The sequence below is a fragment of the Phycodurus eques genome, chromosome 7 (assembly GCF_024500275.1).
Source record: "Phycodurus eques isolate BA_2022a chromosome 7, UOR_Pequ_1.1, whole genome shotgun sequence".
NCBI lineage: Eukaryota > Metazoa > Chordata > Actinopteri > Syngnathiformes > Syngnathidae > Phycodurus > Phycodurus eques.
In genome coordinates, this window is record NC_084531.1 from 29741817 (window position 1) to 29802832 (window position 61016).

At 42.3% G+C, this 61016-nt stretch overlaps 6 protein-coding genes across 20 annotated transcripts in view; 4 read left to right on the top strand and 2 right to left on the bottom strand.

Moving 5' to 3' along the window:
• Positions 1–4384, top strand: part of c2cd3 (C2 domain containing 3 centriole elongation regulator) — a 26704-nt gene extending 22320 nt beyond the window's left edge. For 7 of the 8 annotated variants that reach the window (XM_061680907.1, XM_061680903.1, XM_061680909.1 and 4 more), the window contains 3 exons: positions 1–200; positions 747–843; positions 4120–4384. The exon at positions 1–200 is cut by the window's left edge and continues 317 nt beyond it. In XM_061680907.1, coding sequence (XP_061536891.1) covers positions 1–200; positions 747–843; positions 4120–4257 — 435 coding nt within the window. In that variant the 3' untranslated portion in view covers positions 4258–4384. Of the gene's footprint in view, positions 201–746; positions 844–1374; positions 3138–4119 lie in introns of those variants that run through there. The other variant, XM_061680908.1, reaches the window with a different exon arrangement.
• On the top strand, positions 4251–11883 carry LOC133404733 (dicarboxylate carrier SLC25A8-like). Of its 4 annotated transcripts, XM_061680913.1 has the most exons (7): positions 4251–4338; positions 4703–4831; positions 6393–6627; positions 7073–7276; positions 7871–7972; positions 8237–8417; positions 9742–11883. In XM_061680913.1, exons 2-7 carry the CDS (start codon positions 4703–4705, stop codon positions 9854–9856), a joined length of 966 nt encoding a protein of 321 aa, XP_061536897.1. In that variant the 5' UTR covers positions 4251–4338; the 3' UTR covers positions 9857–11883. The 4 variants fall into 4 exon arrangements, with proteins under 4 accessions (XP_061536897.1, XP_061536900.1, XP_061536896.1 ...); XM_061680916.1 differs by having other exon boundaries at positions 4282–4831; positions 7871–7988; positions 9742–9833; XM_061680912.1 differs by having other exon boundaries at positions 4283–4831.
• Positions 11884–13328: 1445 nt separating this feature from the next.
• Positions 13329–22769, top strand: camkk1b (calcium/calmodulin-dependent protein kinase kinase 1, alpha b). Of its 3 annotated transcripts, none has more exons than XM_061681894.1 (17): positions 13329–13477; positions 15277–15575; positions 15913–15960; positions 16385–16438; positions 16575–16626; positions 16888–17009; positions 17465–17501; positions 17633–17654; positions 17755–17843; positions 18601–18800; positions 18899–18952; positions 19763–19836; positions 19980–20067; positions 20317–20445; positions 21658–21761; positions 21985–22084; positions 22479–22769. In XM_061681894.1, exons 2-17 carry the CDS (start codon positions 15327–15329, stop codon positions 22497–22499), a joined length of 1443 nt encoding a protein of 480 aa, XP_061537878.1. In that variant the 5' UTR covers positions 13329–13477; positions 15277–15326; the 3' UTR covers positions 22500–22769. The 3 variants fall into 3 exon arrangements, with proteins under 3 accessions (XP_061537878.1, XP_061537879.1, XP_061537876.1); XM_061681892.1 differs by having other exon boundaries at positions 13332–13477; positions 22034–22084; XM_061681895.1 differs by lacking the exon at positions 22479–22769 and having other exon boundaries at positions 13330–13477; positions 21954–22045.
• Positions 22770–39926: 17157 nt separating this feature from the next.
• On the bottom strand, positions 39927–53269 carry ywhag2 (3-monooxygenase/tryptophan 5-monooxygenase activation protein, gamma polypeptide 2). 2 transcript variants are annotated; one of them, XM_061681000.1, is made up of 2 exons: positions 52900–53269; positions 39927–43188 (listed from the first exon to the last, which is right to left on the bottom strand). In XM_061681000.1, exons 1-2 carry the CDS (start codon positions 52900–52902, stop codon positions 42532–42534), a joined length of 660 nt encoding a protein of 219 aa, XP_061536984.1. In that variant the 5' UTR covers positions 52903–53269; the 3' UTR covers positions 39927–42531. The 2 variants fall into 2 exon arrangements, with proteins under 2 accessions (XP_061536984.1, XP_061536983.1); XM_061680999.1 differs by having other exon boundaries at positions 48381–53268.
• si:ch211-105f12.2 (RIMS-binding protein 2-like) lies at positions 49480–52158 on the top strand. 2 transcript variants are annotated; one of them, XM_061681002.1, is made up of 5 exons: positions 49483–50226; positions 50762–50918; positions 51306–51427; positions 51572–51643; positions 51743–52158. In XM_061681002.1, exons 1-5 carry the CDS (start codon positions 50029–50031, stop codon positions 51806–51808), a joined length of 615 nt encoding a protein of 204 aa, XP_061536986.1. In that variant the 5' UTR covers positions 49483–50028; the 3' UTR covers positions 51809–52158. The 2 variants fall into 2 exon arrangements, with proteins under 2 accessions (XP_061536985.1, XP_061536986.1); XM_061681001.1 differs by having other exon boundaries at positions 49480–50226; positions 51572–52158.
• Positions 53270–55804: 2535 nt separating the features above from the next.
• ca4b (carbonic anhydrase IV b) lies at positions 55805–59993 on the bottom strand. The gene is made up of 6 exons (XM_061682239.1): positions 59846–59993; positions 59122–59267; positions 58947–59039; positions 58650–58716; positions 57339–57502; positions 55805–56838 (listed from the first exon to the last, which is right to left on the bottom strand). Exons 1-6 carry the CDS (start codon positions 59991–59993, stop codon positions 56668–56670), a joined length of 789 nt encoding a protein of 262 aa, XP_061538223.1. The 3' UTR covers positions 55805–56667.
• Positions 59994–61016: the final 1023 nt, after the last annotated feature.

Genomic DNA, 61016 nt, shown 5'->3' on the forward strand with positions numbered 1-61016 from the left:
TTCCTGTCAGACCAGGACACCCCAGAGCCTCAGGATGAGACGAAATCCAGCAGGAAACAGGAAGTCGTCGCTCAACGCCGCCGAGCCGACAGCTTTGACAAGTCGTCAGAAGCAGCTTCAAACTCGCAGAGCGACGACGAAGATGACAACACGGGGGCCGCGGCGGCCAGGGCTGTACAGTCCATGCAGGAGCACCAAGTGTATCCTCATTGCTAGTTTTAGTTCTCACACGAGGACATTTGAACTTACCGACATGCATTGAACCAAAACAAATGTATTTCCTCTGCATTATTTTTAGTTCTCCTTCACTGCCTACCCTTTCCAAAGCAGAGTTCCCCATATTGCCAGCTGTTTTAGAGCATTTTGACTGATCTTCCAAGACCCACAGAATATTGTGTTCTGTGACAATCTAAGCACCTAACAGAAAAACAGCAACAAAAAAAAGTTGGTTTCTAGCTTTTTCAGGTTCTTTAGCAATCACCAGTCGAACATGGGTTGGCTTCACCAAAAACACAGTTTCCTGACCAAAAAGAAACATGACAAGTAGAAGAACAGTGACTATAAAACTAAAACAAGAATGAGAAAGTGCTTTTGATGGCAACATAATAATTCAATAGGTGTGCAACTGCATGGCTCCAGCTAAACACCAGTGGCTTTTTCTTTTTGTACATGGCGTATGAGTGTATACTTTTTCAAACAAATTCCATCAGGTGTTGTTTTATTGCTTAACCCTTTTGCCCCAAAAGCTCCCTTCCCAACTTTTTCCTGCCCTCACACCAGCTGGAGGCCTCTCTCAAAGTGGTACGCTTGGCACCCTCTTTCTCCAATTCGTCCAGCGACGCAGTGAGTATAGCATTTGCAGCCATTTATCGTTTGTTGAGAAATGCTTTTAATCTACAATAGAGGCCTGATTTATGACGACTTACACAATCATGAACCTGTCATGTTACATAAACAACTGAAGTCAGTACAGTGGCACTTTGATTAACATCCTAATACAGAGGAGGGGTCGTCCTTGAAAGCCGTTTGCCCGTTAATTTGATCACTTTGTGGCCTAAAAAACACTCAATAGATTACAACATTGTAAATAAATGTAAAAAAAAGCTTGAACATGTTTGAAAAGCTTTAAGCTTAGCCAGACTTAAGCATTGCTGTGATGGTCTAATACTGCCGCGAAAGTGCCATTGCACATGCCACTTGTAAACGGCTTCCTCCAGGTTCCTACTTTGGCACACTTTCATGTGCTTAAGCTTACGCACAAATCCTTTATTATCTTTGGTAGGGTCCGCACCAAACTTCACTGCAAAATATCGGAGTTTGGTCTTACTCCTACTTATGTAAGTAACTTAGTTTTTGTCACGCCGTATTCCTCAGATACTTTGGCCACGGAAACTCCCCACTCCAACTTCCTAATAAGTTTTCTCACCTCCGTTACGACTGGATGCGGTAGTAAAGGGCCTGACAAAAAAGCAACTGTTTTGGTATGCTGCACCAAAATGGGTAGAACGTTCAAGAGACGAGACAGGACAAGTGCTCGAGTAAACAACAGGCATAGATACGAATAGGTAGATACGACACACCCCTTTTTAGCGGTTTGCCTACAGCGACGCTAAGCTAATGTCCATGCATTGCCTTTGATGGGAATGTCGCCCCTGCCAACATGACTGCAACTTAGGCACGTCCGTAAGCCTATAGCGCGCTGGCGTATCTGGTCCTCATTTACGTAACGTCCAGCCTCTGTTTGTTGATTGCACCAGCAAACAACAGTGGCCAACTCTGGAAGGAACACAATTTGTCCGCTACGAGGGGTCATATTGAGCTCTAACCAGACTCAACCATTCTGTCCGTTAAATCCAAAGTCCGTTGATTCCAGGTCCATTAAATCGAGGTTCTACTTTGGTTAAATTATTTAACTCAAACAAAGCACCTTCACATGAGGCTCATCGATAGTATTGGCCAGCATACTAGCCTAAATAATATGCTAGCACTTTACACAGAAGATATTAAGTCATTAAACTCACCCTTTGGCATTTTCACACAATAATAAATGTTAGGAATTTCGGCAAATTGTAACATTGGAAGTAGACTACGCTGCCTATTATTCATAGCTACATCGAGAGAGAAACACAAACACTTTCGTCAGTGTACGAGATGCATTCAAGGACCGGGAGCAAAACGAAGGCGTAAAACACTATCAATGACTAAAACAACAACAGCACCACGATTCCACCAGATGGCGCCAAAGTAATAATGTTATTGTCTCGAGCTCAGCATAAAATCAGTAAATAGACAAGATTTTCAGTGCATAGCTGAAGATAGTTTTCAAAATGAAATGAGCGAATTGGCGAATGCCGAACCGCGAGTATGCAGAAGTTAACGTAATATTTTTGTTTTGAGTCTTCCTCTAACACTTCTACTTTGATCCAACAACAAAGCCCCAGTTGCCACTCTGCTATGTATGAGCAAGGTGGAGTTCATACACGAAGCGTGAAAGTAATCACTATGCAAACTTGATCCATCAGTCTGTCAGGCTTTGTGTGTGTGTTCCGTAGTACACGTCAACTAAAATAAGGACGCTTTGCGTAACAAAAGAGCGGCACGTGCGTTTTGAATCTTGTGTCCACAGGGTTGACAAAGCGATGTGAGTGTTGTCAAGGCTTCACACCTTTAGGTCCCTCGGGACTATTTTAAGACAGGAGACAGACAGCTGCTTTTTTTAAAAAAAAATTTTTTAATTCCAAGAACAGAACATTCCCTCTCAGCCCTGAGAGGTTGACATAATGTTTTTTTTTAACTCGACGTGTGTTTTTGGTTTTGAATTGTTAACTGGGCACCTTAGAGCGACATGTTTTTGTTATTGGAAATACAAACTAGCTGTATAGTCAATCTCATTTTTTCCCCCTTGTTAAGCACAGTTAACCTGTTTAACCACTGTGTCTCATGTTTGTTTTATTGATTAGATACAATTCACCAAACTAATGGTTGTCTATTTATTTGTATTTGAGTTGATTACAATTGTAATCCTAGAATGGAAATTAGCATGCGTTTGTCTGATGTATAATAGTGATATATTATTATCTTTTTCAAAAAATTTTTAGGTTCTCTGTTTAGTGTGTGGCGGCACGGTATAACGACTGGTTAGCACATCTGCCTCACAGTTCTGAGGACCGGGGTTCAATCCCCGGCCCCGCCTGTGTGGAGTTTGCATGTTCTCCCCGTGCCTGCGTGGGTTTTCTCCGGGCACTCCGGTTTCCTCCCACATCCCCAAAACATGCATGGTAGGTTGATTGAAGACTCTAAATTGCCTTTAGGCGTGAATGTGTGCGCGGCACGCCCGCGACACTTTTGAGGATTTAAGTGGTACAGAAAACGGATGGCTGGATGTTTAGTGTACTGCACACATTTTTAAGTGCTACACAATTCAAATTTTAATTAAAATGATTATACACTCTTTCATATTTTTCAGGTGCAATATAATTTTAGTTTTTTACATTTTGATGAATTTTCCATTTATTTATTTTACACATTTTTAATCCCACAAGGGAAATTGTGAATTTGTCTTTTTTATTAGCTGTATTATTTTTGTTTTAATTTAATATAGTTTTTAAAATATATATTTTTATGTATTATAGTAGTTTTAATCCCAGTAGGGACTTTCAGCATGTTTGTCTATTTTTATTATAATATATTTATTTATATATTTTACCATTTTAAATTTGAGTTGTAATAAATTTTGAATGATGCACCGATTTTAATCCCAGAAGGGACATTACAGTTTCTCTTACTTGTTTTTCTCAATTTTAATTATATTTAGCTTTATTTTATGCATTTTATTCCTGTAAAGAAAAATGTTCCGATGTATGCATGTTTTTATTTTTTCAATTTGAATTTTATTTTATTTTATGTATTTTAATCCCAGAAGGGAAATGACAACCTTGTTTTTTTTAGGACTATATTATTTGAATTATTTTGTTTTAATTTAATTTCAATTTTATTCCGAATTTTCATTTCAACTAAAGTTTGAATTTATTACACACATTGTAATCCCAGGAATGGACATCCACGTTTCAAGTGCTATTTCTGCAGCCTTGTGCTTAAATAACTTTTTCTTCTTGACAGGAGCTGGGCCTCACGCCGCCTCAAATTCCTCGCAAGGGTCCTTGGCGCTGTCCCGACATGTCACCCACTTCCAGGAAAAGAGAGACGGAGAGATTCGCCAGAATATGCGCCACTCGCTTAGACAACGATGACGATTAGCACGCGGTCCAAGATAGTTTGGCTGTGTGTGTGTGTGTGTGTTTTGATGTACAGAAATGGGAGGAAAAAAGCTGTTGTAAAGTAAGTGTCCTATTTTGTATTTTTCTAAATAAATATTTGCCATCCACTCAGTGTCCTCACGAGAACAGACTCATTACGTTACACAGGTTTGGTGTCAAATAGTTGCACAGGTGACGTGGCTCATTTGTGTCGGGTGTGTTTTCATGCCTGGCATGCACATGACAGACTGAACGACTGATCGCCTCTGGCGATCTTGTCTTCTTACAACGCCATGACAGTTCGTATCTCATGTGCGGCTGAAGGCGCTCAGCTTTCAAAGGACTAACTTTCCTGTAAAGTAGCTTTAATGCAGCCGAGTGCCGAGTTGTCTTTGTGTTTAAGGACAGGTTGATCCTCAACCAGACTTTTTTTTTTTTTTTTGACGATGGTCGCCGGAGGAGGTTCTGCCGATTTTAACCCGTCGGTACCCATCAAGATCTTTTCGGCCGGGGCGGCCGGCTGCGTGGCGGACCTGGTCACCTTCCCGCTGGACACGGCCAAAGTCAGACTGCAGGTAAGCCGCAGCGACTGAAAACACACTTTATTTTCTTACGTAATCAGAATCAGAATCATCTTTATTTGCCAAGTATGTCCAAAAAACACAGTAGGAATTTGTCTCCGGTCGTTGGAGCCGCTCTAGTACGGCAACAGACGGTCAATTGACAGAGAACACTTTGGAGATATAAAGACATTGACTAAAAAAACAGTCACTGAGCAGTAAAGGGTTGGGGGGCATATTATATAGAAGGGCATATTACCTTTTTACAAAAACAAAGAAAATGTAAAATTCAGCCCCAAAGCTAGTTCCACTTGGGAACATGACATTTCAAATGCATGTCATCATGAGTAGACCCACAAAAAATGCTCAAGAATCCAAGGCAGAAAAGACATGAAGGCTGCCATTTTTGGGTCCTTTTGGCCATTTCCAATTGTCCTTCAAAGAGGAACTTGTATGAGAATTATTTTTAAAATCCGGAGACAGTTGACCGTAGCGACGTAAAATTTGGTGGTCAAGACGAGACAGACAAAAAAAGTCTCAAGAAGCCATGTCAGAAAATGTACAGTCAGTCTGTACAGTTTGGTTGGAAACTGTCATTTTGGCCATTTTCAAGTCCTTGCATGGTAAATGTATACAATCATAAATGTGTTTCTGAACATTTGCACATTGCTGACTAATGACTGATTAAACTAAGTCGGTTTGTGGTTGGGGGGATATTTGCTGTTTGATCAAATCAGAAGATGTCGAAGTCATGCGGGACCGTCTTCCTGTGATGTGAGAAGACAACGGTGGTCAGATAGACCATGCGCCATGTTGACTGAAGATCATTTACAAATGTGTTAAAGAAGAGATGCTTAGCGAAGTATTACTTAAACAGCCATGATGTACACTGTTCTTGGTGTTTGGTTTTTGTTCCTTACTGCAAGAATATAAAATATTTTTTAAGCTTATCCTGCTGGAGATGTATTATTTAAGTCATTTCTACTCTAACACCCTCCAAAGGGCAACTACTGCGGATTTTGTCTGATTGCTGCGAAATTTGAACCATCTACCAAATTGACGGGCGACATTTTCATCAGTGCGTGTGGGCGGAGCATGGCAGTCAAGTTTGCTGTCTTGTCATGAATCACAAAACTGGTAATAACATGTCTGCTTTTTGAAAATTCAAACCTTGAAGACAATCCGCTTGGCGACATGAAATTTGGCAGCCACGTCCGCACGGGTTGAATCGAGTTCAATTGTTTCACCTCGACCCCAAAAGGCTTCTCCAGTTTTACATTTTAAAGTGAAGTCTTCCTATTTATGTCTCTGTTGGGTGTGTCCCGTGGGGGAGATCACCATAAGGTTGCTGTTACCGGGTGTGCCTGCTGAACAACTGTCTTGCATAGCAACTGGCGTTCATCGTTTTCCTTACAGGGAAGACCCCCTTTTTTGGGATGTAAATGAACTGCCGACTCTGGACCGGAAGAAACTGCTTTCCATGTGTTGTACTGTGTGTTTCTGTCGTAGTTGTTTGGGCTTTCCAATGTAGAGGTCATTACGCGCATGTGATCTCTTATGCTTTCATCCTCTCTAGATTCAAGGCGAATCCAAGCCCTTGGTGAGAGGCCAGAGGGCCACATACAGAGGAGTGTTCGGCACCATCTTCACCATCCGGAGGACCGAGGGTGCCAGGGGCCTGTACAACGGGCTGGTCGCCGGCCTTCACAGACAAATGAGCTTCGCCTCGGTGCGAGTGGGCCTGTACGACAGCATGAAGCAGTTCTACAGCAGGGGCTCGGAGAGTAAGTGCAGCCATTTGGCGGAGAAAGGTGATGGAACACGTCGGCCTTTTACATGAATTACAATGTTTTCCCACATCTGCGAAACAGTCCTGACTTGTATTCATTCAAACTGCGCATTCCACCGTGCGTTTACGCTGCAGGCCTTCTTCACTGTAAATAACTTTTTGACAGCTATAAACTCATATTATAAAGTAAATGTTTTTATAGCTGTGGCCAGTGAGAGACCAGTTTGACTGGAGTTTTTTTTTTGCACACCACTAATTTTATTCTTTACATTTCGCATTCTGAGGGGTCGAATGTGGGCTGCGGGCCTTTCAGTGCAGTTCGCTTGTTCTGCGTGCACTTCGGCTGGTTTGGAAAATGGGTGGATGGACATCACGCACCCCACAGCTGTTTTGCTCTCGGTGCTGCCTCCACTGCCACGTTAGCACTTGGTAAATCCCTCCGCACCACGCGTCTGTGTGTTTCATAGATGCCGGCATCGCGGCCCGGCTGCTGTCGGGCTGCACCACGGGGGCCTTGGCTGTGGCCTTGGCCCAGCCCACCGACGTGGTGAAAGTCCGCTTCCAGGCGCAGGTACGCCTGCCCCAGGGCGGCTCGACGACCAGGTACGCCGGCACCATGGACGCCTACAGGACCATAGCCAGGGATGAGGGCGTCCGAGGGCTGTGGAAAGGTAAGAGTGGCCCCGGGAGCGCGTTGTCCTGAAATGTGGCTGATACTGTATCGGACCCTATGTGGACAACAATCGGTTTTGGATGCCTTAGTCAGTGTATCCAGTGTTTCTCAACTTTTATCGCGGCAAATCATGTTGGAAAAATCTCATGCATGGCACACCACCAAGGGAAAGTGTCACAAAAGGAATTTGGGTCATTCTAGAAATGAAGGACAGTTTATGCATTATCATAAAAAAGAATAACAATAAACCATCATATAGTTGGATTTGGGCAACTCAACCATCAGTGGTATGCATTTTATACTTAGGCAACCGAAAAACATTTCCAAAATATTGATGAGAAAATCTTTTTACTGTTAAATAAAGTTACATTTTATTTGAATACTAATTTGAGTGGAGTTAATTACTGTGACAGGGTTGCAAAGCAATGCTAATATTAGACTTGTTGCTCAAGAATCCATGCTGGCTTTGTTACCGCTTTGCAAACTGGTCAAGAACAAAGTTGTGATTTTTCACGGCACACTGGCGGTTGGGAATATCTGAATGACTCAATGGTGGTTTGGACTCGACGTCGATGTAATGCCTCTTGTGCAGGTTGCCTGCCAAACATCACTCGCAACGCCATCGTCAATTGCTGCGAGATGGTCACCTATGACATCATCAAGGAGCGCATCCTGCAGTACAAGCTGATGACGGGCAAGTTGGAACTTGTGTACGTTTGTGTCACGGAAATTGACCAGAGCAGGCCGCCGCATGTGAGCTGATGCTCATGACTGTCTTTTGAACTTTGGACTTGGTGAAGTTGCATGCCGCACGCTCTATTCGCAGTTAGACAATTGTATGTTTGTGGTCACGAGGCCGCTAGATGTTTAGTGTAAGTGTGACGACAGCTTCCTTGTTAGTCAGAAGACCTTGCCTGCCGCATCTGCCCAATGCAATTTCTCCATATTCCCCAACCAGACAACATGCCCTGCCACTTTACTGCCGCCTTCGCCGCCGGGTTCTGCACCACGGTGGTGGCGTCTCCGGTGGACGTGATCAAAACGCGCTACATGAACTCGGTGCCGGGCCAGTATGGCGGCGCCGTCAACTGCGCCTTCACCATGCTGCTCAAAGAGGGGGCCACCGCCTTCTATAAGGGGTACGTGCTGTATTAACTCATTCATTGCCGTGGACGTTTATCCAACCATGAACTTCAAGTACGTTAGCTCGTTTGAAAACCGCTGCAATGACAAACATCCCTGTAGATGGCGGCATTGCATCGCTTTGGATTTGAGATCAGCACCGCTTTTGAGTAGAAGATTAACACATTCACTGCCATTGACGGCTTTAGAAATCAAATATGCATGTTAACTGGGAAGGCAGGCAATGAATGAGTTAAAATTAGGGGTTGAATTTTTGGCATGCCCCGTCGATTATGAGGGAGAGAAATGCCAACAGTTGATAGTCGGAGAAGTTAGGCACCTCCCAATAAAACAGTGTTTATTTTTTCTGTCGCGGAAGGTAGTAGAAAGTGCGTGTCGCGATCCTGAGACTAAACGATGACGCACTTCATAGAGTTGAATGACAAATGCCATGTAAATAAGCAACTGACGTTCAGCTCCAGCCATGTGTGAGTCAGTGTCGCTCACGGCACATTTCTTGAACGATTATTTTGCCTTCAAACGCCTTTTCCCAGTCTGGTTTTTGGTGTAACAAAAGGAAAAAATATTAGGGTTAAATTCACTGTTCAGCTTGATGTTTCTTTTCACAAAGCTTGTTTTCTCCGCTTTTTGGTCAGAAACCGGTGTTTTGGTGAAAGCCAGCCCTATTCTACTGCCAATTAGTAAAGAATGGAAAGAGATAGAAACTAACTTTTTTTTTTTTTTTTTTTAAGTGAAAGAAGGTAGTCTCCTCTTTCTTTTGGTAGGTTCAGTGCTCTAATTGTCACAGAACACAATCTTCTGTGGTTCTTGAAAATAAGTCAAAATACTTTCAAACGGCTGGAAATATGGGGAACTCTGCTTTGAAAACGGCTGGCAGTGATTGGCTTACAGTGCTGTGAAAAAGTAGTTGCCCCGTCTCAAATTCTCATTTTTTTGCATAGTTTCCCAACTTTGTGAAAGATCATCAAACAAATGTAAATATGACACAAAGGTAACCCAAGTAAACTTAAAATGCAGAAATGGTGTTTATATTTAGTAAGGAAAGAAATCTATTCAAAGCTACCTGGTCCTGTGTGAAAAGGTAATTGCATCCCTTGTTAAGGGCCAAGTACCTTTTAGAGTATGGTTCTTTTTCTTTCATCAATAAAATCACCTTTAAAAACAGCATTTTATCTTTGCACGGGTTATCTTTGTCTGATATTTACATTAGTTTGATGATCTTTAACAAAGTGAATTTGAGAAGGGCGCAAATCCTTATTCACTGCACTTTAAGTAACAATGAAGTAACAACAAATTTCTCTCTCTTTTTGTATGTTTTAGATTCATGGCCTCCTTCCTGCGCTTGGGCTCGTGGAACATTGTGATGTTCGTGAGCTACGAGCAGATTAAAAGAGGTGTGGCTAAACTGCAGAAGTCCCTGGAGTCTTCGCTCTAACCCGCCTGGCAGGTTGTCGCTTTGTGTTGTGAAATTTAAGTACGGTATACCACTTAAATAAAATACAACTACACATGACAGAAACGGCCCAGGAAGGTGTTTGGGCCTGACCTCTGCGAATGGGTTTCCCACGCTAGTCGTGTTGTGCCTTTCCTACAAAAACAGCATGTACGATAACATTTCTTATCCATCCATCCGTGCATTTTCTGTACCGCTTAACCTCACGCAGGTCGCGGGCGTGCTGCAGCCTATCCCAGCTATCTTCGGGCGAGAGGGGGGCTACGCCCTGAACCGGGGGCCAGCCAATCGCAGGGCACAACCGCGAACAAACAAAACAACCATTCGCACTCACATTTACACCTATGGGCAATTTAGAGTCTTCAGTCAACCTCCCACGCATGTTTTTTTTGTTTGTTTGTTTTTACCAAAAATGCAACAAAATGTTTTTTTTTAAATCTGAAAAACAGATCAACTAAACAAAAAAGACAATATACATGCATTTTATTGTATGATAAAACTGGGAACTAAACATTAATTTGTATGATATATTGAATTGAGATTAAATAAGAAATATCGTCCAAATAACAGACAGAAAATAGATCAAATAAATTCAACAATTATGGTCAATACATGTTGTTTTTAATATTAGAAAAAAAATAAATGATACATATTTAATAGAAGTTTATGTTGGAGACAATTTTTTTTTTTTTTTTTTTAAACAGGTACGCCTTTGTGAAAACAATAGAAAAAGCAAAACATACGTGAATTCAACCATTTACATACTCGGTAAGATGAAGTTTTGTTGGCTTTGAAAGTTCCACTGTGGTTTAAAAGGACACTTCAGAGGCTAATGACACTCGAGTTTATTTCTTTTAGTTTTTCATTATTATGGATGGTGTGATGAATGAGTACCCTTTTTTACAGTCAAACTGGTGTAGCCTGTCCATGATTGTGTGTGTGTGTGTGTGTGTGCGCGCGCGCGCGCCACTACTACCACGACGCTGGGTGAGTTTTTGTTTTTAAGTGGAATTTTTCGGGATTTCTTTTTCTCTCGTTTAAATTTGCATTCAAGCTTGTGTCGAGTCATTGTCACAAGGCCATTGCGAACCAAGATAAGAGTACACAGAAATAGTGCAATACTGAACATGGACCCACTTTGTCTTCGTTTTTGTTTTACCATCGTCTCATGAAATACTACAAAGACCTCTTGTGGAGGGCTCAGCACTTATTTAACATTGCCTTTGTTGACAGTGCATTTAAATGTGTCTCAGTTTCCTTGTTTGTGGCACAAATAAACCTCGCAGATGTGACTTGCTCAGATCCATTTGCAAAATAAATAAAAAAACAACCCTTGGGAAAATATTTTTTTCAGTCAGTTGTTTCGATGACAGCGCTGACAAGCAAGATTTTTGACTTTAAACAGTTGCTGTGAATTTTGAACAGTTTGACTTGTATTTTATTTATTTAATTTTTTTGGAGAAGGTTAAATTAAGTTCACATGTAAAGGTTAAAGTGCATTTTAGGTTCATTCGAATTTCACCCAAAAGCAGAATAAAGTGGTGCCTTGAGATACAATTTTAATTGTTACGTGACCACGATCATTACTGAAAACACTCGCATCTCAAATCATCTTTCCCCATTGAAATGAATGGAAATGCCATTAATCTGTTGCCGTCTTGATCTTCTTTCCTCCTGGGTGAGCGCAAATGACTCTAAAATAGTGCACATTGTGTTCCACCCAATATTCATGTACAATAGTCTTTGTTGACAGAAATGAATGACATCTCGCTTTGGGGCCGCCCGATCGGGTTTTTCAGGATGGTTTTGTTTGCACGCAATTCCAGCCAATGCAAGCCTCTTTCAAGCAAGACGTCCCACAGATTTGCCACATCAAAAGACATTGAGCCACCATTTCGCATATATTATGTTGATAATATTGGTTGCATGAATTAGCTACATTAGAAAGTGTTCAATTTTGTGTGGGTTTTTTCTTTTTTTTAAACAAAATAAAAACAATTAAAAGCTGACTTTTCTTTGTGTTTCAGATGAGAAGTATAACTTACAAAATAGGAGCGGAGTGAAACTTTAAAAGCTTTTAATCTGCATTTTAAAAAGCTATCAAGTGCAGTGTTGCACTCCAGTCCTGCAGAGCGCAGTAATGCTCATTGGGTACAGGTGTCAAATAAGGGTTTAAACCCCAGGTCAGAGTGTCAATTTCAGCTTTCAAGCCAGGGGTGGGGTTTCGAAGTTTGGTTTCATGTTAGGGTTTGAAAGGCCAGGGTTGGAGTTTTAATCAAGGGGTACGGTTTCAAGCCAATATTAATGTTTCGATCAGAAGTTACACTTTCAAAGTGTGGTTTCAGGACTGGATTGGGATTTGAAATGGGGGTTCTCGAGCCTGGGTTAGGGTTTCAAGACAACATTGGGGTTTCTAACCACAATTGGCCTTTCAGTTGAGGGTTAGGGTTTCAAAGTGTGCTTTCAAGCCAAGCGTGGGATTTAGAAATAAGGGTTTATGCCTTAGGTTAGGGTTTCAAAGTAAGGTTTCAAGTCCGGCTTCCAAAGCATTAGTAGTAGTAGGGTTTTAGGCCAAGGTTAGGGATTTTAAATTTGGGTTTCAATCAAAGGTTCGTGTTTCAAACCGAGGTTAGGGTTTCACAAAAAGAAGCATCTATGATGGTATGGGGGGGTGTGTTAGTGCCCATGGCATGGCCATTCATGCTGAAAGGTGCATATAGGTTTTGCAGCAACATATGCTGCCATCCAAGCAAGGTCTTATTTGTTCTCATTTTTTCAGGGACGTCCTGTCTTATTTCAGCATGACGATGGCAAGCCACATTCTGCACGTTACAAAAGAAGAAGACGCAGAATCACCTTTATTGTCATGAACATGCATGCATGCACACGAAATTTGTTCTCTGCATTTAACCCATCACAGTGATACACACACACACACACACACACACACACACACGTTAGTGGAACACACTGGCGCAGGGGGGCAGCTGAAGCGCCCGGCGTTTTGTAATATTTGTTGCAAAAGCTGGGTTGGTGGTAAAAGAGTACAAGTGCTTCAAAATGCGCAAAATACGACAACAGAGACCCCCGGACTGTTGAGCAACTGAAGTTGTACATCAAGCAAGAATGGGAAAGAACTCCACCTACAACGCTTCCCAAACGCTTATTAAGTGTTGTTAAAAGGAAAGGTGATGTAACACAGTGGTAAACATGCCCCTGGCCCAGCTTTAAAACATGAAATAGCTTGTCTTTGCAGTGGATTCAAATTAATGTAGGCTTGAAAGGGTTTGCATATCATTTGATTTAGTTTTTATTGACATTTTACACAAAATCCCCATGTTGGAATTGGGGTTTGTACAAAAGCGACCCCTGTTCTGTCCTGGCCTCGCGGGTCATGTTGTGGCGTTTAGAAGCGCTCAGCTGCGCTAAATGCGGTCCGCGCTAATCCCTAAAGACCGCCGCTGACCACATCCTCTTCCTGATTAGCAGGGAAAGTACACCGCTCAGACACAAAGGTGCACCACCACCACCACCACCTCCACGTTTTCAATCTCGTGAAGGACACCAACACCGGATGCATGAGGAACACCCTCACCCTCCTCCGTGAGTACACGTCCACTCATATTTTTTTTTAGCATTCATTTTTTTCATGTCAACGTGCTTGAATTTCTATGCTCACTGTGCAAACAAACATGTTATGGCTTTTCGTTAAGTCGGTGTTTTTAGCTGTGTTTGTCACTCACCCTGAGGCACAAACATGATTATCTCTTGGCAGGGAAATTTTGACATTCTTCTTGCATAAGAAGCTTTCCGGCGTTCAGCTCTTGTATTTTTAGGCAACGACCTGCTTGGCAATCTCATCGAAATACATTCAACTAAGCAAATGTCAACGTTTTGATTTACCTCATCTGTGAATGGCGTGGCCCACCTGTCCCCGTTAAAAAGGGAGTGGGGTCCTTGAGCCCCGAAATAAAGAAATGAAATAATCATTCGGGGTACGCCAAGTACAGTGTACAGGCCACATTGCGGCCCCATTCGTTCATTACATTAATAAAAAGAAAATACATGGATTTTGTCATATTTGTTGCTTAAATTTAGCCATTTCCCCCTAAAATTGGTGGATTTAAATGTCTTACTTTGTATTGATTTTGCTTATTAAATAGGTTTGTTTGTTTATTGTAAATGATCCAAAACATATTGGTAGGATAAACACTTTTACATCATTGATGTATTCTGCTGAACAATTGTTTAGAATTGAATTAATTACAAATGACACATTTGAAAAAGTGACTTATTGAAACAACCTATTTGATTCGTACGTGTAGCAGATTCGTTCCGTTAGTTTAGTCCTGTCATGTTTCTAGTATTAATTGAGCATTTTCCTCCTAAACTTTGGTAAATTTAAATGTATCCATTTTTATGTTGTTGATTCATTTTATTGAACAATTGATTAGAGTGTTGTAAGTGGAATAAAAATATTAGAATAAACTATTTTACATATACAGTTGAAACTAGACGTTTCCATACACTACGGTATATAAAAAGATAGCGCTAAACGTGAAATCAGACGAAACTTGGCCTGTTTTAAGTCAATAATGATTACCAAAATGAATTATATTTGCTAAATGCCAGCATCGTGAGGATTTTCTTTTTTAAAGAATTTTTTTTTTATTATTGCTTTCTTTAAGTTTAAAGTAAGACGTTTACATAGAGTAAGATTACTATGCCTGTAATCAATTTGTGAAACCCCAGACGACGACGATGATGTCATGTCTTTGGAAGCTTCTGATCAATGTATTGACAGTATTTGAGCGAGAGAGACACCTGTGGATGCAGTTGAACTAGGCACACCTGAAACACGATTTCTTTGTGTAAGCTCATAAGAAGGTCAAAGGAAATCAGCCAAGCTATCAGGAAGAGAAATATGGACTTGCATAATTCGGCTTCATCCTTGGGTGCAATTTCCAGATGTCTGAAATTGCCATGTGCAAACAATTATGTGCAAGTACAAATAAAAACTATAGGAATGTCCAGGGTAGGATTTTGAACCAGGGCTAGGGCTTTGAAGTAGGGTTTCAAGTCTGCGTTGGTGTTTTTAACCAAGAGTTATTAGGGTTTCAAACCATGGTTAGGGTTTGGAAGCCAGATTTCAAATCAGGGTTTCCAAGTACGGTTTCAAGCCTGTGTTTCGGGTTTTAACGTATTGTTTCAAACAAGGGTTAGGGTTACAAGCCTCAGTTTGGGGTTTAAAACATGTGGTAGGTTTCCAATTAGGGTTACCGACCAGGGTGTTACGATTTCAAAGTAGTGTTTTAACCCTGGGTTTCAAGTTAAGGTTTTCATTTGTTTTTATTGCTGACTATTTTGAACCAAATCCGACGTCTTCCTGTCCTTCCTGTCAGCTCCGTAGCGATGCTTCCCGAGTGAGCGTCAGCGCCGCCGTCGGGCCATCATGAGCGTGACTACGGGCGACGACCCCGACGCGGAGCACCACGCCGAGCTGGCCGACATGGTGGCGGCTATGAACGTCGTCGCCGTGACATCGGGCTGCGCCGCCGCGCCCAGCAACAACAGCTACCGACCGGCCGCCGCCCGCCGGGCCCGCCTCTCCGACAGGAAGTTGTCCCTGCAGGAGCGCGGCGGATGCGTCGTCAGGCAGCCCACCGTCGAGACCAAGAGGGTGTCCATCACTGACTCCGAGGTCGGTGGGCGCATCGGGCATCGTTTATGCGTGATGTCAAAGTCGACCCAGAAGCTGTTTTCTTAAGTTGCACATCAGTCACTACAGTGGAACAACTTTTGAAAAAGCGGTTCACGTCATGTTGGCACAATCAGCCGGCTACAGTAGAGAGCTATTCAGAAGCGGTTTCGTTCTAAACGCACGGTTGCATTAGGACAGCTTCTCCAAAGTTTCCGTGAAGGCTTCTTATCAAAGTTGTGCGTCAGTCACTACAACGAGACCGCTATTCAAAAGAGGGCTTTCTGCCATGCCTGTGAGCGAAAGACATTTAAAGGGCCAGTTGTGTTTCTGCTTTCAGGACTTTGTGCAGCTGAACCAGTACAAGCTCAAGAAAGAGATTGGAAAGGTACTGATTGGGATTTGTTTGTAAGTTAGTGAGCGGGTTACTGACTGTAGGCATAAACCAAACAACCAATCAGTTGGATAAATCACGTTGAAATGTACATGCGGTACTGGAATTTGTGGGAAATCCTATTCATACCACAGCAAAAAGGAGAGCGTTGTTTTATTCAAAATAGTATTTTTTTTCTTAGTTTATTTTTGTAATTTTGCAAGAATAAAAACGATATCTGTTTTTTCAAATAAGTATGGATTTGTGATCAAAGTGTAACACTGCCACCTTGTGACCGTACTGCGGTCCGACATCGACCACTTTCAACGCTCGACAGTTCTCGACACCTTTGCATAGTTTATCCCTACAATAAGTGGCGTGAAGAAAGGATGATGAATGAGTGTAATAGTCACCATCTCCTGCTTTGTGCGCACTGTAGGGTTCGTACGGTGTGGTGAAACTGGCTTACAATGAAGACTCTGAACAGTATTATGTAAGTGGACGCTACATTACATACTTTTTTGTTTGATGTATGACAATTTTCTTATGTATGTACTGTAAAAAAAATGACATATATATATATATATATATATTTTGTTTTTTTTTTGTTTAAACTGCCTTCCATCCAGGCCATGAAGGTTGTTTCAAAGAAGAAGCTCATGAAGCAGTTTGGTTTTCTGCGTGAGTAACCACAATGGAAATAACAGTAATAAGTGTATGATAAATGCGTCATTTTCAATGGTTTTTTTTTTTTTGCAATCTTGCAAGAATAGTTTCTTTTTTTACAAAAAGTGTTGTTTTTTTTTTGAGGATAGTCAGAAAAATTTTTTTTTTTGTTTTTCCCCCCCATAAAAATGTTTGATTGTTTTTGATATATATAGTTTGTTTATCACGCGCTGCCTGCACGTGTCCAATTTGTCCGGTTTTGCGGGGTCACTTCAGGTCGCGTGGCGCCCCACCACCAGGAGGCCTTCCCCAAAGCCTCCATGCCCTTGCAGATGATCTACCGCGAGATCGCCATCCTCAAGAAGCTCCACCACCACAACGTGGTCAAGCTGGTCGAGGTCAGTCAGACGCTTCATTAGGAACACCCGCGCCAATCGACTATCCAGCTCCAATATCAAATCGGTTTTCCCCGTTGAAATAAACTGGAATGTCTTTTATCCGTCGCAGCATCCCCGAAAACCAGCAGTTTTTTGCGGAGGAGAAATTGTTAACTCCCTCGTTAACGCGAACGTACAACTGTCGGCTCGGATAAGTTAAACATGGAACAAAGCCTATGTGTCTTTGTCTTTGGGCTTGGTGAAGCAGCATGTGGCTCATTGTTCAGCATGATTTTAGTTTGCCCCTGTGCCGAGTAGCTTAATAAAATAACTGTATGCTTGTGATCATGAGGCGACTCGCGTTTTGACACCACCTGCTGTGCCAGTCAGAAAAGCTCGTTTTTTTGGCATTGTGCGTCTGTTCTGTGCAGTTTCTCCGCTTTCTTGCAAAATGACGACTCCTCTTATTTTTGCAGGTGCTTGATGATCCCGATGAAGACGGCCTTCACATGGGTAAGATCTTATTTCCAATTCCTGTACTCTATTTATTGCAACTTGAAAGAATGTTGTTGTTCACTTTGCAATGACAATAAGGCTTCTAATTCAATGTCGTTTTGTCTTTTCTTTGTTTTTTGCCTTCATAGCCTTTGAACTGATGACCAAAGGGTGCTTTATGTTGCATTTTGACATCCTCACTAAACGTTACGGTGTCCGTTTGTCGGCATACGATTTAGACAGCTATCTTTTTATTTTTTTCCCCTTGCAGGCCGGTGATGGAGGTGCCCACAGATGAGCCGCTGACGGAAGAGGAAGCTCGCTTTTACTTCAGAGACCTCGTGTTGGGCATTGAGTATCGTACGTTCACGCAGCAATGTCATGTTCTCCAAAAGGAAGGAGGACCTCCAGTCAAACCATAGCATTTTCATTGAAATTTTAATTGAATTTACATTTTTTACATGTCAAAAATCTTTCCGTTTTTGAGTAAAATTAAAATTTCTGTTATGATTTTACATTTTCAAATGTTTATTTTCTATTTGTTTTTGTTTTTAACTTAAAATAATTGTGATTACATATTTGAATTTTCATTTTAAAGAATTTCTCATTTTCTTTTAATTGTAATTTAATTTTGGATTTGGTAACAACCCCTTGAAAATGGAAATTTTAAAAAATATATTTTAAATTTAACCTAACCTTAAATTTCAATTATGAGCTTGATTTTGATTTAAAATCTTAATTTGAATTTTTATTTTAATTGTAATTTTGGGTTGGGGTTAAATAACATTTTTTAACCCCAATTCTTAAATTAAAATTTTTAATTTTAATGAATTAATTTTTAATTTTAATGTTCGATTTCAATTTCAAATTGACAATTTAATTTTAGTCTTAACTTTGGTTTAGTGATAAATGTTTAACCCTAATCCCTTCATTTCAAATAATAAAAACAATTTTTAATTTTTGGTTGATTCGAAACTAATGTTACCCCCCCCCCCCCCCCCCCTACATTCTAATAATTTTTAAAAATGTACTTGTAATTTTTATTTCGCATTAGGTTCAATTTAAAATTAATCCCTAACCTTCTAAATGTAAATACAATTTTTGTGTGTGTTGGCAGTGCACTACAACAAAATCATCCACCGGGACATCAAACCGTCCAACCTTCTCCTCGGCGACGACGGCCACGTGAAGATCGCCGACTTCGGCGTGAGTAACGAGTTCGAGGGAGCGGACGCGCTGCTGTCCAGCACGGCCGGCACGCCCGCCTTCATGGCGCCCGAGACCATGGAGGAGCACCAGCGAGAGTTCAGCGGGAAGGTGCCCTCTCGCCACCGAACGCCGCCGCAAAAAAACAACACGCTCGCAAACGCGCCGTTGTTTGGCACTGTGCGTGTGTTTGACTATGTTGCTTACAGGCGCTGGACGTGTGGGCAATGGGGGTGACGCTCTACTGCTTCGTCTACGGGAAGGTACGCAAACTGAGCGTCCGTGTGTGGAGGGTCGGGCGTCGAGAATCGAGAGCCGATCGGAACCGGGACTAGCGTTCAGGCCGCCGACCCCGAAGAAGAAGTGGCGAAAACCAACGAAGAAGAACGCACAAGAAGCCGTGCCCGGGTTACTTCCACACGCATTGCCTTTTAGTTCATCGGTTCGATATTCATACTGGTTATAAAGAATGCCGAGTCAAATGTTTATTTGAGTTTATGCTGCAGGCTGCTAAGAAAATGGATGTTCATAATTTGGACACCCCTGATTGAAACCATGCAAACGTTTTTGACCCGGCCCCTCAAAGAATCGGAATCGATCATCGTTTGGAACTACAATCGAAATGAATAACCGGAGTCGGGACCGGAATCGCTGAAATTCAAACGATGCCCAATCCTGTGTGTGCGCGCGCGCGTGTGTGTTTGTTTTGTGGTGTGCCTGTGTAACTGAATGTGTGTTTGTGCGTGCACGCTTGTCGAGTTGTCTGCATGTGTTTGTATGTTTGTACGCATTTCTGTGTGCGTTTCTGCATACATGTGTGTGTGTGTGTGTGTGTGTACACACACGATTGTATGTTTGTCATGTGTGTTAGTGCATTTGTTCTTGTATGTTTGTGTGTGGGTGGGGGGGGGGGGGGGGGGGGGGGGGGGGAGTGTGTACACAACACCCATCATTCCATTCATTTCCAACACTACAGCGGCTTTTGTTGTATACACGCACAAAAGCGTAGTCACACGCGCGTACAAACACACAGCCGCAGCGTGAGCATTAACTTTGGGCGTGTCCTCTCGCAGTGTCCTTTTTATGACGAATACATCGTGTCTCTGTACAACAAGATCAAGAACAAGCCTGTGGAATTCCCGCAAACGTAAGCACAATACTGTATGAGCCCCAGAGACAATATTACGTCACAATATCAGTTAAAAATCAAAACTGGCCATTACAAATGGCGTGCGGTATTTCGCATCAATTATCCCAGTGTATAATGTTTTCCCCTTGCCCGCTCCACAGCCCTCGGATCAGCGAGGAGCTGAAGCATCTCGTTGTCAACATGTTGGACAAAAACCCCCAAAGCAGAATCAGCGTCCCGAAGATCAAAGTGAGCGAGAGACACTCAAGCTTTATATACTTTGTATACTTGACTTTTTTTTAAAATTTTTTTAACCTTGTAATCTCTTCTCTATGCACTGTTCATATATGCATGCCTGTTTGTTCCTGTGTGTGGTGTTGTTTCTGTGTGCGTGTGTTTCTGCATGGGTTTGTGTTGCGTGTATATTTGTGTACGCGCGCGTGCATGCTCGTGTGTACATGTTTGCGTATACACGCGTGCCCGCGTGGTCCCGCCCAGCTCCACCCGTGGGTGACCGAGTCGAGCGCCCGCCCGCTGCCACTGGAGGAGGACCACTGCACGGCCGTGGACGTGACGGACGAGGAAGTTCAGAACAGCGTCACGCTGGTCTCCAGCCTCTCCGCCGTGGTGAGTGACTGCGATGTTCTCCCGTGAGAACACGTTCCCGTCACACTTTTTGATTTCTCTTTTTCATACATTTGATTTGAGGTATAATTGTCTTATATTAGACAAAGAACCCAACTGATTATGAGCATATCGTCTCTGATTCAAGAAAGTTCAGATGAGAGCACTTTCTCGTCGGCACTCGAGCAGTCACACTATTTGATGGCTCTTCTTCAGACTATTTCTTGAAACAGTTCTCATCAGCTCAAGTTAAAACTCTACCGTGAAAGCAAAAGCCATATGTCAACCACACTGCCGGCCAACTTCTCTGGACCCGAGCTCATCTGAGATGGACTGACGCAAAGTGGAAAAGTGTGTCGTAGTCTGACGAGTCCACGTTTCAAATTGTTTTTCTAAATCATGGAGGTCAATAACCTTTCGGATTGTTATCAGCGCAAAGTTCAAAAGCCAGCATCTGCGATGGTATGGGGGTGTGTCAGTGGCCGTGGCGTGGGTAACTTGCATGACTGTGAAGGCACCATTCATGCTGAAAGGTACATTCAGGTTTTGTAGCAACATATGCTGCCATCCAAGCAACGTCTTTTGCACGGATGTCCCTGCTTATTTCTGCAAGACAATGAATGCCAAGCCACATTCTGTGCGAGTTACAACAGCGTGGCTTGGTTGTAAAAGAGTGCGCGTACGAGACTGGCCTGTCAGCAGTGCACACGTGTCCCCCATTGAAAATGTCTGCAGGCGCATTATGAAGCTCAAAATAGAAAAACGGAGACCCTGGACTGTTGAGCAACCGAAGTTGTACAACGAGCAAGAACGGGAAAGAATTCCACCTACAAAGCTTCGACAGTTAGTGTCCTCAGTTCCCAACATGCAGCATGACTCAACTTTCCTAGTCTTATGTTGCCCCGTCCCAATTGTTCGGGAACATGTTGCAGGCATGAAATTCAAAATGAGAGAATATTTGCTGTTAAAAAACAACAACAACAACAACAACAACGTGTATCAGTTAGAACATGAAATATCTTGGTTTTGAAGTGTATTCGATGGATGGCTGGATGGATGGATTGATTCTGTTTTTATCTACGTTTTACACAAGATCCCAACTTTATTGGAATTGGGGATTGTATTTTTTTCCTCACGAGCACAAGCACCCTATTGATTGTTTTTATTTATTTTTTAAAATCAACCCTATTATTTTTTTTGTGCTCCCATTCGCAGATCCTGGTGAAGTCCATGCTCAGGAAGCGCTCGTTCAGCAATCCCTTCGAATGCCAGGCCAGACGGGCGGAGAGGTCCATGTCTGCCCCTGGTGGTCTTCTCATGTAAGTCCAAGCTGAGCAACTCAAAAGCAGTCAAAGATTGGGGTCGGATAGAAATAAATGTGAAATAACTTAATTGTTCTAGAAGTTAAAAAGAAACAAACAACAACAACAACAACATTCAAGTAAATGTATTGTTTTCAAGATGGTAGTCAGCTTTCTGGAACTATTCAAAAGCTCTCTCTGATTTTTAAGTGTCAAATTAAGAAGCTAATCGCTTTTGAAGAATATTTGCATTGGACATGGACGTGAGGACGATGGTCTGTTCCTTGCAGCGGTTCCTGGGGTCTTTTGGGGTCTTCGGCTCAGCTTCATCCTTCTTTGAGGTAAATCGTTTTAACTCCCGACCTCTCCTCATCCCCAACTTTTTACCCTTTTGGCAATGTTTCCTCTTCCTTTATTTATTATCATCCTCCCATCTTCATCCTTTCTCCCCAAGGAGGAGAGGATGAAGGATTGATTGATGATGAGGATGATTCTCCCCCCTCATGCTCATCGCAAACGTTTCCAACTTTTCATCTCAGCGTCCCCAACTTTTCATCCCCATCCCCAGATTCTTCTCCCCCTTCCCAAATGTTCATCCCCAACTTTTCATCCCCATCCACATGACATTGTCATCCCCTGGTCCTCATCCTCATCCCCCGTTTCTCTTTGTCATCCTCGAAATTTCCCCCTCGTGCCCGATTTTTGCTCATCCGCATTTCGCGCCTCGCCCGTCAGGAACGCCAGCCGCGACGGTAGCCGGGACGGCGAGCTGGAGGACTTGTACGAAGACGAGGCATTCGCAGAGTGCACGGACCCCGCCCAGACCTGAGGCCGCTGGCCTTGTTGTTGTTGCGGTGTTGTCACGGTTACGCGCGTAGCGCAAAAGATTAGCCACGCGGGAAGCGATTTCAATACATGCACAGGCTAGCGTTAGATTGTAATGGATTGTTAACAAAACCTAAAAGAAATGCTGTGTAAAGAATAACTGTTTACATTTTCCTACAAGAATAAAAAGATGTCAGCCGGCTGGTTCTCGTGTGTGTTTAGTTTTAAACACCAGGTGGCGGTGTATGTTCTACTGAGCCGAACATTTTTAGCCAAAGAGGAAGTGCTAGCGGAGAGAGTTCATGTGCTCTCGGCCGAATGATGATTCACATCCCTGATTAAAATATTCTTAAAAAATATAACGGATGAGAACTGTAATAAATAAAATTGTTGGATTAATAGCACACTTGCCTATGGCATTTTTAACTTACTACAATAAGGACATAAAATAACAATTTATTTGTTAAAAGTATGTTTTTTTTTTTAATTTTTTTTTTTATTTCTGTCGATTCGAGGTCGAATCAAGTCAACTGGACTTGAACATTCAAAAATGATTTGTAATTATGCCATTTGGTTAACGATATACAATAGCAAATGTAATAGTATCAGATTTTGTAGCACTTTTTAAGGCCGGTGACTATTTTCTAATTAGGCATTGAGTTTTGCAGGATTTAATTTTCGGCTAAGAGAGGAAAGGGCCCGGAATATTTGTACACGTTTTTAACTCGTAAGATGAATAAAAAGTGAAAACCGAGTTTGATTTTCTTTTCACCTGACACATTTTACGCCACTTTGTGACAATGTTTGGCTTGAAATCCCAATAAAATACATTTACGTCTGTGGTTTGCAAAAAAAACGTGGCAAAATACCGAAGTTTAAAGAGTAGCAGTTTATTTTACAAGCTGGCTGGAGTTTTTATTTCTAAATATATGACGGTACTTTGACTTACGACTGCTCCGACTTATGTGTTTTTCGAGCTACAAGCCGTTGCTCGGTCGATTTGTTCGTTTTTTTTGTCTGCGTTGTGATTTCTGGCTTCTCTGATTGAGCTGCTGTCCCTGCCGGAAAATGGACAGACGGATGAATGGATCTTTCCCACTGACGAACGAGCACAGAAGTCGCTTGTAGGCGGAGGTGGGTAGTAACGTTTTACATTTACTTGAGTAGCGTTTGGGGGGGGGGGGGAAATGTACCGTCATTTCTCGTGTATAATGTGCATTTTCCCCCCCCAAAATGTCAAACGTCAATGGTGCGCATTATACATGGGTATAGGGGAAAATGAAGGGGGGGAAGTAACGTTCCCATTTTATAAATGTATGCCGTCATCTAGTGGTTATGGAAAAGCTGTACGCTTTCATTCCAATATGACAGGGGTACGTACAACTGCATATATGAACAGTTGTGCTCATAAATTTACATACTCTGGCTGAATTTGTGAAATATGTTTTTTTTTTTTTTTTTTATAAATACGACTGATGACTGAACGACAACCATCGTCAATGTATTTATGGTTATGTTTTGTTTGATGAGGTTGTTTTTCTGAAATGCTTGACAGTTTAATTTCAATCCCGTTCAAATAAAATTAAATGCGTTTCGCCTGGCCCTTGTTTTCTTTAAATAATTGTGCCCATCTTACAAATTCTGCCCGGGTAATCAAACGTATGTGCACAACTGTGTGTTTCTTCATTTACGAAATAAACGTAGCGCTGTGAATTTCAAATTCAAATGGCTAAAATTATTTAAGTTCATTTTTTTTCCACATTCATGTACACACAGAACCCCATATTGACAGGAAGAAGAAAAAACGGAATTGTTGACATTTTTGCAGATTTATGAAGGAAGCAAAACTGAAATATCACACAGTCCTAAGTATTCAGACCCTTTGCTCAGTATTTAGTAGGAGCACCCTCTTGAGCTTAATACAGCCATGAGTCTTTTTGGAGTCTAGGAAGGGTTCTGGTCGTCCCAAACGTCTGCCATTGCAGGATTATGGAGGCCACTGTGCTCTTAGGAACCTTAAGTGCAGCAGACGTTTTTTTTTTGTAACCGTGGCCAGATGTGTGCCTTGCCACCATTCTGTCTCGGAGCTCTTCAGGCAGTTCCTTTGACCTCGTGCTTCTCATTTGCGCTGACGTGCACTGTGAGCTGTAAGGTCTTATCGACCACAGCTGGATTCCAATGAAGGTGTAGAAACATCTCAAGGATGAGCAGAAGAAACGGACAGCACCCGAGTTAAAAATATGAGCGTGATCTTTCAGTTTTTCTTTTTTAATAAATCAGCAAAGATTTCAACAATGACGTTTTTCTTCGGTCAAGATAGCATATTGTGTGTACATTTAATGAGGAAAAAATGAACTTCAATGACTTGAACAAATGGCCGCAATATAACAAAGAGTGAAGAATTGAAGGGAGTCTGCAAACTTCCCGTTCTCACTGTGTTTCATATCCACGGCGCTTGATTCTTTTGTTTCTATGCTCTGACTGTTCCGTAACATCACACCTTTCACAACTATACCCCTGTAGTGCTCTGACGGCTTCTGCGCTTCCGCTTTCTTCGAACTTTATTTGAATATTTATTGGTAAGATTTTTTTTTTTTATCAGCCTTGTGCATTGTTTGCAATACAGTATTTTAGAATTGACTGCATCATGGAATTTCAATACCTTATATTTTATAAATTGTAGATTAGAGGGCTCTCTATGGTGACTGATTTTTAAAGATCTTTTCTGTAAAAAAAAAAAAAATAATAATATATATATATATATATATATATATATATATATATATTAAAAAATATTATATATACATATATTTTACATGTTGCTCCCCAGATTTCTGCACGGTAGGTCAAGTATGGAACAATCATTACGTTAAAATGTAACAATGCATATTTGTTCAATGTAAATCTTGATATAATACCGCAATTGCTTTTGCTGTTTTTCCTTTTGTGTCGTAATTTACATGTGACTTCCAGGTAAGATATTCACCAATCATAATTCCTAAAGATGTGGTTTCTGTTACCCTTTGAATTTCTGTCACGTTTATTTCTCATGATACATCATTCTTCATTCTGTCATGAAGCAATATCAAATGTGTCGGAACTTCTTCACCGGGTGGGGAATTCTCACGATTATACATTTTTCTTCATATATAACCTTTTCACCACAAGTTCCATTGGTCAATTCTTGACAAATATATCCATGGGCAACTTTAAGAATACGAGGGCAAAGCACTTTGAAAACATGTCCTTTAATTTTTTGCAATAATGCCAGCAGCTCACACAGAAAATACGACAGCCTAAAACATTTGCCAGCATCCGAAGACATTTCCTCCACCCCAACAACAACAACAACAACAACATTCTCTCTTCTGTTTTCAGGTGCACACGAAGCCGTAAATGTTCTGCAGCTTGTCGAGTCGCATCACAGCGGACTGCGCGCTCGCTTTATATGCTCGCGGGCTCCATGTTCACGCTTCCGGTCACCACGCAACACCCCCGCCCCTCGTCAGCATCAGCAGCCGACAGACTTGTGCGGTGAAAGCAGATGGTTACATCAAATATGGAAAAAGATGCTCTTTTCCCCTACTGCCTGACATTAAATCAGACTAAACCTTTCCTGTTAGGGTTAGGATTACCAAAAGGATTACCAAATGTATTGCTATTTGCTGAATGCCAGAATCATGAATATTTGCTTTTTATTTTTTTTTAGGTCATTTTAAGTACGTTATTCAAAGTCAGAAGTTTGCAAACAGTGATATTGCAATGCATTTAAACAATTTGGGAAAGCCCAGATGACGATGTCAAGTCTTTGGAAGCTTCTGATAGGCTGATTGACAACGTTTGAGTTCATTCAGGACACGCCTGTGGTAGTATTTGAACGAGCCACACCTGAAACACCTGGGTCTTTGTGTAACACCATGGGAAAGTCAAAAGAAATCAGCCAAGACATCAGCAAGAGAACTCCGGACTTGCACAATTGGCTTCATCCTTGGGTGCAATTTCCAGATGCCTGAAGGTGCCACGTTCATCTGTCCAAACAATGATATTCAAGTAGAAACACGATGGGAATGTCCAACCGTTATACTGCTCAGGACGGAGACGGGGTTTGTGTCCCAGAGATGACCAAAGAGATTAACGTGCTTTGGTCCACAATGGGCATATCAACCCAAGAACAAAAAAGCAAGACCTTGTGAAGATGCTGGCTGAAGCTGTTAAGAGTGTGGCATTATCCACAGTCCGGGACCAACATGAGGTGAAAGGCCACTGCCAGGAAGGAGCCATTACTCCAAAGGCCACATTACAGTTTGCAAATACACAGAGGAACAAAGACCTCCAGAAATCCTTCCTGCCCTGGACCGGCCACCTCCTTTCTAGCTAGCCGTATCTTGCCGCGCTGTGTTGGATCACCAAGTCACCAAACTGGACCCACTCCATCCCTGGTCCACTCTTCCACAGCAAAGACGAAAACCACAACGCTCCTCCTAAATCTGAGATTCGACATCCTGATGGAACCTGCTCTATAGCACACGAATAGACCTTACCAGGGAGGCTGAGGAGTGTGATCCCCAAATAGTTGGAACACACACTCTGGTCCCCCTTATTAAAAACGGACCACGGATTGCCAATCCAGAGGCAGTGTTCCTGATTTCCATGCGATGTTGCAGAGGCGTGTCAGTCCCACAACATCCAGAGCCTTTAGAAACTCCGTGCAGATCTCATCCACTCAGGCCCTGCCACCAAGGAGCTTTTTAACCACCTCGGTGACCTCAACCCGAGAGCCCCCCGCCTCAGAGTGCTCAGACTATGCTTCTTCATAGGAAGGCGTGTTGGTGAATTGAGGAGGTCTTCGAAATTTTTGGCCCATCGATTCACGATAAACTGAGTTGAGGTCAGCATTACCCCATCCCCACTGTACATCCCCGCCTTAGATCCCAGATGGTGGACCAGAATTTCCTCTAAACCGCCCGGAAGTCGTTCTTCGTGGCCTCACTGAACTCCTCCCACATCCGGGTTTTTGCCTCAGCGACCACCAAAGCTGTCTTCCGCTCGGCTTGCCAGTGCCCATAGGAAGCCTTCAGAATCCCACAATCCCAAAACACCGAGTAGGACTCCTTCTTCACCTCAACGGCATCCCTCCCCGCTCTAGTGTCCACCACCGGGTTCTGGGATTTCCGCCACGACAAACACCGACCACCTTACGGCCACAGCTTCTGTTGGTCACCTCAGCAATGGAGGCGCGGAACATGGTCCACTTGGAATCAATGTGCCCCGTCTCTCCTGGGACGTGGGTGAAGTTCTGCTGAAACTCCTCCTGAAGGGGGACTCTGCTAGACTTTCCCAGCAGATCCTCACAATGTTTGGGTCTGCCAGGTTGGAGCCAGTGCACCACCAGGTGGCGATCAGTTGACAGCTCCGCGCCTCTCTTCACCTGGGTGTCCAAGACTTGTGGCCGCAAGTCCGACAACACGACGAAGTCGATCATCGAACTGCGGCCTAGGGTGTCCTTGTCCCAAGTGTGCAAATGACTACACACAAAAGCAGCCGGCATTTTTCAATGAAGTGCTTTTCTTCCTTGCTTTCCTCGAGTGTACGTGCGACCGATCACGTTGTTGTCAACAAGTCTGACCTCGTCCCCAAAAGGCTCATTTAGGCGCATTAATTATTCCAAATGTTTTGACTAAATATGGACTTGATTAATGAGTCCTGCGGGTGTTGCGTCTGCGGGGGGCAGCAGTTGAAAAAGACCAAAGAAGTCATCTTTACACTGCAATTTCTCGCGAAAACTCATCGAATTCCACTTAAAATAAGACTCATCACCTCCATCCATCCATTTTCTCAGCCGCTTCTCCTCACAAGGGTCGCGGCCGTGCTGAAGCCCATCCCGGGCTCAGGGATCCGCTTCGACCGTTGTCCGAGCTTTCGCGAAAGCCGGCGACGTTGCCGAACAGCCCCCCCCCCCCCCCCCCCCCGGCAACGAGACTGACTCCGACAATGACGACGGGGAACCCGGCGTGTTTGTCACTCTTAATCACGGGAATTGGGAAGGAGCGGCAACCGCGACAGCAAATCACCGAGGGTGGAAGCGACGGAAGTGGAGAACTTGGTTTTCGCAGGATTCTGTAGCATTTTGTCCCGGGATTGGGAGGGAATTGGGGATCAATGTCCGTGGGAGTGGGAGGGAGCGGGAGTCCAAATCCACTCCCATGTCACCCTCTAATGCAGACGCCGGCACTCGACGAATATATGCGACGAAGCCAAGCGTCTCATTGCGAACATGTTGGACAAATATCCTCAAAGCAGAATCAAAGCGAGAGACACACTCAACCATTGCTTATGCGCTCAATGACTCACTTGTGTGTATGTAATATACAAAAGTTGTTATATTCATAATAAGGCACTCTTTTACCACCAAGCCACGCTGTTGAATGGCTTGGCATTGTCTCGCTGAAATAAGCAGGGACATCCCTGAAAAAGACGTTGCTTGGATGGCAGCACGTGTCGCTCCAAAACCTATATGTATCCTTTCAGCATGAATGGTGTCTTCGCAGATGTGCAAGTTGCCCACCCCATGGGCACTAACACACCACCATATCATCACAAATGCTGGATTTTCAACTTTGCGCTGATAACAATTCAGATGGTCCTTTTCCTCTTTAGCCCGTAGGTCCCGACGTCCGTGAGTCCCAAAAACAATTGGAAACGTCGACTCATCAGACCTCAGCGCACTTTCACACTTTGCGTCAGTCCATCTCAGAAGCGCTCGGGTCCAGAGAAGCAGGCCGGTGGCGTTCTCGGCTGTTGTCGATTTGTGACTTTGGCTTTGCATGGTAGAGTTTTAACTTGCATTTGTCGACGTAGCGGCGAACTGCGGCGGCGGCCGCCTTGGCCGCCTCCTTCTGCCTGATCTTCCCCTTTGTCAACGGGGTGATGTTATTGACGCTGGGAAGCAAACGTGTGTTTCGGGGGACGTCGCGCTACATCCTGTTACGTATCTCAACTTTGTTGAGCCGGGCGGTCTTAATTGTCCTTCGTGTACATTTAAACAGGATGTGTATGTACAAGCATATTGTCGCGTGTGCACCTGAAAACAGAAAAGAGAATGTTGTTGTTGTTGTTGGGGTGGAGGAAATGTCTTCGGAAAATGTTTTAGGCTGTCGTATTTTCTGTGTGAGCTGCTGGCGTTATTGCAAAAATTAAAGGACACAGTCACTGGGAATCCATCTTTCTTTTTCTTTTTTTATACACACAGCACACAAGAAGGATGAAAATGACTGATTTTTACAAAGATGGAACCGGTGAGGAATTCCAAATTTACATATATATTTTTTTAATCGGAGCATGTATAGGAAAAGAATGTAATAGAGGAATGGTGCAACTTCAGCCATTGGCCAACAAGAAGGCAAATGCGGCCGCAAGAAGCGGTTTGAAATGACCTTTCGTTGTTTCCACGCTGTGAAGGTGCACAACAGGCTCGGCGGGCAGAGATGACGTCACGACGTGGCGTGATATTTTCAAAGCTTTTCGAATAGCGGTCAGCTGAACAGTTTGCTTCTGGTTTACAATCCCTGGTTAACGTTTCAATTTGGACTGGAAGTCCAGCACTGCCTTGCAATTGTTCGTTTTTTACAAGTGCCCACCAGAGGGCGCTATTGTTTTTAGTTTGGCATTGAAAGAGTGACACCTTGTCCGAGTTTCTGTGAAGGGGCCTCATTACTGAAGGTGAAATTGAAACTAGCCACCAAATCTGAAAACTTCAGTATCTGTTTTATGATTATTATTTTTTTAACTTTTAAGAAGGGAGTTGAGTCAGTGCTACTTTGGCCTTTGTGTATATAGATATATATATATATTTAAAAACTTATATATATATATATATTTTTTTTTGCACAAGTATCTGTACTTTTAATTTGTAAGTACCGGTACGGAGTGGGAAGGTACTTCTGCCAGCTCTGGTATGTGCGTGCCCCCACACACCAGTACTGCTACTCAAGTACGGGAGCAGAAGCGGCGGAACCGGGAGGGCCTAGGGGGCTAATGAAATGTATGTCAACTTCTGACTGAATAAAGTCAAGTCAAGTCAAATTGCCCCCCCCCCCCCCCCCCCCACAAAAATCCTTCTCATTACCAAAAACGCATGCCCCCCCCCCCACACCAACCGGTTGCCCTCCGGTCGGACGCGCTCTGGTGCCGACACTGATCTCAATTCTTGGCAATGGGTCCCCTTTTTTTGGGCTTGAGCACCTACCCCCAAAAATGTCTGTGCACGTGCCTGGCTGCCTACTGTACATACAGTATTTGATATGGTCTCTTTTGTGTAGTGGACATTATACGCTCATGTTTTTATTGTGTTCTGCCGCCGCTGCCGCAGTTGCGTGCTGAGCCGAGAGGGAAGATTTCTGTGGAAACGGTTGCCATGCAACAGCACAAAAAAAAAAAAAAAAAAAAAAACCTTGGCGGTGCTACACGCTCGCAACTTTGCTGTGCAATTCCTCCTTTTTTTTTTTCTCCTCATTTCCACGCACGCATACACGCACACACAGCTCTCCAGCCCTCTCCTGTATTTTTAATAATGCCGCCACACCCAAATTATCCCCAACACACAACAACATCCTTCTGTGGTGGCTGTTTTTCCACTGGGTTTGACCAAAGTCATTTGTTCCACACGCACACACACACACGCACGCACACACACACACACACACACACACACACACACACACCCTGCAGCATTTCTTTTTGTTTTACGCCTACATGGTGTGTGACCGCGGGGAATCCCTATTTGTGGCCACATGCATGATGAGTCACCCACCAAAAAATACCAGTCACTACAGTGGACAGCTATTTAAAAGCTGTTTTCCAAGCGCATTACTGCAAGTGTTGAAGACCAAGTTGTGCATCGATCGCTACAGTCGATGTGAGTATTTTCCACTGTAGTGACTGATGCACAACGAAGACGAAACATCTAGCGTTGCTGTCGCCGTAAGGCAACAGCAACAACGTTCGAGAGATCCAACTCAGCAACTTGAAAGAAGGCAACGACTTCAAGTCTTTATTTTTTATTTTTGAGATGAATCAATAAAAATGATGTATTAGAATGATTGTATTTGCAATTCTTTTAATTAATCTAATCATTATTGCGTGATATTTAGCTCTTTAGCTGCAGGGGCTGTCCCCTTGTTCCATGATTCCTTTGTTAAAATATATTCATTCAAAAATGATCACATTTTTAAATAGTATATTTATTTAATTAATTAAAAATATGTCTTTGTAGGGTTTTCATTTTTGTTTTATGTGCCACGTGATTTATTTAAAGAAATACAACGATTTATTTAATTCTAAAAAAATACACAGTAATATTTTCATTGATTATGTTCCTGCCTTGCTTTTTAAGTACTGTACAAATATTTTTTTTAAAACAATTACATGTCATAATAAGCAAATAATACAATTTAAAGACTATTTAATGCATGACATTTCAAAATGAAAATTAGAATGAAAAGTATAACAATACTAAAATAATGCATACAATTATTTTCTTTAATAGGTGATGCAGTTTCTTGTATTGATGTAACACTGTTGATTGCGTAGAAAAGGAGCTTCCCTGAATTGCTCAGTCACAAGCGTATTCACGCATTCACAAGCAAAGATGGGGCGAGGTTCGCCTCTTTGTGAACAAGTGCGTGAGAAAATAGTCCAACAGTTTAAGGACAATGTTCCTCAACGTACAATTGCAAGGAATTGAGGGATTTCGTCAACTACTGTCCATAATGTCATCAAAAGGTTCAGAGAATCTGGAGAAATCACTGCATGTAAGCGGCGAGGCCGAAAACCAACATTGAATGCTCGTGACCTTCGATCCCTCAGGCGGCACTGCATCAAAAACCGACATCAGCGTGCAAAGGATATCGCCGCATGGGCTCAGGAACACTTCAGAAGACCAATGTCAGTGAACACAGTTCGGCGCTACATCCGTAAGTGCAACTTGAAACTCTACCATGCAAAGCAAAAGCCATTTATCAACAACACCCAGAAACGCCACCGGCTTCTCTGGGCCCGAGAGGAAAAGAACCATCCGGACCGTTATGGACACAAAGTTCAAAAGCCAGCATCTGTGATGGTATGGGGCTGCGTTAGTGCCAATGGCATGGGTCACTTACACATCTGTGAAGGCACCATTCATGCTGAAAGGTACATACAGGTTTTGGAGAAACATATGCTGCCATCCAAGCGATGTCTTTTTCACGGACGCCCCTGCTTATTTCAGCAAGACAATGCCAAACCACATTACATTACGTTACACAGCGTGGCTTCGTCGTAAAACAGCGCGGGTACTCGACTGGCCTGCCTGCAGTCCAGACCCGTCTCCCATTGAAAACGTGCGTCGCATTATGAAGCGTAAGATACGACAACGGAGACCCCGGACTGTTGAACAGCTGAAGCTGTACATCGAGCAAGAATGGGAAAGAATTCCACCTACGGAGCTTCAGCAATGAGTGTCCTCAGTTCCCAAACGTTTATTGAATGTTGTTCAAAGAAAAGGTGATGTAACACAGTGGTAAACATGACCTTGTCCCAGCTTTTTGTTTTGTTGCAGCCATAAAATTCCAAGTTCATGATTATTTGCTAAAAAAAAAAAAGCTGTTTGAACATTAAATATCTTGTCTTTGTAGTGTATTCAATTAAATATAGGTTGAACATGATTTGCAAATCATTGTATTCTGTTTTTTATTTACGTTTAACGCAATGTCCAAACTTCATTGGAATTGGGGTTGTACATTTTGTTGCATTTTTTATTTTTTCATAGTTACCTTTTGTCATATATCGTGCGTGATTTTAACATTGCATAATTTCTAAATGAATCCACACATAGATAATAATTTAAAAATTATTTTCTTTGATTGTTGATTGATTCTTTTCAGCGGTTCGGCAAATGGATGGATGGATGTTACCATCTTTCACAATTTCTTAATACAAACTTAAAGGTAATATAAAAAATGACATCTCAAAAATGAATATGGAAAATATTTCAATTAAAAAAGATTGATTTGATCGATTTATTTTAAACATATATTTGATTAGGTATTGTTGCCTTTTTTCATGATATCAAACTGAAAATTACAAATTAATAATTACAATATAAATAGACTTTTTTTAAATTAAACTTAAGCTTTTAATTCAGTCCATATTTCAGTTCTGTGTTGGTGAATCAAACATTCCACACTCAGTGACAAGATGAGTTTTGCTCAAGGGCGGCTCAACCACGAGATCGCTTCGAGGGAATCTAACCTGCGGCCTTTTGGTCCGCGGCCCTCTCCCTCTTCGCCACCCGGTGAGGACACTTTGCTCTCTTATGCTGCCGCTTTGTATAAATAATACAGAGCGTAAAAGGGGAGCGTAAATAATTGATGCGGCCGAGGCCTTTGTGCTCCTCACGTCACGTTGCCGCATTGGCACCATGTAAAAAATAAAATAAAAATAAAAACAAACTTAAGAAGAAAAACAACATTAAGCGTCCTAGGAATGCGGAATGGATGAACCGGGCCTTTTCTAGGCAAATAAGTTTGAGAGGGAGCGAGGCTGTCTGTCACATGAACGTATTTGGTCTACTTCCTGTCTACTGGTGTGATATTTATAGCTTTTTATAAATAAAAAATAATTTCCCGCCCTACCTTTGATGACGCAGATATTTCTGGAATTCTTCTCCTCTGATATCCCTTCGAGTGTGCCTCAAGTCCTTTTCTTCTCTGCTTTTGGCCTAACACGCTGAGACAAGCTAGCTAGCCATTGCTCTAACTATGCTAACATTCGTGTTCATGTATTACTATTTGATGGCTCTCTATTTCACACGGGCATTTATTGCAGACGGACGCGGTGTTGGGCCACTGAAAAACAAACAGAACAAAGGAGCATCTGTAAGTGATTTTTAAGACACTGTTTGAGTTGTAATTTACATATAACATCATAAGTACGAGTGAGCTGAATGGCAGTTAGCTTTTTTTTTTTTTTTAACCTAAAATGGAAATCACTAGCGTGCTAATGCTAATCGCGATTGCTAACCGTTTAGCATTTAGCATTTTGCTGTCTCAAATTATGTACACTAAATCTACACTCACTTCCAACATATATATTTTAAGGATCAACGTCCATCCCTCATAATGGAGAATAAAATGTGTGTTTGTAAAAAAAAAACAATAAATAAATAAATGAATTGCCATATTGGAGGGTAATTATTTGATTATTTGATCAATAATCAATGGGAGAATTGATTCTAAAAAGATTCAACAGTGACAGCCCTTCACTATTTGCAGATTGGTATCATCAGACAACATAAAAAATTGACAAGTGTAAATGTAAAAGTACAAATGAGCATAATATCACTTTTAAGATCAAGACAAATTGCAGCGGGGCATCCGACTGTCTTTAGTTGAAGTAGAAAGACGTTAGCCTGCTCACTAATTAAGGCTACGTTCACACTACACGCCATCATGCCTAATTCGGACTTTTTGTGAAATCCGATCTTTTTTGTGTCATTGTTCGGATGTGACACGCATGCGCACGAAACACCACGACACATTGCGCACAATGTTTGCGGAGGGTCTCATTCCTGACAATTTCAAGGATTTTGTGCAACCGGAGCCAATGTTTTTTTTTTTCATATTTATCAGTTCTAAAGCATCTTTTTTTTTCCCGCCACTGAAGACTCCTTCATCCTCTCCTGCTTTTGTTGTACAATCGTGACGTTTTGTTGCCTGTCCTTCAAAGATCAATTCCTCCTCAGCATTTTGTCCGACTGCCTTCAAGTCTTTCAAAGTCTGAAAGCATTCAGTGACGCTTCCTTCCCTTGCTCTCAATGTCTTGATATGTCAGGAAAATGGTGCACTAGAGCATCAAAAGGCAGCCTGGTGCTGAAGCCTAAAGCCTAAACGTCTGCTTCCATTTTTTCCCCTTTCGTTACAGGATGCAATAGGTGTCAGCTCAGTGCAGGAGCAGGAGCAGTTGTACTTTTTATAGCCCTAGCAACAGCCGGCCGATTGGTTCCCCACGTCTGCCCGGCCTCTCGGCGATTGGCTGGTGAGACAGAGCGCTCTAAGTGCAGAATTTCATCTGGCGAGAAGGTTGAGTGCTGCAAGTGAGGCAGCAGTGCGACGGAAGGCAAAGGAGAGACCGAGAGGGAGGAGGGGGAAAACGGCCTCGGCTCAGCAATCAGTGTCAGTCTACAAAAAACACGCCGCCCACAAACGCACCATTTGCTGAAATCAGTGTTACTCTTTAATTACAAGACGTCCTCGTCGAACATTTTGATATAAAGTATCGGGACTTGATTTAAAAAAAAAAAAAAAAAGTGAATTAGAAGCTTTGGAATGAATTGAACGCACACATATTTGACACAATAAGCTTTGTATCATAAATTTGTCCACTTCAAATACATTTTGGTGTGAACTCAACCAACAGTTGTCGCTGTTCCACTGAAGTCCTTCAGGTGCTTGCAAATTGTGAAAACAAATCAATGACAAAAGTAGTCATTTTCTCACTAATGCTAATGCTGAAAACAAAATTAGCGAAAAGTACTGTTGGTGTTGATAGTGAGCTTTCAAAATGTTAAAACTAATCAAGATGAGGTAAGTATTTTCTTAAACAACAGGCGTAGCTATTCCACTTAAATCCGATAGTGTGCTTTCAACCTGTCAAAGCAAATCAAAACGAAGAAGGCTAATGCTAAAATTTGTTTCACTTTTGCTAAAAACGACACAAACAACAAATCCTGCGGGTGTCGATCACAATTTAAAAAAAACAAAACAATCAAGTCGACAAAAAGAAAGTATCGGTCAAAAACAGCCGTCGCTGTTCCACTTAAATCCTTTTGGTTTGGGTAGCTAGCTTGCAAAGTGTCAAAACAAATCATGAAGCCGAAGAAGGCCTTTTTTTTCTATTTCTAAAAACAATGTTAACAACTAGTCCTGTGGTTATCGATAGCTAGCTTTCAAACTCTCAAAATAATAATAATTTTTAAAAAAGGCATTTTCTTGTTCATGCTAATAAAAACGGTAACAACAAGTCCTTTGGGTGTCGAGAGCGAACTGGTATGAACAAATCACCTTTTCTCGCTCATGCTAATGCTCAAAACGACACACACAGCAAAGTCCTGCGGGTGTTAATAGCGCACTTTAAAAGTGTCAAAACAAATCAAGAAGAAATTTTCGAAAGGTCGACGCTGACGCTAAGGTGATACCGTAGGCTTCCGAGTGCAAAACTAATAAGTCAGTTATGTCCTTTTGTGTCTTCTTTTGCGTCGTTGCGTTTTTTTTGTCGTTTCAAAATAAACAATCCCCAAATTAAATCATGTCAAAACTAACAAATTGAAAGAAGACACAGAAAGAGGGTGCGAATCAACGAACGAAGACAGTGCCGTTCTGTAGTGTAATGCGATGTAAAGCACGCGTTGCGAGTGCGTTGGCGCTAAATAAAGCCAGTGGAGGCTATTTCTGGCACGATGAAAGGGGAGCCGGGAGGGGCCGGCAACTTTACAGACTAAAAATAAATGCGGGCAGCTGTCGAAATAGTGTGGAGTCACCACGGTGACATCATTTCACACCACTTTAAGGCTCCCTTTCAAACTCTTAGACACCCCCGCCCTCCCAAATAATAATACTAATGTGTAAGAATAATTTAATTATAATATATATATTATAACTGGTGAGCACATCTGCCTCACAGTTCTGAGGACCGGCGATCAAATCCCGGCCCCGCCTGTGTGGAGTTTGCATGTTCTCCCCGTGCCTAGTGAGGAGAAGCGGCTCAGAAAATGGATGGATGGATTTATAACACGTAAATATTTGACTTTAGTCATTTGAAAGTCATCTATTTTTTAACAATAATGACAATAGTCTATATTTAAAAATATGACACTTATTTAATGTGATGATTAGTGGTACGGACAATGGATGGATGGACTTATAGATGTATAATATTTATTTATACATAATAATAATAATAATAATATTTTCTAAATTTACATTGTTGTATTTTACATGACAATGTTAAAATTGCTTTTGTTCTTAATGGTTCAGGTCGTACCTGGAGGGAAGGAGTTATTTTGTAACCATTGGAAATGTTCAATCTCATCGAATGGCAATGACCTTTGGGGTCCCCCAAGGGTCAGTTCTTGGACCCCTCCTGTTCAGCCTGTATATGCTACCCTTGGGTCCAATTCTTCAGAACTTTAATTTTGACTATAATAGCTATGCAGATGACACACAGTTATATCTAGCAGTGTCTCCAGATTTCTACAGTTCAATTACGATGTTGCGTCACTGTCTAAAACAAATACATATCTGGATGAGCCAAAATTTTCTTCAATTAAACCACAACAAAACCGAGGTACTTGTTTTTGGCAATCAATAAAAGAGAATTGCTGTTTAGTAAATATCCGGAGTCACTCTCTTTAAAAACCAAAGACCAAGTCCGAAACCTTGGTGTTCTGATAGATTCCGAAATGACTTTCAACAATCATATCAAATCAATTACTAAAACTGCCTTCTATCATCTGAAGAACATATCCAGAGTGAAGGCTTGCATGTTTCAAGCAGACCAGGAGAAGCTCATCCATGCTTTTATCTCAAGTAGACTTGACTATTGTAATGGTCTTCTGAGTGGACGTCCTAAAAAGAGCATTAAACCGCTGCAGCTCATTCAGAATGCTGCAGCTCGGGTTCTGACCACAGCAAAGAGGTCAGAGCGTATTACTCCAATTCTAAAGTCTTTACACTGGCTTCCAGTCAGCTTTAGGATCGATTTTAAAGTTCTGCAACTGGTCTATAAATCACAAAACGGTTTAGGTCCTGAATACATTAATGAAATGCGGATGGAATATCAACCCAGTAGGGCTCTGAGATCGACAGACTCAGGTCAAATAGTGGAGCACAGAGTCCAAAGCAAACATGGTGAAGCAGCATTTAGCCGTTATGCTACACTCAAATGGAAGAAGTTGCCAACAGAAGTGACGCCAGCCCCAAGTGTGCATGTTTTTAAGTCCAGGTTAAAAACTCTTCTTTTTTTTCCCCCCATGCGTTTTTGAGCATTTCCACTTTTAAATCTTATTATTATTATTATTTAAATTTTCCATCAATGACTACCTTAAGCAAAGCAAATTGATTTATATAGCGCAATTCATACACAATGTGCTTTACATGGTTAAAAGCATTTAAAAACAAAGGAAAAAAGAGCTTATAAACATTTTAAAAAAGGGGGGAAAATAAAAAATAAAAATACAATTAAAACAGCACAGAGTGCAAGAAATATCAAGAAAATTCCTGTGGAAATTTTGAATGTGCCTGCTGACTCTCGCAAGTTGGAAAGCCGCATTTCATGGCAAACGTTTTGAAAAGGGAATAATAATTCACAAGATTGCTTGAAAGAGTTGATCCGTTTGAATATAAAATTCTTCGAATCGGTCAAGGAATGTGCCAATTGGAGTTAAATTAGAAAACATTCTTAATTTTGGGCTTTTATTTTGAAAATTAGAGGGGAAAACATGACTGTTAGTTAGCGCAAACGCTAACATGTTAACAGTTGACATGCTAAAAAGATTTCAGTGTGAGTACAGAAAGCTCTAAGGCAGATTGATAAGGGTTTGACATTTTGCCCTGTTGGAGGGAACCCTTTTAAAGGAGATTAGCTCAAATGCTAGCATGCTAACAGTTGCTACGGGTGTGACTTGGACAAGAAATGTTGGAGGTGGAGGAAATGATGTGAAATGCGTTAAGCGCGGGAATTGTTGGCGGCCCATTCACTCACAATGGGAGTTGATACATAGTTTTGGGGGAATTGCGTCGTTATGGTAACACGGAACGGTTTAAAAAAGGAGTTGCGATCCAGGTGCGGCGGGACGCATCTTTTGAAACTGCATTTGTGGGGAGAAAATGAGGTTTTGTTGACACGCGTTGACTTATGTGCGTGTGCGCGGAGAAGCTGAAAATGGACTCTTTCAGGAGTGGGCGGGGCCGGGCCGTTTTTGACATACTTGGCCAATAAGGATCATTCTGAATCTGAAACTGTTGACTTTCCTTCGCTCAAATTAAAGGAACAAAATTGTTTGTGGCACAAAAGTGAGGTTTTTTCCTGAGAGAGCACCCCTGTGTCTACAAAATTCAATTTTGCCACAGTGATGAGTTCATCGTATATATATATATATAAATATATATATATATATATTGTATTTTTGTCAAACTTAGTCATGTATATAATGATTATAACAGGAGCATTGTGAAGATGTCACTGTGCAGCTACTCTAAACTGTGCAGCTACTCATCTACTCTAAATGAGGCACTAAATAAATACAAATGTACAACACACTGGAAATGGTGCTTTGATCATTCAGCCATCATCGTTTTTTATTATTACTCTTATGATCATCATAGCTAATATTTTTGTTTCTTGTGCAACTGCTACATCATGACTCACATTCAAGATATTTTTTTTGTCGTTGTCACTCAGGAAAACAGCGGGAGAGAGAGAAAGAAGGTATATTAAAAAAAAAGAAAATCCATTCCAATGTGGTCCAAACACATTTGTCAAAACGCAGAAATAATCCATAAATAATAAAAAGTATTAAATACTACTGTGTGTCTTTTTTTTCCCCATGTGACAAACACCAGGTGGCGACATCGAGAGTGACCAATGGTGAGGTTCAAGCATCCTTTTTTCGCTTTTTTTGCCTTTTTTAAAACAAATTAAATACACATATTGCATGTCACTAAAGCAACAGCCAGTACAACTGTGTTTTTTTTAACAGTAGAGAAAATAATTGTTAAAAAAAAACTAATAAAGTAGACAGAAGGCTGCTTTTTTCAGTCATGAATACTTAACACCCACAATATACAGTAAGTGAATCAAGTCAAGCTACTGTATATAATTACATCACCAGCATGCACAATATTGAATATTATCATTATAATTATTCTGTCATCATCATCATTGTACACTGAAGAAACAGTTTAGTAGTAGTAGTAGTACTAGTAATAGTAGTAGTAGTTGTAGTAGGCGAGTGCATTTAATAAAATAAACCACAAAGCTGCCTTGTTATTACTTTTCTTTTTTTTTTTTTTCACTTTTGCTGCGAAAAGAATTAATGGAAAACAAAGCGGACTAGCATGTGCTATTTTTAGGAGGTTTTATTTTTATTTTTTTAATGCAATACTTTGGGCAAATTTGGGCTAATTCATTGGTTGACTATTTACTTTTTCAGGCTACAACTACTTCCTGGAATTGGCCAGGGTCTGGAAGCAAATTGATGTTTAGCCATTTCTTGGGCCACGATTATTTCCTGGAATAGACCGGTGTCCTAGCACGAGGTTTGTCACACATCCGAGTCGTGATTACTTGGAGCGGACAGGTATATGATTTATTTATTATTTTTCACTAGATGAGGTTTGTAACTCTTCATGTGTTTAGACTATTTCTTGGAACTTGACAGTCTTGTGAGGCAAATTAATGAACTGTTTTTCCACACATCCGGGTTGTGACTACTACCCCGAGATATCCTGTGTATGATTTATTTATGTATTTTTCACTTTTCCTGGGTTTGGAATACTCCTTGGAAGTGACCACTGTTGTGATGCATATGAATTATTATTTTATTTAATTATTTTTCTTTTTATTTGTTACACATTATAATTCCTCAAATGGAACTGACACACACTTCGTTTGTCACACTTTCTGGGTTGGGACTATGTCCTGGAACAAGGACTTTTTTTGTTGTTGCAAATTTGGGCCCAATTTCGTTACTTTCCATGGGCTATTTAGTGGAGCATAGCAGTGTCATGATGCACAAGCAATACATAGAATAACAAAACATAAAATGTAAGCAGCATGTCTGGACAGACCAATTCTGAGTGTAACGTCGCCGTTTCTACTCGACGACGAGCACAGATTGGCTGATAAGTGTTGTGGTTTGGCAAAGGAAATCAACAAGGTGGAGGCCCTTTCGACCGCAAATAATTGTTTCTCCTTCTCTATATACGTAATATATATATATATATATATATATATAGACCTTTTCATAATGTTTGTAAACAATAGGCACCAGAATACTTCCGGGTGGCAGAAAGCAAGTGACTATCGCTGACCTGAACTGAAAACGACGACAAAAACTGCACCACCAGATATGCCCTTAAAGGTTTCTGGGTTTTATCATTTCCTTTGTAAAAATCAAAATCTATCCGGCACAACTTGTTGGTGACGAGGATAAATCAAGTGAATGTCATAAAAAGTTGTACAAGAATGATCGCAAGACTGCCTAGATAGAGGTGCAGTAGCCAATTGTTAAGGGGCGGACTGGGAGCCAAACCTCCATCATTGAGAAGACATTTTCTCACAGGTATGTATGAAATATTTGGTTGGGTTGTCTGAAGGTAATTTCGCAAAACAATGGCTAGCCCGCTAGTAGCCGACGATATAACAATTTCAGCATCAAAAGAGATCATCTGTGCCATTAATCCGAGGACCAGAAAAGTGAATTAGCCAGTCCCTCAGCGATGTCTGAATTTCCGTTCCGTCTATTTTTGAATCAATTTACTTGTCGAAATGTGAAATTACAGGCGCTGTTCTGTCTCCGTCCGAGCCTCACAGCCTCACAAAACATGTCCTTTTCGACTGACACATTCAGAAAGAAGGCTAAAGTCAATCGATCAATCCCGTTTTCTCAATGGCTCTGCCTTGATCAAATGACATGTAGAGGGGTTTGTTTACATGCTTAAGCTTTTAACACCCGGAAGTACGTCATGGTGAAAAGGTCTATTTAAACTAGCGCTCACCTCTCTGTTCTTTTCTGGAAACACGTGGAAAAATAAACAACGGCTGCTGCGCGAGTGGGGTCGGCAAAAAGCGGCTGCCAAAGTCCACCGGCCTTTTTTTTTTCCTGCCACGATCCTTTTTTGTCGTCTTCGCCTTTTCTTCTCGTGGGCTTTTAGTTGTTGCCCTCCCCGCCCTCGTCGTCCTGCTGGTCGCTCGTCCACAGAGTCAAGTTGTCGCGCAGCAGCTGCATGATGAGCGTGGAGTCTTTGTACGAGTCCTCGTTGAGGGTGTCCAGCTCGGCGATGGCGTCGTCGAAGGCCGTCTTGGCCAGGTGGCACGCCTGCTCTGGCGCGTTCTGGATCTCGTAGTAGAAGACGGAGTAGTTGAGAGCCAGGCCCAGCCGGATGGGGTGGGTGGGCTGCATGTGCTCCTTGCTGATCTCGTGCGCCTCGTTGTAGGCCTTCTCTGACGACTCCACCACGGCGGCGCGCTTCTCGCCCGTGGCCACCTCGGCCAGGTAGCGGTAGTAGTCGCCCTTCATCTTCAGGTAGAACACTTTGCTCTCATGCTGCGTATCGCCACAGTTCTTGATCAGGAAGTGGTCCAGCAGGTTGAGGACGTCCTGACACACGGCTTCCAGCTCCTTCTCGATCTTTTCGCGGTAGGCGCGCACCATCTCGATCTTCTTCTCGTTGCCGTCGGCTGACGTCTTCTGCTCGATGCTGGAGATGACGCGCCACGACGAGCGCCGGGCGCCCACCACGTTCTTGTAGGCCACCGACAGCAGGTTGCGTTCCTCGTTGGACAGAGCCTCGTTCAGCTCCGTTACCTTCGAGGGCAAGAACACCGGGAGAACCGTGTTTTAATGCACCGTTATCAGGTTGAGTAAATAGGAGGCTGTCAAGTCACGCCAAGTCAATCTCTGTGAACTTTGGGTTTGTGAAGCCCTTGGAGACTCTTTTGTAATTCATGGCTGTATAAATACGCAACTGGACTGTTCTAGTTGACTGGAGCCCGCCGCGCACCCAGCGATGCGGCCAAACCCGACTGAACGCCCGTGCAGTGTGCGGGATTCGTCTTCTCGTTTTCACGAGTGGCCAACGGTCGGCCTCTGGTTGTTGCACGGTCTCGCTAAATGTGCGATGCGGTCAAGCCTGATGGAACCAGACCAACCCAAAAAACATTTTTTTTATTTATTTTTTTTTAATCACAGTTGGCGACTCACCCGTGCGCATTGAGCAGTTGGATACTGTGTATGGACGCCCTGAACAGAAATCCTCTACAGGGGGTCTGATGCTGCACATCCAGTATATTGGACTTTACCACAGTTATTAAACCATAAAAAGATAGTGTAATAATTAAGGAAGAAGCAGGTTGCTACAGAAAGACGAAAAAGCGAGCGTGTGGATATTTTAGTCTCACTCGCTCCCATTCATTCGAATGTAACCGCCGCCGCACAATTTTGGCCACAAGCTTCGCTATTTCATCCACAGGTACATATGAAATGATAAATATAGTTACGTATTGTTGTAAAACACGATACATGTATACGTTATCATGTATTTGTTCGGCTTGGAGGCTGTGTCTCGCTCGCTGGAAACCCGGAAATGTGTTTTTTGCGTCTGTGAAAGTTTGTGCGTTTTGATTGGCTGTAACCTGTTTCCACACCAACACCCGGGCTATAGTTCTGTCCTATCTGGCCTTCGGGCATGAACTGATGAAGCCTGCTCAGATGAGTCGTCTAAGAACACCGCAACAGTCCAGCTGCAATCGATTCAATGCCCTGAGAATTAAACGACCTGGAAGAAGGAGAATATTCACAGCCGGGCTATTTAAAGAACTACTTGGCGCCAAAGTTGGTTTAGACTGAGGTTGCCTTGGGTCAAATTTGACCCGTGCCGACTAAAATAGATTTTAAATGTACCGGTGTGTGTTAAATCAAGGAAAATGGTGGTAATCTTGCCATACGTGTGTATTTTTATGGGACGGCGGTGACCGTGTTCAAGAGGGAGCTTGAAACATTTGCACAGGTTCCCGCAAAAAACACGCACCTGGCGGCCTTTGAAACGTTATGGGGGAAACTCAAAACAGTAAAAGAGTTCGAGTCGTATATTTGAATGGGACAGTACTGTCGGTGTTCAGGGGCGACGTTGAAACAGTCTCGAGAACTGTCAGTAGTGGCCAGCCAATCAGACTTTGGCGCAAACGTTTGCCAACACACGATGAATATTAAAATATTTGGCAATTTAGTGTCGCCCATCTGTCTACGATACGTGGTTCATATTTAGTAGCGATTAGACAAAATTTCTAGCAGTAGTTTGTCCTTGAAGGACCCCTAGGAAAGGAAGATAATGACCCTGAAATATTTGCTTCAAACCAAAATGACAGACATCTTGTGTCTTTTCAGGCATGGCTTCTATGTGGGTCTACTTATGATACACAAGTCCGCCAATTTTCATGTTGCTGAGTGTAACTGGCTACACGGGATGAATTCCCCCCCCCCCCCCCCCCCCCAAAAAAAAAAAAACCATGAGCCTAGCTAGTTATTAAAGTTCTCTCTTTTCAAAGTTCACCACCATGCGCCGTCCACACGCAGTGACCAAAATTAAAATCTTTCGGAATTTAGCCTGGTCTATCTGTCTACTTTACCTGATTCAAATTTGGTCGCAATGGGACACAATCTCTAGGACAAGTTCCTCTTTGAAGGAGCCCTGGAAATGGCCAACATGACCCTAAAAGAAACTGGCTCCAAGGGTTGAATTTCCCAAAGATTTCAGGAGTGCTTCTGAGCCACTTTGGGGGTCACGCTGCACCTACCGGAATGACCCTAATGATGTGAACTATATGTATCTGATTTGATTGCTTATACCAAATGTCGTCTTTCATCCCAAACCCTAACCCCCTTACCCAACCACTATTCTAACCCCTATATCCCGTCCACAACTCCAACCCAGGGGTGTCAAACGGATTTTTGTCGAGGGCCACGTTGTCATTTCAATTTCCCTCAGAGGGCCGTTATGACAGTGAAACCATACCTCATCATATTCTTTTATATACACAACAAATTGAGGGATAACTAGTTTTAAAATCAGAAGGATAATGGTTTGTTCAACTATTGATCAAGTTACTGTAAAAAGAGGATTGGTAGCAGAAAAATGCCATATCTCAACATTGTTGTCCATTACATATGACAATTTTTCATTTGTATTCAGATTTTAGCAAGAATCATGGAAGTCGACGCACACGATTTCCTTTTGCGGGGCCACATAAAATGATGTGGCGGGCCACCTCTGGCCCCCGGGCCTTGAGTTTGACACCGACGCCCTCACCCTTTCCAAACTACTTTCCCCTACCCCTAACCACAACCCCAAGACTAGGCCCAAAGCCTATTCCCTTACCCCAACCTCTAACCCGCACCCAAACCCTTTGCCAACCCAAGATCCGCTGACCCCTAACCCCAGCCCCTAACATTTACCCACCTACTATCCCTTAACCACAACCCCAACATTAACTCCAAAGCATATCCCCTAACCCAACTTCTATCCCAATCCCTATTCCTGAACCCGAAAGCCTATCCCCTAACAACAGCCCTTACCAAACCACATCACCCTATCACGAACCACGACCCCAACACTAACCCCAACCAATGACCAGAAGCGTCGCCCCTAATCTTTAACCAACCACGACCCCCTTACTGCAACTCAACACTAATCCTAACTCAAATCATATCCCCCGACCCGAAACTGAACTCTAACCCTTCACCCTAACCATACATCCGTTATCTCTCATTGTTAATGAACTGTTGCTTTTTCAGGCTTCGGATAGCTTCGAGACCAACCACCACGTTTCCATGACAACAGACATTTCCTTTATTTGACGCACATTTAAAAAAAATAAAATAAAATTTAAAAATCCCTAACTCAGATTATACTTATGTACTATGAAAATGTGATGTAGCCATTTCCGTGGTCACACACTCGCAGCTGCAGAGCTAACGCTAGCTTATTGCTGCGGCGCAAAGGAGAAATCGCGTCGCTCGGAATGCAGCGCTCAAAGTCTTAGCTGCTGTCACAGTTGTCCTAAAACAGTGAGCCGGCTCAACCGTCATAAACGTACAATTGTTTACACAAAGGGAGAAAAAACACGTCCTGTTTCACCAAGCCATTGTTATGTGCTCACATGTAGCGGGCGGCGCTGGTAAATTTCCACTCCACTAAAGTTAAGTTGAAGATGCTTGGGGGGTAGGGAGGGGCCGTCTGCAAATGATTGAAATGTTGCCATGAGCACTGCGGCAGCTGCGATGTAAGTGAAAACCCTTCGTGCGCACACCCTGACCTTAGCCAAAGCTAAAATTGCCGTCCTCTTTATTTTTTTATTTTTTTATTTTCTTATTTTCTTACCATACAGTGACATCATTTGTGACCCCTTGAGTGTGCCTTTAAATGGCGACACTCCAAAGTCATCAACTTTGCTTACAACTGTTTAAAAAAAAAAAAGTGACCTATATATTTTTTAATTTCGACTATGACTTTTTTTTTTTTTGCATTTTGGGGGTTTTAACCCATTTATGGCCAGCATGTTCCTTATTTGATGACTTATGAAATAAGATTGAATTACTTTAAATATCCCGTTACGATCGAGTACCTTATTTTAAGACTTAAGACCTTTGTCTTAAAATGGCGCAGTGCATCAATGTACGATATAAAATGGTTCAGGTCCTTATTTTGTGACGTCAAATGTGAAGTTTTTTTTTAATTATTATTATTAAATACTCCAGTGCCTTATTTCTTGACTTCAAATGGGCTGGTTCATTATTTTATGACTTACAATAGCTTAAAATAGTCAAGTTACTTATTTTGAGACATACTTTGGTCCAGTTACTTATTTAATCACTTACAAATTATTTTGCCCTATATTATGTTATTTTCTGTCTTAAAAGGCCCTGTGCGTTATCCAGTTACATCAAGCGGCCCACTCAAATACGACTTAAAATGGTCCGGTGCCTTAATGTCCGACTTCAAGTGTGACTTAAAAGGGTCCAGGTTTTTATTTTATGACCTCAGTGATACGCAACTTTATCTGGTGACTTCGAATTGTTTTATTTAGCGAGCCACAAAAGTGACTTAAAATGGCCCAGTGGCCTATTTTGTATCATTGTACGGCTTAGATTCTCCAGTGTCGTATTTAATGACTTTAAATCTTCTGGCACCTTATTTTATGACAATTACTAAAGTGCGGCAACAATGACGAGGGATTCCCTTTGATGAGGGCGTGTGATAGCACACATATCGCAGTTATTATTGCACATTTTCAACGCCCTCATTTTGGTGGGCCTGCATTCAAATATTGGGCCTATGGTCCCTTTTCACTGTTGCTAACATGACACAGCAGTTTCTCCCGTATGAAGCGATGTGATCTTATCATATCATATCGGTTGCACCGCAGTATGACAAAAGAATATTCCAGAAGCCTTCTTCTTCTGCCGCTGCCTCCTACGTGTGCGTGGAGGGACAGAGCAGACCCCCCACCCCCTCACCCCACAATTCACTCCATTATTTTCATTTGCATAAGAGCTCCTTATCTAAAACTGCTTTTTTTTTCATTTGCATTATTATATTCATTCTAAGACAAAAGGAGGCGGAGGAAGGTGACGGCAGGTGCAACCACACATGCCCCCCCACCCCCAGTAAGTCGTCACTTTGGGGGGGTGGGGGCTTTAAATGGAAGCCCATGCTTTCATAAAAGAAATACTAATAATACACAATAGTGTGCGATGCAGGTTTGCTTGTGCTGGTGTGGCACCGCCCGAGAGGAGCACAAGCCCGAAAAGAAATCAGAAATTCATCAAATATGACCATACAAAGGGCGTGGCTATGACGTCACGTCAGCAGCAGCCCTTTGTAAAATACTACTAATAAAACAAATACAAACTAAAAGCCCAACCGTGCTTGCGACCCCCCCAGCCCCCTCACTCATTCAGATGATGACATAATAATGATTTGAGGCGATCAAGGCACTCACCGATTTCATGGCGGCCGCCATGTCGTCATACCTCTCAGCCTGCTCGGCCAGCCTGGCTTTCTGCACCAGCTGCTCGCGGTCGACCATCTTCGGGCGAATGGACACTTGCACCCACTGCTTTTCTTAATTTCGTTACGTGCTGCTGCTTTTGGGCAAGGGAGGGGGCTGTCGAGGCGCGGCGCCGCTCGCCTGGGGATTTTTTTTTAAATTATTATTACTAGTTTCTTTGACAAGATTTCGATTGGTTTTTTTTGTCTTTTTTTTTCAGTTCAATTCGCAATGCGGTGAAAATCCGACGACAAGTGAACGCTGCAACTGCGATGCTCGTCTCTCTCTCTCTCTCTCTCTCTCTCCCCCTCGGTTGCGTCATCCCTCAGCAGCAGAGAAGTGGGTGTCTGCCAATGATGTAATAGTAGTAGCCGCCGGGCTCAAGGCATTGTGGGTAATGGAGTTCAACGTCTGAACTTCGTCAAAGATACAGTAGCGGCAGCGTGGCATTGTGGGTAATGAAGCAGAAGATTAGATAGCTAGCTAGATAGATATATACATAGATACAGAAAGAAAGAAAGAAAGAAAGAAAGAAAGAAATGGAGTCGCGCGGTCGAACCACATAAGAAATAAATGTTGCCATCCAGTGGCCAATTTGGGGAATGCACATGGAATATGTTTTTTTTTTAACGTTTCACGTTCTCCTCAATAATAATCAGAAACCGCTCAGAAAATGGATGGAGGGATATTTCAAGACAAAACAAGCTTCACCTGAAAGTGAAATAAATGTGTGTATCTATGACAATATGCAACGCATCCAATAATGTATTTTTGATGATAATTATAATAACTTCATTCTGAGGCCAAACAGCAACTAACAACACTGTCGTGCACGCACACGCGCACACACACACGCAGTGGATTATTAGGCGCTGAGCTCGCCTTCAAAAGGTCAAAAGAGGAAGTGTTGTCTTTGCTAAGTGGGTCAAGTCGTCACGGGGCCGAGAACACACACGCCGCGGACGGATGCGCGCCCTTGGCCCGTCGCCAAAGTTGTGCTCGTAAACGCTCTGTTTCCAAGTGAACAAGTGTGTGTTTGTCAGCGCGAGACAAACAACTGTTTGTAAAATCAGCTGCGAACCTCATTTCATGCATCTTCTTCAGCGCCGATATTGGCCCGATTCGCTATCGCGGCCGATTTCTGGGGAACGACAAAACTTCTTGCAGTGTGACGCAATCCGCGACCGAGGATTTTGTCCTTCCGACATCCAAAATGAAGTCTCGGTGTTATCTGGTAAACAATTGGAGATGAAATCAGCCTTAAATGTAGTGTTAATACTGCATTTCGTGCATCGTCTTAAATACTTTCTCCCCTTTATAAAAACAAGACCACTCTTGTATACTGCACTCCGTGCATCATCCTATGCAATTTCTCCCCTACCCCAAAGGACAACTCTTGTTGTGTTTATTACAGTGAAGTCAAAGTCAAGAGTGTTGTTGAATGTGCACTGAGTCCAGTTGGAGGTCACCAAAGAGGATTAGCGTAGTTGCCGCTTAGCTTAGTTACCTAAAATGAGGATGAGGACGAGGGCGAGTGCAGGTGGACCATCTGGAGTCCAGATTCCGGAGCCCTGAGCAGCAGCTCTGAACGGAGTCCGCAATGGAGCTGGACGTGCTGATCTACACGGACGAGGTGCGGGCGGCCACCCCCGAGGACCCGCGCCAGTGGGAGGCGGAGACGGCGACCGCCGAGCCCAGACTCTTCGTGGCGCTCTACCCGTACAACCCGGCCGCCATGTCGCCCAACCCGGACACGGCGGCCGAGGAGCTGCCCTTCGTGCCCGGGCAGATCATCAAGGTCAGACGAACCTCGACTCTGCGGTCGAATGCGTTTCGCGGTCTCAGTCGCAAACTCGAATTGGAGATCGACATTTTCAGGGCCAACACCGATGATCATCATCACATGGAGAGATCACTTTTCATATGTCGGATTGCAACAAATTGCGTTACAGAGAGGAACAACAGACAATTGAAACAGCGAGATGTATACAAGAACCAAGCCCTCTCGGCCCCACATAGAAAGGCAGAACCGATTTTCATACATTCAAGTGTGGATTTAAATGTGGTGGGCCACATCTGAGCCCCGGGCCTCGAGTTGGACACCGGTGTCTGAGCCAATAGAGATCTTTGTTTTCAAATGTGAACAAAAAGTGCATTGTAAATAAATAAATAGTTCCTTGGAATTTACCCTGTTTTAAATTGATCTCTTATCGGCTGTCGGATTTAAAAAAAAAAAAAAAAAAAAAGGCCGATACCGATACGCGTCAAAAAATATCAGGCCGCGCCGTGATCGGTCCATTTGTAACTCGGCTCTCTTGTATCTGACCCGTCAGGTGTTTGGAGACAAGGACCCGGACGGCTTCTATCACGGAGAATCGGGCGGCCTGTCGGGTTTCGTGGCCAGCAACCTGGTGGCCGAAGTCCCCGTGGACGACCGAAACCTCAAACAATTGCTCATGCAGCAGGGATTCATTCCCGTTGACCAATCAGGTGTTCCTTTCTCTCGTCCTTTTGCTTGTCCGTTCACATTTCTTAGTTTATTAGTTGGTTCGCACATTTTTTGTTAGTTGACTTGGAACGTGAGTTAGCTCGCTAGCTAGAAAGTTTGTTTGTTGATCAATTTCATACATGGTTCTTCGCTTGGCACCTTTGTTACCCGGTAGCGCAAAACGATTTTTTTTATTCTGATTGGATTTTTTTTAAATTTTGGGCTGCGTTCTTTCGCTTTTCGCGGTTACAGTCTGCTCGCATCGGGGCCAAACGGCAGCAGCGACCCGCTAGATCCAGCACGTGTGTCACTTTACCCTCATTTCTGATAGCGCCCCCGACGGGACTGGAGAGTAACTGTCAGTTGCCGATCAAACGTTTTCTTTGCAGGGATATCTTTGAGTCCCGACGTGAGCGACACGTCCAGCGTACCCGAAGACGTCATCGTACGCCGCATGGTGGCCTTGTTCGACTACGACCCCTGGGAAAGTTCGCCCAACGTCGACAGCGAAGTAAGTAACGGCACGCAACGACGACACCGAACAACACAATAGCCTTTTTTTTTTTTTTATCCATACCTGTCCATATCTTCTTCCACCTGGGACTCCGTGCGACGTCGTGTTGAAAAGTGTTCTTTTTGATTATCTGGACCACAGGCCGAACTGGGCTTTCGTTCGGGCGACATCATCTACGCGCTCGGCGACATGGATCCCGACGGGTTCTACTACGTAAGGCTCGTCATTTACCCTTTTTTTTTTTTTATTATTTATTTTTTTTATTCGATTTTTTTTTGGGGCGGGGGGCTGTCAAACTTTCTTTCTTTTCAGGGCGATCTGCAAGGACGCCGAGGTTTGGTGCCGTCCAACTTTCTGGAGCCGCTACCGTGGGATTAGCGGCTTTTTGCTCTTTTCATTTTTTGTCACTGCTGTACATACGTCATGTAACGTGTAATATAAACAAAATACCCGGTTGCAAAGGATAATGTATGAGTCTTAAGGATTTTTTGGGAGGTCCTTTTTCCATATTTATACATTTTCTATTTTGGCCTCTTTTTATACTTTGCAATACATTTTCTAAACGATATACTGAATAAAATATATTGTGATTGTCTTTAATACTGTATATACTGTACATACAGTATATACCAACATAGAATTGCTGTGCTAAACTCAGGATTATTTACAGTAAATATTTCCAAAAATTCACTTCAGAATGCAATAAAAAAATGAAAGGATATATGAAATATATGGTCAATTTGTGTGTTTTTTTTTAAACATGCTTTTTTTGTTTGTTTCAACATTGCAGCTTCTGAGAAGTAAAACAAAAAAATACATGTTGTCCACATATTTGATTTGTTTTCATGATTATTATTTCAGATGCACTTTTATGTACAACAAAATACACATCACAAAGTCATGCTTATTAACAACAACAATATGTATGTACTGTATTTATTTGGCACACACTCTTTAGCATCTATGTTTACCTTGTTTTTATTTAAAATTTGAATTTAAATAGACCAGAGTTTGTACAGCATTTTATGAAATATTTATAAAAATCAAAAATGAAATTGCAGTTACGTTATTAATGCAAAACAAGTATGCAGCAAAACAAAGCAAGTCAATTTTGTGCAATATTAGATTTTCATAAAAATGTGTTTTTCAATTTTATTTTAAATTCATCACTATGGTTAAAAATAGACATTGAACTTTTGTTGGTGTTGTTGCAATCTTGGCATTGAAATGTAGCCGTTTTTGAGAGCTATATTTGATGTAATATTTATAATATAAATGATAATAAAATCAGGATTTGGTTGTGTCAGCTAATCAGGATTTGACATTTTTCTGCTTTTAGTATTCCTGCAGTGCTCTTTAAGGGTCCCAGGGACACGTTTAGCATTTCTTGGGAAAGCTTTTTGATTTATTCTTAATTTTTTATTCCAGTGCAGCAGTTTACACAAACAATTGACGGAGAATATATTTACCATATGAATGTGAATTGACGTTGGTTGCTGGTGGTTTTCCCGCGTCGCTAACAGCGTAGTCGTCCATAAAGTAGGAAACACTACACAGTGCAGTGAGCTTTTTTGCAGTGCTTTCTACTTTATGCTCAACAACGCTGAACGGCAGCAGCTCGCCGACGCTCCCCTCGCCACCGCGTCCGGCGCGGCCTCTCCGACGTGTTTGAGTTGAACGCGTGATGCGGCAAATAGGACTTTGTAGGAAACTAAAATTGGCTTACCGGCAGAACTCCTCACAAGCAAGAAAGAAAGTGAGAAGCGAACGTCAGCTTTTTATCAAGCGGGGCTCAGACGCGTGCTTGGCACAGGAAGTCATCACAGCCGCGCGCGCAAACAAGCGACACGCACGAAAGACCAGAGGTGGCAAAAGTCCTCACGCTTAGTACTCTGGGGAGAAGAGAAAAAAAAAAAAAAAAAAGGCCTTTGAAGCACTTGAGTAAAATGAGTTCAACTATAACATACGTTTTTATTTATATTATTATTTTCGAGGAAAAGGAGAAAATGACCTCAGTTTACCACATTTTGAACGTGCAACTGAAAATTCACTACTTTTTTTTTTTTTAAACAGTGTACTGGAGTAGAAGTAGTACAGAACCTCGTGTAAATAAAATTCTATTCTTTTACATGACTAAAAGTCACGAAAAGTGCAGGATAAAGTTTATACATTTTGTTTGGGAGATAGTTGCTCAGTCAGTTTGCATGTTTTTGTTTTTCAGTTTTCTTCCTCCATTTGTTTGTGCATCGGTTACTTGGTTTGGTTTGACCGGAAGAGCTGGATGAAGTGGCTGGGGAGCGGGAAGTCTGGGCGTCCCTGCTCAAGCCACTGCCCCCCGCGGCCCGACCCGAATAAGCGGTAGAAAATGGATGGATGGATGGATGGATAGTTTGTCAGTTTGTAGGCTAGTTACCTTTGAGTCTTTCGTCCGTTTGCACGTGTTTTAGTTTGCGAAGTGTGAGAGTAAAGTCGAAATGTATTTTTGTCCCCCACATTCGGTGACAGGAAGTGTTCACAACTCTCATATCTCTGCGCACTTCTGAGAAGTCCACCACCGCTGTGTGTGTGTGTGGAACAAGGTGCAAGTTCGTGTGTGCAATCGCACGTTGCAACAAGCGGAACTTTGCAAATAGAAAAGCGACGGCTCCGTCGTCACGGCAACACAAAACCTCAAACTCACGCCAGGCCAGAGAACAGGAAGTGAGAGACGGCTGTGTAGTCATGCAAGTGCAGCGAGCGGTGCCGCAACTCGCAGGCTTTTCCAGCTACGAGCCGTCGCCAGCTCGATTTGTTTGTTTTTTTTTGCTTTGTGTTGCAGCAAAAAAATCGCTTACGATATGCCGTCGCTCGAGTAAAGTGAAAAACAAAACGACATTACTTTGCCTTAAAGTCTGCTAGCTTAAAGCTAACATATAATGGGAAACTCCATAGATAGGCTAACAAAACTAGCATTGACACACTATGCCCCATAGGCGTTTCTAGCCTTTTTTTTAAAAATATTTTTAACTTAACTTCCTTTTTAAACAAGCTACAAATAAGTGTGGAACCATAAGGTACTTGGTTGAAACATTATATTTTAGCAACAAGGATGAATTTTTGTGTATTTTTAGTACATACTATAGGGACCTGGTTTACTCGCCCCCCCCAAAAAAAAAAAAAAAAATGCATAATGTTAATGTGTATGTAGAGGTGCTGCTGCGTCAAAATGAGTTGTTTCCCCCCCAGAAATTAGGATTACAATATGTTAGTTGTATCATGACAATCCATTCCTCTTTTGCTGTGGCTCAACATTTAAATAACCGTTATCAGATTTGATGCTTTAGTCACAGACGTTCCCCAAAAGTGTTATGCCTTTCTCTTATGAATGCAGAAATGACATTTTTTTCAATTGTAGAAAAGTGTGAAATTTGTCTCGCCTGGCTGGGAGCTCAGCGCCCCAAAACCTCCCATCCTAGAACCGCCCCTGATGTGCCCATTGAATTCATGCATGAAATCATCTTTTTTTTCTCTCCTTTTTTTTTTTTACATCGTATTAAATGATGTCAGTACTTCATGTTCTATTTTTAGTTTTATTTTTCAATTTTGTTGGTGTCTTTTTTTTTTCTTTTTTTAGTGGGGGGTCCTGGAACGGATTAACGGCATTTCCATTCATCTCAATGGGGAAATTGGATTTGATGTACGGGTAAAATCGAATTTGGAGCTCGGTCACGGAACGAATTCAGCTCACGAGTCGAGGCGGCGGCGCATGTGCGAGGAGGAAGTTCACGACGCTGCAGATTAGCTCAGCGCTCACCGCGCTTGCATCATCGCCCGTCTATTCTTGCACAGTCGGATTATGATGATTATGATCCTGTTCCCGTGTATAGATACTAGTACACGCAGTCTCAGTGACACCACGCTCACAGGACAATACATTAGGAACACCTCCACGGTACAATTGAGCTACGTTTGCCTGTTTGGTTTCTTCTTGAAGCCGGTCACTGAGACCAAACGTAGCGCTCGATGCGAACGTTAGCGTTGGCGTTCAGGTTTTTGTTCTCCTTAGCCGCCGGAGCTGGAACGTGTGAGGTGTCATCTGAAAAGGTGTTCAAGTCGCACCGAAGTCATTGTTGTGTTTTCTTTCGAAATACATGAAATAATGTTCACTCAGTGCTGAACACGTGCAAAAACTGAGAACAATTTAATACTGAATTGTTGAGATATAACTTCAAACAGCAGGATGGATTTTTTGGGGGGGGCCTCTGCAAAAACCGATCCCCGTGAAAAAAAAAGTGTATAACTCTTTTATATTGTAACTGCTATAAATCAAAGCTGAACAAGCTGCACGCAAAGCAGGTTCAACGATTGGTCACTGTTGATGAGTGCTGCCACCCAGTGGACATCAGTGCAACTGCACCTTGATAATAACACCGTAATGACTGATGCATTTTATTCATAGGAGTCTTTTCGGGCGCTCAAGGACACCATAAAGTGCAAACATAATAACAACGGAAACAAGCAGTAGAGGATGCTGCATCAAAGAAGCATTTACATGAGATACGAAGTGCATTCTGGGAAAAGAAATGGTCAAAATGCATAGAACAGATCGTGTCGTTTTGTTCGCCCTTGGGTATTGGATATTGGGCAGCAAACAAAATCAGTATTTTGGAATGAACCGCATACAAATATTCAACTGATAAACAAAAGACGAGGAACTGTAAATACATCATCGTCACATCCAAAATGCGTTTGTTGCATTGTTTGTGTGCTGCATGTGGGAAAGTCACATACCATACCATGCTGACCTCATGACAAATGCGCGCAATTTCGACAATATCGCTTCATATGACACACCAGATCCGTGAATGTTCCATGAAAAAGTCCGCCATTAGAAAGATAAGACTTCAAAGGTGTTTAAAAGGGTAACTGTGAATTGAACCTTTTCCAAATCTCAGACAAGATGATAGATTACACCACAAGGTGGCGCTTCGAGGTCATATGCGGAGAAAATCTCATGCTGGAGAATATGACAGCAGAATGACACGTAAACCAGAGAGAGCCAATCACAAGCGTTGGCTTTCGAAGGAGGAAGTGATGTGGGGGTGGGGGGGGGGGGGGGGGGAAATGCTATTTTTCCAAATGTAATCGTGGAAATTTCCAAAAGCAGCTGTGATGTCACTACACATTTCCTCAATTGCAGTGCATACATTTTGTCATTGTATTTGTCACTGTATATGGAAATTATATATCTATATTTTTCACGCAGAGGAGAGCATCAGCGCGGACGTGAGGAGGAGAGCGGGGCGGAGCGAAGTGGCCACGTGGCCTCCGGAGCGACGCACCCGCCTTCCGTTGAGAGGCTGCACGGCTCTGAACGTGTTCGCCATCGGCCTCCCGCCGGAGAAGGCGAGCCGGGAGAAGGCGGACAGCTGCCGCGTGGACAAAAAAAAAAAAAAAAGGTCACGGAACATTCTACACACCCGGTCGCTATCATGTCGAGAAGAAAAAACAAAATCTGATAACACGACAGATATTTTTGGGGAAAGAAAATGAGAAAACGGTTTTTCTCTGAATATTGAGACTTTTTTTTTTTTTTTCCCCCTCAAAACGAAAACTTTTACTTTGACGTTCTTCTCCAACGACTTACTTACTTCTTTGTTCAACATTTTTGCCTGGAATATTGCAACTTTTTTCTTGAAATATTCTTACTTGATGTAAATAAAATTCCTTCCCCCCTTGAAATTTTTTTTTTTGGGCTTTTACCTTTTTTCCCCTTTTTTCCTCAGAAAACTCTACTTGCATAACATTGCATTTTTGTCTAAATATTGCAATTGTTTTGTACATCTCTTCGTGTTCCTGTGGTTTCCCCCCCCCCCCCCCCCCCCCTCCCCCATCATTCAATGACCCGTTGGCGACTCATTGACCTCACCTGTTGCCTGCTGAGGGGTACGACGTTTTCAAAGAGGGTCCAGACGACGGCTTGGGCGCAGTCGGGCGTGGTGAGGGAGCCGTCGTAGCGGAAATACTTGCTCGTGTCCGCGTGGGGCGGAAGGAACATTTGCAGGGAGATGCCCGGCACCGTCGTTTTGTTGGCTGCCCGTAGAAAACATCAACAAATTGAGAAAAGCCGCAGATGTAGCTCACTTCATTTTGCCCCTTTTTAAAGTCAAAACAAACATCATTGACATGAAAACTGGTGAAAGTTCCAGTTTTTGACACTTGGGGCAGTCGAAGGTTTAGAGATTGAGAGAAGACTCAGAACGTAAGTAGTGCTTTAGCTTGTATGCTAGTGCATCTGCATGCTAGCAGAAGTGAATGACCAGGACACGCTTGTAAAAGAGATTTTCGGCTTTACCTGGCTAAATAAAGTTGAAGTGAAATGGAAATGTCATTTATCATCTGTCTTGAAATTTGATTGTTTTGACGAATATTTTGAATATTTATTTGTTACAGTATTGTAATTTATAAACGTTATTAAAGCAATGATTATCCAGACAAAAAAAAATCATATTTGCTATATAAGTAACCCAGATGTAAACCCCCTACTATATAAATCTTTAAAAAATAAAATAAAGAAATAAACAATGTGTCTGGCGCAATTGCGAAGTGTAGTGAGCTATGATTAGCACCCTACACCGCTACTGTGAGCACTTTAGAGTGCCTCATTGTCGGCTGAGTGTGTGTGTGTGTGTGTGTGTGTGCACGACAGAAGCGCCAGGTGGGGGGAATCGTTTTTTTGTAAGTCCAACTTGACTGCCAGCGTGTGGACATGGGTTTCACACTGCTGTGGCCACTTTAGAGCGCCTCGTTGTCACAGCGTGGAAAAGCCCCGCGACCACCCGTGGGTTGCACTGTATATGCCAGTCACTGGAGGCTTTACGCGACTATATTTGTACAGCGCAAAAGATGTAGTTTTGCGTAGGCATGGGAAGGACGCTAGACAAAGCGGCGTCCATTTTTTCCAGGGCGTAGTCGGATGACGTGAGACGTCGACTCGTTTGCAAGTCGCAATGACTCAAATTTCGATCCCTGATAAAAGCATGCCCTTAACGTTCAAACATCATTTTGAGAAACAATAAGGAAGCAACATGTCACTCGAGCGTTTCTATGATTTATTAGACGTAAAAGGAGTTGACGCCGTCATCTTATCGCCTCACAAATTGCACTTTGGCACTTAACTTACTCGCACCGACACGTGTAATATATAATTTCAGGTCATGTTTTACACACGTTAACTTACACGGCCGCGGGATTCTCCTCAGAGCTTTTATGAGGGGATCAAACTTCTTGTTGGCAGAATTGGATTCCTGAAACCAGAAGTTCAAAAGAAAACAATTTGATTCAAAACACCATTTTAATTACGGTGTATATTTTGTGAATATGAACAGTAGATTTCTGGCATACCGCAAGGCTCCATTGTGGAGCTACTTCATTTCTGTGTGCATTCAAACACATTTTGCCTGAGATTATTGCCATCTGTTATATTGATCACCATCATTGAAGTGGCAATAATCGTTTTCGATGGAAAGCTGATTACCTCGAAGAAGAAGCCAAGTACAGCCACGCCTGCTGGATCCCTCACAGCCTGTGACAAGGAAGTATATTGTTCCTTGATGTGCACAATGTGCATCTGTGGGAGGAACAAAGACTATATAAATTGTATTACAACTCTGTTTGAACCTATATGATATACAGTATAGCCGTATACATACTTCCATTGGATAGGGTTCGCCATCGATGGTGTGTTCGGAGCCCGGGCCGCCGTCTTTGCCCCAGTGGAAGTGGAGTTGGACTGCTTTGTACGTTCGGAGCAGATTGCCTCCTTTGATATGCATACCTGCAGGTAAATCCAATTGCACTGCAAGAAAGACAAATTATTATTATTATTATTGTACGGCAACTACAATTAGGAGAAATAGGCTGTATTTCAAATTAATTTTGCTGTATTTTTCTTTTCGGCATGCCACCTCATACTTCAAGTACCTGCGACATTTGCACAATCGACGTCGTCCCAGATTATCGCTCTACTCGTCCCTTGAAACCGCATACACTCCTTGAAGTCTCGGCGCCCTTTGCACAATGCTCATTGCGCCGGACTATTGCGAGATTAGTCATTCGAATTGCTCTGGGTGCTAGAGGGCTCTGCATCTTTTTGCACAAAAATTTAAATAAAAAATTGTACCGGCATTACCAGACAACGAGCAACCCTTTACTGCTCAGTGACTATTTTTTTTTTTTTTTTGTCAATGTCTTTATGTCTCCAAAGTGTTCCCTGTCAATTGACCGTCTGTTGCCGTAATAGAGCGGCTCCAACTACCGGAGACAAATTCCTACTGTGTTTTTTGGGCATACTTGGCAAAATAAAGATGATTCTGATTCTGATTCTGATTCAGATTTTCCCTCACGCCGATGGATTCCCTCCTCGTCACAGTGTACCTGCGTGTCCGTTGTTGGAGAGGTTTCCGTGGAAAGCGTGTTGATATCCGACAAGGCGCAGCGGAGTGAGTCGTTGGTCCGGTAAAACTCTCCTGGTCACGACGTTTACCGGAGACTGCGATCTGCCGGCGCACTGAGGAAAAATCATCCTCCACTGGTCAGGCCCTGTCAAACAAACACCAGTAACAATGCCACTCTGCTGCTCTTTCTTGTTTTTGTTTTTTTTAATGCCACTCTTGAGTTTCACCTGAGCAGCTGTGGTCGCAAGTTACTTGGGACTGGTAACACCAATCTAGAAATCACAATTGATTTTTTTTTTTTTTTTTTATGACATCATGAAAAATGGTTTCATTTTTTTTTTTTTTTTTTTTTTTTTTTTTTTTGTAAATAAAAAGCGTTGAGATGTTCCTACCTGCCCCTGAGACAATCTCCGGGAATGACAGCAAGAAAAATAATATCCACATTGTTAATGGCACGTTTTCGGTGCCGTCAGACGTCGGACGAGCTTTTTGTTCTTATAAAGTCAGGACCACCTGAGCAGCCCCCGCCCACCTTTGCTTTTTACGACACCTCGCTTCAGATAGGTGAACAATAACACATGCAATAGATTAATAATATATATAATAGGCAATTACAGGCTTTGGATTCAAATAACTTTTCATTTCAATTGTACATGATGCTTTAGATTTCTCCGGAAAATCAAAGTCAATTCATGTTTTTTATTTTATTTTATTTATTTTATTATTATTATTTTTTTTTTTATATAACTGCGTTTTAGATTTAAGTAGTGTGACATCAACTATTTTTACTCCCTCATGTAACTAAAATAAATTGGTACATTTGTATAAAGAAGATCAAATAGATGATAATAAATACAATCTTAGACGTTTTGGGAGAAATATAACACTTTTCAAGTTACATTAAGATCTGTTGGGAACAAAAGGAAAAAAAAAAAGTTTTGTTTGCAAATGTTCACACAATATTGCTTTATTTGTTGAGAAAATACTTGTTTCCATGTTATATTGTTTAGTTGCAAATTTCTGGGTTATTTTCCGGAGGAATTTTGACTTTACTCATACTATTATAAAACATACAACTTTTTGTAAAATGTTTTCGAGGAATTACTACCTCTGTGAAAAATGTTCGACTATTTATTCTTAATTTATTTCTC

What these genes read in the sequence shown, in the direction of transcription:
- LOC133404733 (XM_061680913.1), top strand. Translation starts at nt 4,703, where the DNA reads ATGGTCGCCGGAGGAGGTTCTGCCGATTTTAACCCGTCGGTACCCATC. An exon ending in CGGCCAAAGTCAGACTGCAG is followed by an intron (nt 4,832 to 6,392) that starts GTAAGCCGCAGC and finishes CATCCTCTCTAG; the next exon opens with ATTCAAGGCGAATCCAAGCC. An exon ending in GCAGTACAAGCTGATGACGG is followed by an intron (nt 7,973 to 8,236) that starts GCAAGTTGGAAC and finishes TTCCCCAACCAG; the next exon opens with ACAACATGCCCTGCCACTTT.
- camkk1b (XM_061681892.1), top strand. Translation starts at nt 15,327, where the DNA reads ATGAGCGTGACTACGGGCGACGACCCCGACGCGGAGCACCACGCCGAG. An exon ending in GAAGCAGTTTGGTTTTCTGC is followed by an intron (nt 16,627 to 16,887) that starts GTGAGTAACCAC and finishes GGGTCACTTCAG; the next exon opens with GTCGCGTGGCGCCCCACCAC. An exon ending in CGTGTTGGGCATTGAGTATC is followed by an intron (nt 17,844 to 18,600) that starts GTACGTTCACGC and finishes GTGTGTTGGCAG; the next exon opens with TGCACTACAACAAAATCATC.
- ywhag2 (XM_061680999.1), bottom strand. Translation starts at nt 48,467, where the DNA reads ATGGTCGACCGCGAGCAGCTGGTGCAGAAAGCCAGGCTGGCCGAGCAG. An exon ending in TGGCGGCCGCCATGAAATCG is followed by an intron (nt 43,189 to 48,380) that starts GTGAGTGCCTTG and finishes TTGCCCTCGAAG; the next exon opens with GTAACGGAGCTGAACGAGGC.
- si:ch211-105f12.2 (XM_061681001.1), top strand. Translation starts at nt 50,029, where the DNA reads ATGGAGCTGGACGTGCTGATCTACACGGACGAGGTGCGGGCGGCCACC. An exon ending in TGCCCGGGCAGATCATCAAG is followed by an intron (nt 50,227 to 50,761) that starts GTCAGACGAACC and finishes CTGACCCGTCAG; the next exon opens with GTGTTTGGAGACAAGGACCC. An exon ending in CATTCCCGTTGACCAATCAG is followed by an intron (nt 50,919 to 51,305) that starts GTGTTCCTTTCT and finishes TTTTCTTTGCAG; the next exon opens with GGATATCTTTGAGTCCCGAC.
- ca4b (XM_061682239.1), bottom strand. Translation starts at nt 59,993, where the DNA reads ATGATTTTTCCTCAGTGCGCCGGCAGATCGCAGTCTCCGGTAAACGTC. An exon ending in GCGAACCCTATCCAATGGAA is followed by an intron (nt 59,040 to 59,121) that starts GTATGTATACGG and finishes TTCCTCCCACAG; the next exon opens with ATGCACATTGTGCACATCAA. An exon ending in GAGGAGAATCCCGCGGCCGT is followed by an intron (nt 57,503 to 58,649) that starts GTAAGTTAACGT and finishes TTCTACGGGCAG; the next exon opens with CCAACAAAACGACGGTGCCG.